At 35.5% G+C, this 72,089-nt stretch overlaps 1 protein-coding gene across 1 annotated transcript; it reads right to left on the reverse strand.

Moving 5' to 3' along the window:
- Positions 1 to 26,243: 26,243 nt before the first annotated feature.
- LOC131079502 (squamosa promoter-binding-like protein 1) lies at positions 26,244 to 36,362 on the reverse strand. The gene is made up of 11 exons (XM_058017459.2): positions 36,141 to 36,362; positions 30,584 to 31,659; positions 30,292 to 30,482; positions 29,290 to 30,104; positions 28,915 to 28,989; positions 28,666 to 28,773; positions 28,454 to 28,571; positions 28,168 to 28,303; positions 27,900 to 28,056; positions 27,096 to 27,728; positions 26,244 to 26,988 (listed from the first exon to the last, which is right to left on the reverse strand). Exons 2-11 carry the CDS (start codon positions 31,333 to 31,335, stop codon positions 26,542 to 26,544), a joined length of 3,432 nt encoding a protein of 1,143 aa, XP_057873442.2. The 5' UTR covers positions 31,336 to 31,659; positions 36,141 to 36,362; the 3' UTR covers positions 26,244 to 26,541.
- Positions 36,363 to 72,089: the final 35,727 nt, after the last annotated feature.

Raw genomic sequence — 72,089 nt, forward strand, 5'->3', positions numbered from 1 at the left:
TTGATCAAAGCGATTGATTGGATCAAGAACAAACATTTTGTTGATATCATGTTGCAAGAGGATCTAGATGTATTGATTCATCTAGGGGGGAGCAGGAGGATCAACGAGGCCTACAACATTTGAAAAGAGTGGTGCTCTTCGTCCTAGCTGACATGTTGATATGAGACATTGATTTGTATCATGGGACATTGTATTTTATTGATTATTTCTTTGTGATATCATTGTATACTTGGACTTTTTTATGTTTATGATGATATGCAGACATGGACTCTATATGATGCTTTGATTCATGATTGACTATACATACATTATGATGATGATGACCTATATGACATATATGCAATGATTTCATGGATGATGCTATGATGATGTTCCTTTCCTTTATGTGTTATGATGATCTATATGCCTTGATGACATGATAATGTTTCTATGATTTACATGATCTATATGCATATGAAAATGATTATATCTATGACTTGTTTGTGCTATATGATGATGATGTTGTTTTTATGATACAATTATTTAAATGATGAAATGTAATGATCGATATGAAAATGCTTATAATGATTATGTATGCAATGGATGTTTATTTATATTCCTTGATGTATATGCATATGAAAATGATTCTATCTATGACTTGTTTGATCTATATGATGATGAATTTGAAATGGTAGTAATGAAATGCATTTGATTTTGATGATTTTGAATGCAATATGATGGTTATGGATGTAAATTTAAATGCTTATGATGATTAGATAATGAGATATGAACAATGATGATGTAATAATATGGTTAATTAATCTAAATGCACAAATGCAATTAAATGAACCTAATGGATAAATGATTCTAAAGAAACTAATGATAACTAGATATGAAGATGATAATGATAAATAAATCAAATACAATTAATAATGATATGATCAATGCAAATGACACGAATGCAAACTAATGCAAAAAAAATGCAATTAAAATGAATGCAACTGATAAATGATGAATGACGAATGATGAATGATATGCAAACCTAATGATTTGAAAAGATGAAATGAACCTAAATAATTAAATGCAACCTAATGCACCTTAACATGATCAATGCAAATTGTTTTTGTTTGTCCAAATTTACTCAATCTTTATTTTGATCGTTGATCTCGAATGAAATGAGACGAAATGCTTATAATGCAACTAACAATGAATGCTTATAATACAACTGACAATGAACTAACTTAAATGATACTGCCATTCCTCACATGCTTTCTTGTAACAATGCTTGATTTCATCATTGAGCTTTTAAATGTTGTATGAAAATACAAGAAACTTGACATAATGATTCAAGTTGACCTGAGCACTTCTTACATGGATTTTGATATATAAAGTTAATACAAACAACTTGATATGATGAATCAAGTTGACTTGAGTATTTCTTGCATAACAAACAAGGATTACCCCTTTTCATGCATGACTCGGAACGTCCTCTGTGATCTTTTGTAAATCATATCCTTAGACAAGTACATACCTTACTAAGAGATAAACTGCAAATAGTAAAAAAAGAAAATTATCGTGCCCCATTATAGCTCCTCTAGTCATGGACATCATTGAGTTGCATAGGGTACATGATCAACAAAAATCAAGATATAAACATTGAATCATGTATGTCGTACATATATTCTCATGGTCATTAATTGATATAATCATCTTGATGAATGATCATTGATATTCTTGTTTGGTCCCAGAGACAACTGAGAGGGGGGGTGAATCAGTTGTTAAATAAATTTAAACCTAAAACAACTTAACCAGCTTAATGCTTAATACCGGTAAACTAGTTCAATATGCCAGTAGACAGTTTTAATAGTTAATTGCTATATCGGTAAGGATTAGTGCATGAAACATAAACACAAAGTCATCCACAACACATAACACCAATATTTGTACATGAAAACCCTATAAGGGGAAAAACCATGATGGGAAACCTTACCCACAATCAAATTATACTACTGTAGATAGTAAGTGTACATAAATGGGGTCTGCACATGCAGAAAGGCCAACTGCCTAGAGCTCACTGCTCAATCACAAAATGGGAGTCACACTAACTATAGTTGGATGGTTAAATCCAATAAGAATGTACTGCACAAAATAGCATCTTCAAATGCTGGATTCAGTACTGGTGTAATGTTGATATGCTTTCACAAAACCTAGCTTCACCTTCAAATGATGTCTGCGTGTATAGCTCTATTTAATCTCGCATATACCTTCACACAATCCTTTTTTGCATTCCACACTTGATCTTACATTTATACCATAACCTAAGACCAATTTAGTAGGTCAGCTCTACAAGATATTACAATAAAAACATTTTACAAACAATATAATATCTGATGCAATAACCAATTGAACATGTCGGCTTAATGCATTTACAACAATAATTAATCATCTCCATAGTGTTCCATGCTAATCTGGAAAAGATAAACCTGCCGGTGTAACCCTAGACCTATTTGTCGGTAACAGCAAAAATGCAACTATGAATATACCAATGAACAAAACTCCAGGACAAGATGTCCAAATGATGTCTTCGACATAACCATGTGTTTTTCATATCATTCCAAGTATCGGTGATCATTATATCTTGTCGGTGTACCAAATACCGGTGACTGTGCATGAGTCACTTGCTTGCCGGTGAATGTTGTTGATTCTCCAAAGTGTCAAAGTTGATAAGAGTTTAGTAGGTGTTGACATCAATGACAAAAACATACCAAAATACCAAAATACCAACAATCCCCCCCTTTGGCATTGATGGCAACACAAGATGGAAAAACCATCAAAGTGCCAAAACAGAAATGCCAAGTACCAAAAATGAACAATCTCCAAAAAGATCATAAACAGAAATTAAAATATAGATACAGAGAGTAATAATCTCTCTTAAACAACAATCTCTCCCCCTGGGAGCAACATGTGTTTTCCTTGTGTTTTTCAAAGTTTTTCCATACCAATCTCTCCCCCTTTGACATGAAATGCCAAAGTTACAATAAAAACCAAGTTCATATACAAAATACCAATCAATTCAGTATACCAACTACTCCCCCTGAGAAGTAGCTTCTCATCAAAGACCGGAATAAAAGATTTCTCTGTTAATTCTACTGGTTGATGACAATCATCAACTGTCTAAGTCTCTACCGGTGATGGTATGACTCCAAGCTGATCTCTGAGATATTCAAAAGTCTCCTTAGGCAAAGGTTTAGTGAAAATATCTGCAATCTTCTCTTTAGTATTCACATAAACCAGTTTTATCTCCTTTGCTTCAACATTTTCCTTTAGAAAATTCAGTTTGATAGAAACATGTTTGGTTTTAGAATGTAATACCGGATTCTTAGATATATCAATTGTTGTAGTGTTATCACAATAGATAGTAATAGGTTCCTTGTATTTTACCTTTATGTCTTTCAACATTTTCTTAAGCCATAGTACCTGTGTACAGTTAGTTGTTGCTGCAACATATTCTGATTCTGCTGTTGATAAAGATGTACAACTTTGTTTCTTACTTAACCAAGAAACTAGTCTGTTTCCAAGAAAGAATGCTCTGCCGGTGGTGCTTTTTCTATCATCCACATCTCCTGCCTAATTTGCATCTCTATATGCACATAATTCAAAGTTTTCATCTCTAGGATACCATAATCCAAGATTTATAGTGCCTTGTAAGTACCAAAAAATCCTTTTTACTGTTGATTCATGATTTTCTCTAGGATTACTTTGAAATCTTGAAACAATACATACTGCATTCATAATATCAAGTCTGGTTTGTGTCAAATACAGTAAATCTCCTATAATAGATTTGTATCTAGTTGGATTAACAGGTGTAGATTCATCCCTTTGTGATAATTTGTCATTTGTTGTCATAGGTGTGCTTACCGGTTTAGAGTTCTCCATCCCAAATTTCTTTAGTAACTCTTTTAAGTATTTGGATTGACTCAAGAATATACCTTTATCAGTCTGTGAAATCTGCAATCCTAAAAAGAATTTTATTTCTCCAATCATAGACATTTCAAATTCTTGTTGCATTTTAATAGAAAATTCGTTACATAATCCATCTTCTCCTCCAAAGATTATATCATCAACAAATACTTCTATAATCAAGATGTCATCATTAGTTACTTTATAATATAAATTGATGTCTGCATTTCCTTTAGTGAAACCAATCTTTAAAAGATACTTATCCAATCTTGCATACCAAGCTCTTGGAGCTTGTTTTAGTCCATACAGAGCTTTTCTTAACCTGCAAACCATATCATTGTCATCTGTCAAAGAAAATCCATCAAGTTGTTCAATGTATACTTCCTTTTCAAGATCTCCATTCAAAAATGCACATTTAATATCCATTTGATAAACTTTGTAGTTCTTGTGTACTGCAAAAGCCAAAAATAATCTGACTGCCTCAATTCTAGCTACTAGTGCAAAGGTTTCATTGTAATCAATTCATTCTTTTTGATAATATCCCCTACACACTAGTCTTGCTTTATTTCTGACAACCTTACCATCTTCATTAAGTTTGTTTCTGAATACCCATTTGGTTCCAATTACATTTTTATCTTTAGGTCGGGGAACTAATGTCCAAGTGTTGTTTTTCTCAATTTGTTCTAATTCTTCTTCCATAGCTTTAATCCAAAATTTATCTTCACATGCCTCATTAACAGATGATGGTTCAATTTGAGAAATAAGACATACCTCTTCATTTGCCAATCTTCCTCTTGTCATAACTCCTTTAAAATTGTTTCCAATTATCTGATCTTCAGAATGATTCAGTCTTACATAACGGGGTGTCTTGGCTTGTTGTTGTTCCTCAATTACTGTGGAATTCTCAGATGATACCGGGGTAACTGGATCTTCATTCTGTACCGGTGGATTCAGAGTAGGTTCATTTGTCAAAAATTTTGTTGCCGGTTCAGAGTCTATATACCTTGAAGTTCCTCTGAATTGTTCATCAATCTTTACATTTTTAATTTCAACAATTTTCTGCAATCTTTTGTTAAAACATCTATATGCCTTGCTCTTAGATGGATAACCAAGAAATATTCCTTCATCACTTCTAGGATCAAATTTGCCAATATACTCATCTCTTCTGATATAAAATTTACTTCCAAAAATTTTGAAATATTTAAGAGTAGGAGTAATACCAAACCATAGTTCATGAGGGGTCTTACTGGTTTCACCTTTGACGTGAACTTTGTTGAATGTATAGACCGTTGTACCAATTGCCTCTCTCCAATATACATGTGGTAGGTTTGCTTCTGATAATATACTTCTTGCTGCATCCAAGATAGTTCTGTTTTTCCTTTCAACAACTCCATTATGTTGTGGTGTCCTAGGTGTTGATAGTTGTCTTCTAATTCCATTCACTTCATAGAATGTATTAAATTCCTTAGATGTAAATTCACCTCCTTGATCTGATCTTAAACATTTGATTTTCTTACCGGTTTCCTTTTCTACCATTGCTTTGAACAGTTTGAACTTTCCAAGTGCTTCTGATTTTTCTCTAAGAAATGTAACCCAACACATTCTAGAATAGTCATCAATAATTAGCATGAAATATCTATCACCTTGTAAGCTTTTAGTTCTAGCTGGACCACATAAATCAGTGTGAATCAAATCAAGAGCATTATTTGATTTTTCTAGAATACTTTTGAAACTAGCTCTAACTTGTTTTCCAAATTGACATTCCTTACATACCATATTCTGAGGTTTGACAATTTTAGGTAAATCTCTAACTGACTTAGTAGTACTAATCTTTACCATGCAATCAAAGTTTACATGAGAGAGTCTCTTATGCCATAACCAACTTTCATCTATATGTGCAATTAAGCATGTCTTTTCATTGTTTTTCAAATGAAAGATATTACCTCTAGTCTGATTACCGGTTGCAATTTCCAAACCAGTTCTATTCATGATTTTGCATTTTCCATTTTTAAATTATAACTAAAATCCTTTCTCAACTAATTGACCAACACTCAAAAGATTATGCTTTAATCCTTCAACATAGTAAACATTGTCAGTGTTATGCTTACCATCAAGAGATATTGTACCCTTACCTTTGATTGAACAAGCTTTGTCATCTCCAAATCTTACTAAGCCTCCATTGTATTCTTGAAAGTTCAATAATTTACCTTTGTCTCCTATCATATGATGTGAGCGTCCTGAATCAATGATCCATTCATCCTTTACTTCAACTTTAGCTACCAGGGCTTGTACTACCAGTTGAGCAGTAGGTGCCGATTGATCTTCTATTGTAGCAACAAAAACCCATCCATTGTCTATTGGATCCTCATCAGAATCATCAGTCACACCTTCATCAACAATGTAACAAGATTTGTCTTTATTCTTCTTAAATATGTATCTCTGATATTCAGGGTTAGGCTTGTATGTTCTTCTAGCTTCTTCTCTTAGTCTAGCATGTCTATCAGGGCATCTTGAAGCCATATGACCAATCTTATTGCAGTTAAAACATTTAAAGGGTGCTTTACCTTCATACTTACTTCCAACTAGACCTTTGGGCATTTTCCTTGCAAATAGTGCTTCAAGTTCTTCAAGTTATTCATTTTCTTTCCTACTTTCTTCAAGTTCTCTTGCATAAAAGGCTTTCCAATCAGATTTTTCAAATGATGGAGCAGATGATGTTGATGCTTTAAAGGCCAAATCTGTCTTTATAGTAGCAACAGGACCAAATTCTTCAATTTCAAAAGCTGAAAGTTTCCCAATCAATGTATCCCTAGTAACTGATGTATTAAGCAGTGTTCTTAACTCATTTATATTTTATATGCCAATGGCAATCCTCTTAAAACTTTTGAAACAATTTCATCTTCACTTAAGGTTCCTCCACAACATTTAATACCCAAAACAATTTCATTTACTCTTTCCATAAAAGCAGAAATCCTTTCATCTTCTTCCATTTTCAGATGTTCATAGCTGACTCGGAAGCTTTCAAGTTTTGCAATTTTGACTGTGGAATCTCCTTCATTCAATGTTTCCAAATGATCCCAAATAGATTTAGCAGTAGACCTATTTGATAGTCCCATGATTTGTTGATCTGATAATGCACTCAAAAGTGCTTCTCTTGCTTTGCAATCATTTTCCTCATCTTTAGTCAAGTTAGCTGGACTAGGCTGACCTTGTACAGCAGCAGTATAACCATTCTTTGTAATATCCCAGATGTCTTTTCCAATGCAATTTAGATGTTTCTCCATTCTGATCTTCCATATGCCATAGTTGGTTCCATCAAGTTTAGGATTGTCCTTCCTGAAATAATTAGTAGACATTGGATCTCCTCAAGTTGTTAAACTTCTGCAAAAGAGGACTAGGCTCTGATACCAATTGTTAGGTCCTAGAGACAACTGAGAGGGGGGGGTGAATTAGTTGTCAAATAAATTTAAACCTAAAACAACTTAACCAACTTAATTCTTAGTACCAGTAAACCAGTTCAATATGTCGGTAGACAGTTTTAACAGTTAATTGTTATACCGGTAAGGATTAGTGCATGAAACATAAACACAAAGTCATCCACAACACATAACACCAATATTTGTACGTGGAAACACTGTAAGGGGAAAAACCACGGTGGGAAACCTTACCCACAATCAAATGATACTACTGCAAATAGTAAGTGAACATAAATGGGGTCTGCACATGCAGAAAGGCCAACCGCCTAGAGCTCACTGCTCAATCACAAAATGGGAGTCACACTGACTACAGTTGGATGGTTAAATCCAATAAGAATGTACTGCACAAAATAGCATCTTCATATGTTGGATTCAGTACAGGTGTAATGCTGATATGCTTTCACAAAACCTAGCTTCACCTTCAAATGATGTCTGTGTGTATAGCTCTGCTTAATCTCGCATATACCTTCACACAATCCTTTTTCGCATTCCACACTTGATCTTACAATTAAGATCTTACATTTATACCATAACCTAAGACCAATTTTAGTAGGTTGGCTCTACAAGATATTACAATAAAAATATTTTACAAACAATATAATATCCGATGCAATAACCGATTGAACATGTCAGCTTAATGCATTTACAACAATAATTAATCATCTCCATAGCATGCCATGCTGATCTGGAAAAGATAAACCTACCGGTGTAACTCTAGACCTATTTGCCGGTAACAACAAATATGCAACTATGAATATAACAATGAACAAAACTCCAGGACAAGATGTCCAAATGATGTCTTCGACATAACTAGGTGTTTTCCATATCATTCCAAGTGCCGGTGATCATTATATCTTGCCGGTGTACCTGATACCGGTGACTGTGCATGAGTCACTTGCTTGCCAATGAATGTTGTTGATTCTCCAAAGTGCCAGAGTTGATAAGAGTTTAGTAGGTGTTGACATCAATGACAAAACCATACCAAAATACCAACAATTCCTTCATTACTTGCTAGTTGAATCTTTATATTCTGAGTTTTACGATTTAGTTGTTACAAATGTCTTGATCTTCATTGCCTTGTTGTTTGTCGTCTATCTCAAAACCCTAGGTGTTTTTGGTTTTTCCAAATTTTTGAATGTTTTTGGAATTTTTGAAGCTTTTAAGGATGCCCTTAGCAAAAGGTTTTAGGATTTTGCCCCCAACGGAAACAAAATTTATGATGGATCATCCAAACCATGGTGGGATGTGAATGCAGATATGATTGATTCTAATAAAATCCAAGACAGTGACTATGCTAAGTATGTCAAAGATTGATAATTGTTGATAAGTTGCATATTTCCTGTTGATGGTTCAAAGCAATGGATGCAATAGATGAAAAGAATATGCGAGAATAGATGGACACAATAGGATGGATAGATGGGCTAGGATGGATAAATGAGGAAAGCAATCTCATAGATGGAGGAACCCACTTTCAGATAGCGCCCGTTTACTAGGTTTTCACCATCTAAATTTATTGCATTTTTTTCATATTTGATTTTTTTAACTATTTTCGTTGTTTTACACTGCTTTTTTTATTTTTCTCTTTATACTTTTTTAGGGATTTTTACTGCTTTTCTGATCTTTAGGCTTTTTCTGTTTTTTCACTATTTTTTGGTATTTTCTGCTAATACTTTTAAGCATAGAATTTCTTCAAATGCATAGTATTGATAGGCTCATCGAACAAATCACCTTATGGTGTAGATAATCTGTATGCTCCTGAACCATATGCTTCTACCATGACAAAGGGACCCAACCAGTTTGGCTCAAATTTACCTTTCTTTTCTCAATCTTGTTGATCACGTGGATTTTCTCTTAGGACTAGATCTCCAATCTGAAAAAATGTGTGGCTTAACTTTATGGTTGTAACTTCTCGCCATCCTCTGTTGGTATGCTTTTAAATGATCTGAAGCATTTTGGCAACATTCCTGAATCAGCTCAAGTTCTTGAAGCCTAGAGACTCGTTGTTCTTCCTCTGGGATAAGACCTTTCAAGGATACTCGTAGATAAGGTATCTCTACTTCTACTAGTAATATAGCTTCTGATCCATAGACTAGACAATATGGAGTTGCCCTTGTTGGTGTGTGAGTATTGTTTCAGTATGCCCATAGAGCAGGATTTAGCTGAATATGCCAATCTTTACTAGCTTCATTGAATGTCTTCTTTAGGATCTTTAAGATTATTTTATTTGGTGCCTCAGCTTGACCATTTCCCTATGGGTAATATGGTGTAGAAAACCTATGTTGGATATGGAATCGCTCACATAGTTCCTTCACATCTTGATTCTTAAATGGCCTCCCATTATCAGTAATGATGGTCATAGGGACTCCATAGCGACAGATTATGTAGTTCAAGATAAATGGTGATATTTCCTTTTTTGTCACCTTTGTCAAAGGCACTGCTTCAATCCATTTAGTGAAATACTTAGTAGCAGTCAAAATGAACTTATGTCCATTAGGAGATGAAGGATTTATCTTACCCACTAGATCAAGATGTCATTGGGAGAATGGCCATGATCTTACCATAGGATGTAGTTCTTGTGATGGTGCGTGGATGAGGTTCCCATGGATTTGACATTGTTTGCATTTTTTGGCAATATGTAAATGAATCTCTCTCCATTGTAGGCCAATAGTAACCCAATCGAATAATTTTTTTTAGCCAGCATTAAACCACTTGAGTGCGTGGCACAAAAACCTTGAATGGACTTCATTGAGATCTTTCTCAAATTCCTCTTGTTCGAGACATCTCAGTAGAGTGTTATCTAGACCTCGTCTATATAAGGTATCAACAATGATAGTATAGCGAGATGACTGACGGATAAAATTTGTTTTCTGATTGCTGGATAGGTCAGAGGGAAGGATATTCTCCTTTAGATATCGATAAGTTTGGCTATACAAGGACTGATCGGTTCTAGATATATGGAAAATCATGTGGGTATTTTGGGATTCAATAGTAGGATGCAAGATATCTTCCACCAAGAATTCATAACGATGTTGAGTCTCTTGGTTTTGCAAAAGAGATGTTATTGTAGCCATTGCATCTGTCGCTTTGATCTCATTTCTTAGGATCTAAGTGAATGATATTTCTTCAAAGTGTTCTTTAAAATCTTCAACCAATTGTTTATAGGGCATCATCTTGTCATCCTTGGTTTGATAATCATTATTTATTTGGTTGATTATGAGCTATGAATCTCTATAAACATGTAGTTCCTTGATGTTCCATTCAATGACCATTTTGATCCCAATATCCAATGCCTCATACTCTGCAGTGTTTTTTTTTTGTACATGGGAATCGCAATCTATATGATTTTGGAATTGTGTGACCTTGAAGTGTTATGAACAAGATTCCTGCACTTGATCCATGTGTATAGGAGCCATCAATGTATAATTCCCAAAAAATTGTGCTAACTGTCAGATTGTCTGCATCAAGAAATTCAATGTGCAATGGTGTGTCATCTTTCAGTGGTACTTCAGCCAATTGATAAGCAATTATTTGTCCTTTGATAGCTTTCCAATCAACATATTCTATGTCAAACTCACTTAGTATCATGACCCATTTGGCCAATCTACCTGTCAATGTCGGTTTTCTTAACAAATACTTCAATGGATCTATTTTTTCTATCAATTTTACTGAATGAATCAGCATATAGTGTTGCAATTTCTGAGTTGCAAATACAACTGCTAGGCATGTCTTCTCAACTGATGTATAGTTTAATTCATAGCCTACAAGTGTTCTACTGATGTAATATACTAATCTTTATTTTCCTTCTTCAACATGATGTGCTAAGAGATCTCCTAGTGATACATTTGTTGTTGAGATGTAAAGAAACAAGGGTTTCCCTTTGATTGGTGATACCAATACTGGAGGATTCGCCGAATATTCCTTGATTTGCATGAAAGCTTCCTCACATTTATGATCCCATTTGAATGGAACATTCTTATGTAATAGGTGAGTGAAAGGATGACATCTATTTGCTAGTTGAGAAATGAATCTTCTAATTGATTGCAATCTCCCTTGTAGAGAATGCAATTGACTTATATTCTCAAGTGACTCCATCTCCATGATAGCTTTAATTTTTTTAGGGTCTACTTCGATTCCACGAGCTGATATAATGTACCCAAAAAGTATTTCAAAGGTAACTCCGAATGCACATTTCTTTGGGTTTAATCTTAACTTATATTGTTCAAGCCTATCAAACATCTTGCCCAAGATATTCAAGTGTTCTTTCCTTGTATGAGATTTTACAAGTATTTCATCGACATAGTCTTCCATAAATGTATACATCATGTCATGTAAAATTGTTGTCATAGCTCTTTGATAAGTTGCTCCTACATTTTTAATCCCAATTCGCATGATATTCCAGCAGTAGGTACCCCATGCACAAGTGAATGTTGTCTTTTCCTGATCTTCAGGGGTGATTTTTATTTGATTGTACCCCAATAATCCATCCATTAAGGAAAACATCTCATGGCCTGCTAATAAGTCTACAATTATATCAATGTTGGGCAGTGGGAAATCATCTTTGGTGCATGCTTTGTTCAAATCCATGAAGTTTGTGCATGCTTTAATGCTTTTATCCAGCTTGGACACTAGTACAATGCTTGAGACCCATTCTAGATAAGCGACAAGTCTTATGAAACCCACATCTAATAGTTTCTTTAGCTCTATTTTGACAAGGAGAGCGATATGTGGATGCATCTTCCTTAGCTTTTGCTTAATTGGTTTCACTTTTGGATCTACATTGAGATGGTTCATGATAAGATCTGGATCAAGTCTTGGCATGTTTGCATAGGACCAAGCAAAATTTATATGCCTTTGTTTGAAGAATTCTATGTAGTCTTTCTTTTCTTCATCTGATAATGATGCAACAGGATGAAGGACCTTCAGATCCTTTGGTGTGCCAATGTTTATTTCTTCTATTGGCTCTATTAATATAGCAGATCTCTCCTGAAAATAAAGCAGGGAGGGTGTCAAAATTTCCATCTTTCGGCACCTTAAGGAGGTTTTCACCATCAAATACGTCCTTTATTTTTCCTCTTGATTGATCTTGTGTTGCCATCAAATGGTTTTCAACACTAGGTCTTTTTCCTTGTTTTATTTCAATTTTGTGACTGGATAGTTTGGCACACTCCTGACTTCAAGAAGTGTTTCTTGATTCAGCAATGGAAGATATCTTAGGTGTGATTGGTTCGATGGCATTAAGATATACGACTAAGTCATGATCATTGAAAAAGACATCCAATTCAGGATTTTCTAAGTTATCCCAATCAATCAGTTTTGGATGAAGTAGTGGTAGGTTATAGTCATCATCGTCGTTGGTTATTTCAAGTTTCAGGACGTAATAGTCATATCTTGGTGTAGATTAGGTAATGTCATAGATAGAACTCTCTTGAGGATAATCTCTCCCAAGTTCTCTCCAATTATCTCTAACAAAGTCAAGATGGTTATTTTGCGATTTGCTCTCAAGTGACTCATCATCTGATGTTTGTCCCTCAAACGAATGAATTATATCAACACATACATCTTTGGTACTACAAGCTCCCTCTGGGTCAATTTCATCAGATTCATTTGTGGCTTGAAGTTGACATACTTATGCACATGGCGTAGAGGATTTCTTTACTATCTTCTGCCTTCTCTCGAACTTAGATCCTTTTGGACTAATAGTCATTCCTGCTTGACTTTCTATTAGTTCTTCCATACCTTGGTATCTCTTGTTCAATGTTTGATATAGTCCTAATATTTTGTTGATCTTCTGATAATTGATGAGTGATTGTATGTGTTTCTTGTGTTGTCACTGCTTGATCCTTCTCATTCTCCTTTCTTTCTTGTCTTACATATACCTCTTTTCTCTGAATCCTGATTTCTTCTTGCCTTCCTTCCAGCTCTATTCTTTGTTTTGTGAAAAGTGTGTCTTCACTTGTACCAGCAGTTTGTTCCTCATCATTTTCTTCACTTGATACATTGGATAATGGATCTGGACCCCATTCATATTCATTTGAATTTGTTTCTTAATCGTTGTCTAGAATCACACCACCATATCTGGCAGGAATGTTATATGGTGAAAATAGTTCTCTGATTTTTGCCATTTGTTCTTTCACGGAATATCTTGATTAGGTTTTGTGCTTACTTGTATTCCTTTGACTTGTTTGCAAGATTATTCTTCTCTTTTAATGGAAATCTCTTCTTGTTGCCTCCCATGTTCTTCTTATTTATGTTTGTTGGCTATTGTTTATGCTGCTTGATGTAGCCTTTCTTAACATGGTTCTTCTTTAGGGATTGTTTTCTTTCTCCACTTTGGGTGTTGATAATTTTGTTGCTTTTGTTTTGATCTAGAATATCCAAGTCCTAATTTATCTTCCTTAAATTGTGTGTGAGGATAAATGGGTTCTGAAATACCTTCCTGAAGCTTGCCAAGTGGTCCTTTTCCTTCATATCCCATCTTTTACATAATTTTGTAACGATTGCCATATTGCTCTATGGGAATACTAACTTCTGCAGTTGTTGCTATAGTTTCATTTTCATCTTTGTACAGCCAACTAAGAATGTCCTTATCTTCAGTTTCCTCTAAAAGTGTTCCAACTCTAACAAATGCTCCATCAAACATTTGGACTGATTTTTGTTGGATTTGTGGTTGAGCATTTGTAGGTTTTCCATAGGACTTAGGTGAAAGTGGTATCTTGTACTTTCCCATTCCTTCATCATTCAATTTGAGCTTTTTCTCAAAATTCTGCCATAAAATTGCTTGAGTTTCCTTGGTGGGATAAATTGCTTCTCTATTATGTGGAACTCTTGTATCTTGTGTTGGTTTTAGATTATTGCAATATTGGCTGGAGTCTGCTGCTATAATGATTTCTTGTTCATTATGAGGAAACTTAACACACTGATGGTATGTATAAGGAACTTCTTGCATGTCATGAATCCATGGTCTTCCAAGAGAATGTTATAAGATAGATTCAAATCCAAAACCTGGCACAATGTATATTTTTCTATTGGCCCTATTTTCATTGGCAACACCATAGTCCTTTTAGAAGAACACTCTTCCTCATCATAGGCCTCGATAGTTTTTTTCTTCTTTGGATCCACTGCATTCTCTGAATATCTCAAAGCCTTTATTAAACTTATGCACAAATGTTCAAGCCAGCTCCACCATCTATGAGTATGTGTTTGACACAGGTTGTATGAATGGTGACTTCAATATGTAGGGGAGCATTATGAGGGTGTTGTAAGGATGCGTCGTCATTTTTAGAAAAGGATAAGAAATGAGGGGTTATGAGGTACCCCACCATGTTTTGGAATTGATCCACGTCCAGGTCTTTTTGAGACCGTTGTTTCTACTAGAGCTCTCTCCAATATTTCCTTATGCATAGGTGAAACTTGTAGGAGCTCCAAAATTGATATTTGGGTAGGTATCTTTTGTAATTGTTCCACTAAGTTGTATTGTCGTGAAGTGGATGTTGATTCATTTGTTATACCCAAAAATGTAACCTTTTCTTTTCTTCTAGTAATGATGTTGATCGGTTTTGAAGGTGTTTTGTCTTTGACAATGATGACATTTACCACATCATCATATGTGTAAATATAGTTTACCTTGGATTTGCCCTTGTCATCCTCTGATTTGGATTGTTCACCTTTTTCATAATTTGGGAGTGGAGTTTTGAATGCTAGATGTGATTCATTTGTTTTATGACCATCCACTATGATAGTTCCATTATCAATTAAGTCTTGAATAAGGTGATTCAATCTCTGACAATCATTGGTTTGGTGTCCTTTGTTTCGATGATAGTTGCAAAAATGATTGTCATTCCACCAATTCAGTTTGACTTTAGGCTCATAATTTCTTGCTTCTGGTAATGTAATCAATTTATTCACAAGAAGATTCTTCAAAGATGATTCCAATGGTTCCCCAATGTTTGTGAATTTCTTGCGGGGATTGGAGAAGAAAGACTTGGGTTTATTGTTCTCTTGATTGTTGTTGTTTGGCACTTGACTTGATAAGTTAAAGATTGGTTGTTGTTTGGTAGCATTGTTATCATCATTTCCTCCATTGGTAACGTTTCTATTCTTTGACCAAAATTTAGGTTTGTCGTTGTTATTGTTACCATTGTTGTGATTGTTGTTGTAGGAACTGTTGTAGAATTTTAACTCTCCTTTATTTACCATTGCATCCTCTATCTTTAGACCATTCTCAATCATTTTAGCAAAAGTAGGATGACATTGCAATTTGAGACGATAACTCATTTCACTGGTAAGGTTGTCAATGAATATGTCTATTTTCTCTTGATCTGGTACATCTCTTGGATATCTATTAAACAGTCATCTCCATCGTTGTAAAAAGACCATGAAAGGTTCACCATTCCTTTTTTTTTATTAAATAGGTATTGCATTGTTATCTCATTTCTTATGTTGTAGGAGTATTGTGAGATAAATTTGTTCACAAGTTCTTCAAAAGATTTAATCCCATATGGTAATCTTGAGAGCCATTCCATTGATTGTCCACTTAAGCTTTTAGGAAATAGACACATTAGGTAAGTTTCGTTGTGTGCAAACTCCATACTTATGGTGCAGAATTTTCTAATGTGATCTTGAGGATCAGATTTTCCATCATATTTATCATATTTAGGGATTCACAATTTTGTGGGAATCGTATCATGTTTAAATTCTTGTCAAAAGGATATGGACAGATATCCTCCAATGATTATTTCTTGGAACTTATTCCATTCTGCATATCCTGTATTTGTTGTTGCAAAGTTTGCATTTGTTGAGTGAGAGTTAATAAAGGATTATCAACCCGGATTCTTCTTGCATCCTCATAAGTTCTTCTATCACTTCTCTCTCTTCTTGTTTCATCTTGGTTCCTTGCATCATCATGGTCTTTTCTTGTTCTATCGCCTCTTGTTTCCTCATGATTTACTCGATTTACATCATCATCATTGGGATCATCAGTTTTTTTATTATGACTTGTTCCCGCATCTTGTTTCAAACTTTCCATGTTAAAATCTTGTGGCAATTTAGCTCCTGAATTTTCCAACATTAGAATGTAATTTTTCTTTTATTTTTCCATTAGTTTGTCAAATCTAGAATCTTGTTCAAGGCCTCTAATGGTGTTATTGACCGCTTCTTCATCAACATCTGTGTACCCAAATGCTTGAAATATTGAATCGTCATCTTCCATTTGTTTTTGTCTTCTCAACTTCTCGTGTTGAGATCTAGTCCAAACTAGCATGTGATTGACTTGAAAACTTCCAAAGTTTTGATTTTCTAAATGCAACTCAATAGGTGTTCACTGGTTTAGGAAGATAAGCTAAGTTGATTTTACCATCCCTATTAGTGCATTGTGATAAGGTGTCTTGTTGTTGAAAAGCATGTGCTTGTAAATTTTTCTCGTCAAACTCTGTTCCGTAACCACGTAAATAGTTACGAAAAAATGGTGTAGGAATATTCTATGTTTCAATAAAAAATTTCGATTGATGTATAAGAATTTCCTCTTCTTTAAGATAACTTTCCAACTTGGTTTTCTTTTCTTGAGGCGATATCTAAAAGTCATCTATGCATCTAATGATTTACAAGTTGTTTGATTCCAATGTGAGTGTAATCTTGATTTCGATAAAACCTAGGTCCAAATAGGAACGATATATATCCAAGATAATGAACAAAGGTTGATATGATCAAGTTTCATGATAAAGGATTTGATGTATCCTGATAAGAAACTGATAGTGATGTTGATTTTGCACTTGAGATGGTTGAATCAATAACTTGTTGGATGTTTATACTTATAAAAACCTTTGGAAATAGCCTATTTGATTGATAACCCGATTGTTTGACTAGTTTGAAGATCTGTGACAGTTGAAGACGAAACTCCTCGAAAAAGGGTATCTGAAACTGATGTTGAAATTTTAGTCTGATATGTGGAAATTCTCACTGTTGCAGTTGCAGGAAAAAAAAATGCGCTAACCCGTTGAACAAAATCGATGTCATGCGCAACAAATGCACTATTCTGTTGAATAAAAGCTTTGTACTGTGTTGCAAAAGCATGAACCTAGGATGTAAATGTGTTGTTTGAGTTGCAAAAGCGTTGTCTTGTTAAGCAAATGCATGATCCTAGGGTTCAAAAGTGTTGTACTGTTGAACAAAAGCATTGTTTCTGTGTTGTAAAAGTGTAATTTTCACTGTGTTGAATGAATTTCTCAATTTTCCAGCAAGTTGTTGGATTTTTTACTCATTTCGGGATGATGATTTTTCAAGTTTTTGACCATTTTGAGAACATTTTGCAAACAAAAAAGACATAATGTTTGGAAAATCAAATTGCACAAGCAAGTACAAGTCCTATGGCAGGCTGAGACAATAATTGTTGAATCTGACATGTGGTTTCCCCCGAGGCTACATTATTCAAAGAGGATATCTAGGTGCTTGACCCCACTGGCTCCACCCTCAACACTCACTTCTCTGGGGCAGTCAAGCACCAGTTTCCATGAAAACTCCCCATGACAAATTGCATATCTCTACTAAGAACCGCATGTGTGTGAGCCGCTTCAGAGGTCCGACCTCCTGCACCAACAATTAGAAGGATTTTGGAAACTATACAAGATGGTTTTTAGTAAGGGCTTCTGGTCATGTGGCCATACATGCGACACTTTACACTCTGTAAATACAAAAGATTCCCAGCCTATAGAGGTTGTGCTCCATAGGGTTTATGGGGAAACATAGTGTCGGTATGAACTAATCAGCACATGTTGTCCATGACTTTTGTCATAGACATGATTTATTTAGAGTTGATAGGAAGGACTCGATATTAGCCCATTTCAACTTGGGTCGTTCCCCTCTCACTGGACCCCTCAAGGCAGCTTGGGAAGGCAAGCCCTCTAAAGGTAAAACATAAAATAAAAGTAGGTCTAGCTTTCGGATCACCATATTAGGGTGAGAGCATACTCACCTACTACTTTTAAACAAGCATGGTAGACAATGGTTCTTTTACCCTTTAGATTACGTATGTGCTACTACCTTATTGAAAACACACGATGCAAGTTGCATGTTGTTCATTAACCCCTTAGTTAAACTAGGTGAAAGATATATGATGTTTTACTTCACAAAAGACTCCTAGTTAAACTAAGTGAGAAAATGCATAAAAAGTTGCTCAAAATGAAACCTGCATGCACACAAGTTAGTAGTTTGCAAAATATTGCTCTTGGACGGTCGAACCTGCAAAAATCTGTTAGCTGACATATTATAAAATTTCAAATTTTGCAAACAGAAGGTGTGAAAACACTAAAACAACACAAGCGCTATCCTGTGAAACAAAAGCGCTAACTTGCAGAATAAAAACATTAACCTGTGCAATGAAAGCCCTAAACTACGTAATGAATGCATGATTTCTCTAACAAAAGCACTAACCTAAGCAATGAAAGCGCTAACCTATTGAACAAAAATGCTAACCTATTGAACAAAAGCACTAACATGAGTGTCAAAAGCGCTAACCTAGAATGTAAAAGCGCTACCTTATTTCACACAGGTGTGAAACATGTTTACAAAAGCATTAATTCATTCTACTTTAGCGAGAATTAGACAGGATATTAGAAAAAAAAGATGTGTGAGGCCTGAGCCCCACGGTGGGCGCCAAAAAATGTATCAACTTAAGTTTCACCTCAAAGAAATTACCTACAAACTTGTTAGTCCATCATGCAAATATAACTCAAGCTTCAACCAATGAAACAACATGAAATAAAAGTAAATAAAAGATTATACCTTCATGATTTATGTCTCATTGTGTCCTAACCCCATTGTTCTTGGTTGCAGATGATTTTGCTCTCAGACAAGCACTGGTAGCTTCCAAAATGGCAACTGTGGAATGGACTGATAGATAATATGATATGCAAAAGCTATTTTATGATAATGATTTATGCTAAATTGCTCAAAAAATCTAAAAATGCTTAAACAAATAAACTCATGGATGCAAAGATTAAGAATCCTAATTGACTATAAGATTAGCTATTAGTTTCAAAAATGGCTTAGGAGACCTCTATTTATAGATTTTTGAGTGCATAAGCTTAGGTGGCAGAGAGATCAATGGTCCTGATTAAATCTTGCAATTTGGATGGCTATGAGCAAGAGGTTGAGATGTGAGAGATAAAGGTGGAAGATGTTCCTCCTACACCTACAGGATGGAGGAAAAGGTGGAAGGAGAAGCCAAGTGTCAAAAGGCTCACATTGACTGAGGAGAAGACTTGAGAGAATATAGGATAGTTGGAGAAGATTTAGGGATAAGAGATCAAGTGGACTCAACTCCCTCCAAAGATGTAGGAAGGTTGGAGAGAATATAGGGAAGTTGAGAAATGTGTGTACGTATACATATACATTATTTGAAGAATGATTTGGAAGTTGAAGATAATGATGCATATTAATATTAAAAATATTAATTTAGCCACATGATTGATGAGTTGGCAAAGAAGAAGATGATGTGGAGATGAGGTGAGTTGAAAAAGGGAGATTAAAATAATTAAGAAATTATTTAATAATGGAACTATAGGATAGCGGATAGGAGATAACTAAATATTAGATATTTAATTATTGGTTTAGAAGCAAAGAAGATAAATGAATGAATTAATTAAATATTTCAATTAAATTAATTAATAGAAGAATAAGACTAATGAATTAAATAAATTAATCTTTTCAAATTAACTGTTTAATAAAAGAATAATCATTAAATAAATATAAAATATTTATTTAATTGCTCATAGCCAATTTCACACACACACACACACACACACACACACACACACATACATATGTAGATATATACATATATATATATACATATGTATATGTATATGTGTGTGTGTGTGTGTGTGTGTGTGTGCACTAGTGGTGACATTTTCACCCATGAGAAAACAATTTAGTAAATAATATTGTTTAATGAAATCATTTTTATATTTAATTTATTTTGATTTTTCTATAATATTTAATATATAAATTGATTATATCTTATATTTTTTAATTCTTATGTTTGGGATCTAAGCTAAAAAAATCTAAATGAAAATAAAGAGGTCTAGAAATGAGTCTCAAGATGATAAAATTATGTACATTAAGTTGTGTATGGATACAAGTATTGTTATTAAAAAAATAAATAAATAAATTATTTTTTAAAGATGACAATGTATTTTGATCCGTAAAAAGGGGGCCGATTTTGAAGAAAAGTGACAAAAAGACTTTTGTAATCACATTTAATGAGGCAAGGGGACTTGGTGCCTTTATATCTCATCTTACTCACAAAGCTCATACTATCAAATTAATTGCCTCAAACAAACATATCCTTATTCTTGATTGTTAATCTTCATTTAAATGTATCCTTCATACAATTACATCTTTTGGAGTTTAACAATTTAAAAACAATTGTATTTTGAAGAGTGTGTATTCAATCCCCATGTTTTAATTATTAATATTGATAAAATTTGTCATAATTTATTATTTTATTTATATGTTAGTCTATTTGTATGTGGGAAAAATGGATTAATAAAATTTAAAATGTGAAAAATACGTAGAATACCAATCCACACACACACACAGGACTTCTTGATGCAAGCTATGGAGTAACGTGGTGTTACTCAGCTTCCCAAGGAGGGTCCCATGGTTCTCTATCTCACAATGTCCCTCAAACCAATGTTTTGCTCTCAGATTACTGAACAAAATGGTCTAGGGATGGCAAATATGAGAACGAGAGAGATTTTTAACTGATCTTAGTATGAGATGTGTTATAAGCTAGATGAGATGCTTGAAATGCAACAAACTAAATGATAAGATGACGAGGTTAGTATGAAGATTATCCTAGCATACTATATTTACTCTATGATTGAACTAAAATGATAAATAACTTACTCTAGCATGCATGTTCATGATTAATTTATGATCTAAAAGAAGCTAAATGAGGAGCATATATAAAATGAAAGCTTGAAACAATTTGAGCATAAGTGTGATGCTTCAAATTTGAAAGATGATTGTTCAGAATGGAGGAATGAGAGCTCTATTTATAGCACAAACAGGGCAATGGATGGTCAAGATTGAATGGCTTAATCAAGGGCCAAGTTTGAAAGTTGGGGATCCATGTGCACAATTGGCACCAATGAAATAGTGACAAATGTCCACACCAGATTGGGTTGAGAGAAGAGGTTGGAGGCATTAAAGGCCTGAGAAGACCTCATGGTTATCTAAAGGCTAAGGGTCAAGTCTAAGTTAGGTTTACCCACTGATTTAGAAGTTAATCCAAGGATAAACCTTTGTGCAAATGATTAAGAGATAATCATGGTCAAAGCATTAATGACCTGATGAGACCCTTGGGTTGGATAGAGGTTGAGTCAAAACAAATGTTTTAACCATGTGGGAGGGTTTGAAATAACCATTAATGGTTATTGGAGACTTTGTGGATTAAGTGGTTGAAGGTTGGAAGCCTTCAATGGTTTTCAAAGACTTTAGGGTTTTTGGTGGTTGAAGGTTGAAAACCTTCAATGGTTATCCAAGACTTTGGGCCATTTGAGAAGTGACCTCCCTTTGCTTAGGGATGTGACAAAGTTTAGAGGGGGTTTAGGTTAATTAGAATTGGTTAGAAGATTCTAGAAGGGATTAGGAAGGGGTTTGGGATTTTGCAAGTGGATGGGGGGATAATAGGATTTAATTGAATTAAATGATTTTCATTCAATTTGGTTGCAATTTGGAGAAATTAAATAAATTAGATTTATTCAATTTAAGATAACTATTTAATTAAATTTGAATTTAATTAAAAGTGGCTAGGGGGATTTAATTGAATAAAATGATTTATTCATTAAATAGTATAGTGAATTTAATTTAGTGATTTACTTAATTAAATAGAAGAATGTGGATAATTTAATTAAATTGGATTTAATTAAATAGGGAAATGAACATAAAATATTCATTTAGGAATGTGGTCATTTTTATACGTCTACACTATTTATTCTAATTATAATGTGTATTTCATCTTATACGAGTCTTCTTAATAATTTCTATGTTGTCCATTTTTCTAATCTATTTAGTTGAATCATAATATATAGTCTTTCAAATTTCACGATTCCAAATTAACAAGAACAAAGAATGTTTAGTTGAATCTTGATGAAAAAAAATGTATGTTAAAAACTCACAATGTAGTTTAGCCTACACAAGTTTCTAATTCCTAAGTGGTGTTTCAATTTTTTTACCCAATCAAATGATTCATATATTATATTTAAAATTTACATACAATATCAAAATATGATAAACAATAAACTACCTAGATTTAAAACAAGGACACACACAACTTCCAATGTGTCAAAAATAATATGTGAGCCTCAAAGATTCCAATCCCCTTAACTAAATGAATTCAAGCATTCATACATGGTTTTGTATATTTACTTTACATTAATTGTATGGTTTGTTGCATCAATTTCAAGCTTTATGTGTATCTCTTAGTATGTGTATATGAAGTTACAATCTAAATCAAATGATTATTGAATTTATTATTATATTGCAAATCTACAAATAAATACATTATTGTTATAAATATATCATTCTTTTATATATTCTATTTTTTTCTAAGATTCTCCTTGAAAAATCCGTTATCCCCTCTTTTTCTACATTTCTCCTTCCAAATTTCCCCTACATTTTTGCATTTATTTTGTTTTTGTTTTTCAACTACATCAATAGAGTTTCCATAATAATAAAAGTTGCTATGTTTATTTCCAATAGAAACAACCCAAAAGGTGGTCATGTTTAATATTTATGCGTTTGTTGCATTCTATTTCTTCCACCAATTTAACCAATTATTGCATAGAATTTAATTTTTCAAACAAAAATCTAGTCTATGTTTAATATTTTATTTTAAATGATTGTAAAAATGTCAATATTCTTTCCTTCCATTGATTCATATTGAAAATAATTAGGGCAAATTTATTTGTAAATAAAAAATTGCATATCTTTATTACTATTGTATACACAAATACAAAAAGAAACACAATAATGCACAATTGTAAGCTAAAAGAAATTAATGGTATTAGGAAGCACATTAGAAACCATTACTATAATCTTTTATAGTTACACTCACTTTTCAAGTAATATTTACATAACTTGTCAAATCTAATAAAGCAGCGATAACAAGGGCACTGACCCTTTACAAAGCTAAACGGCTAATAGAAATAAAACAAATAACAATTAAAAAAAAAACAGACCAAGCAAGGGTGAAAACCCCAAACAAACAAAGTTAGACAGGGCAAACAAACCCACTGTCAAACCATCAACAAACCAACCCAAGAGTGGGGAGAATCCACACCTTGACGAAGGGGGGCTGGGGAAGGGGGGTAGATTTTCCTTTCCACCTGCGACAAACAACCATCCAAGCAACACTATCATTACGAATATTCAAAGACAAATCAGGCGGGGGAGACCCCGCAGATACACTGCCAGACTGCTGCAACAATACACCAGTAGCCTGATGCTGCAGAAACACAGCAGGTTGCTGCTGAAGAAGAACAAAATTGCCAGGAGAAGAGCGAAGCTAAGAATTAGGAGCAATGGATGTAGGAGCCAAGGGGACGAAAGAGTCTGCAACAGTAGTAACCTCAGCAAAGGCATCATCAGCAGTAAGGGGCACCTCATCTCGAGAGGATTCAACCGAGACAGAGTCAGAAGCATTAATTGTCAAGTGATCTTCAGTGGCGTCCTTCCACCAAGTAGCAGTGCCTCTGCGGCGGGAGAGAGAGCAGGCTGAAGCTAAGTGTCTCGTAGAGAAGCATCATTGACAGCAAAAGGGGAGGTCCTCATAATCCAGCGATTGAGCCCAAGACTTGTCCCCAACCATAAGCACCACATCCCTGGGGAGGGCTAGAGATATGTCAATATCAATCAATAGGCGAGCAAAGGTAGAGTGACCCATGGAGGTCGTTGCATCGTCAACCTTCAAGAAACTGCCAATGGAGTTACCGATAGCCTCAAAGCAAGAAGGCTCCCAAAAATGGAGGGGGAGAGTGGGGAGGTGAACCCAAACCAGACGAATAGATAGGGATTCAGTAAGGGGGTTGAAGGAAGGAGACCAGGGCTTAATGGAGAGAGAGTGATCCCCCCAAGACCACAACTTTCCCAGAACCAAATCACGATCAAGAGTAGAGGTAAAAGAAGCAATGAAAAAACCTTTAGCACACGGGAAAAGCTCAATGCCATAAGCAACTAAAGGCTTCCAAGAAACACTCACCCAATGATGAAGGTCTGGAAGGGAAGGCCAAAACCCAACAAATCTACAGACCAAAGCACTATGTTGGTAGAAATCAATATTCTCCACAACCTCCTGGCCACAGACCACCACAGGAGAAGTCTTGGCACAAGGAAGAGGACAAACCCCCTTGGATGGATGGGCAGCAGATCTGGCCACACGAGCAAAGCTACGGTTCCCAGCAAAAGAAGGTCAGGGCAGAGCATTAGCAGCTGCAGGAGGGTCATCAGGAGCCCCACCAGTATGAGGAGAGTCTCCATTGACCTGAGCATCAGCAACAACAGCATGGGCGTCCAAGTCCAAAACCGGATCTGAGGCCCCAACCATGGGGGAACCAACACAACCCACCTCCAAAGGGGCATCACGCACAAAACGTTCTGTAGAAAGAAGAGGGGAGGCAATGGAAAACGGCGCAGAGCAGCCCCCACCGCTACCCACAGCAGCAACAACCACAGATGCGCCATTCACATTGACAGGGGAACGAGGGATGTTTGGAAGAGCCTAGGCAGGAATCGCGGGAGTCGCAGACGCTGGGCAGTTTGAAAACTGCGGGAGTCTCCATAGTTTGGAAAATATTTTCTATTAAAGATTTTTTGTTGTTCAACCTCCTTACAACAAATTGCCATTATCAAATGAGAATTTGTGTAAATTTATTCTCTTAATATAAGGGTTGCATAGAGTACATAAGCAAGACAAAATCTATGTTCCTCCTTCTAAGCCAACAAAACATTATTACAAAATTAGATATAAATGTCAAATAAACTTATGTCAAATAGAAAGTGTAAACTAGATTTGTTCTTTAGTGGCACTAATTAAATCTCTAGAATAACTCAAACAATCACATGATTGATAAAAATCAAACACAATATATCTATTGTTTCAAATGAAAACAAATTTCTATTCTAAAAATGATATTCCCCCAAAAAAAATTCTCATAAAAATCAGACAATAATTTTTGAATAAGAACTATCGTTGCCCATTAATTAAAACTTCTTTTCCATAACATGTATAGTGGCTCAAGAATATCATTTCTCTGAAAACAAATCAATAAAGCATTTACACTCAATAATATATGTACCTAAAACTATAGGTAATCTATGTGCATACATGCAAATTGTGTGAAAAATAGCAAATCCATAAAGATATGCCACTCTAATATAAAACTTGAGGAGTTGCAAACATCACATAGATAAAAATCATGAGTTCAAGAGAGTCTGTAATGCATGACATTTTTCTTTTTTAAACATGTAACTTCTATGCATGTATATTGCAGAGTAGAATAAAGTTTGCAAACATTCTATTGATAAAAATCACAACTAAGATAGTCATCTCCCTACAGTCCCAAAAATTCCCAACATACCATCCCTGAAACAAATCCCGTCATCCTGCCATCCCCAATCCCCAAAATATCATGGAAAATGGCCCATTAGGCATGCCAGGGACCTAGGGAGAATCTCACATTTGGAACTTTTGTGCATATATCTTTTTATACTACAAATTTACTACAAGGTCCATCCTAGATATGAACGAAGAGGTTAAGATTTCCTTCCATCTGCTCCAACTAACCATTATTTCATTGTTTTCTATGAATATTTATAGTCACCAGTTAAAATATATAATGATTATGACTTACCAGCGTTGATTGCATGAGAATGCTCAGGTAATAGCCCAGCACGTCAAGATGAAAGACTAATCTGAGCTCATCATCCACTACAAATACGATATTAATAATATGAAGAACAAGTTTGTACCAGGTCCATAAAACACCTATACCAACATTAGGATAACACCTATACTAACATATAGGATAATCTAGAGAACATATAGTTTTTAAGGGTATCATAATAAGCTTCAGAACAGACCGAAATCTACATTTTCCCACTTGAAATGGGAGACAGAAGCAACTTGAGGTGGACCCTTGAAGATGAGGCATACACAGACAAACACTGCTGCAATATAAAGACGAGAAAAATGAAATGGACGACATAAGCTCCCATGGAGGGTTGTGGTTGCTCTTACTAGTCTACCACACGTTTCTGAACGTGGGGGATTTGATTGTTGCAATTGAGGCCGTGCCAGCTCTGTCCCCCTTGCAACTGCACTAGTTCCACCCGGTGTTTTGGGTTCATCAAGAGATGCTTTTGCTTCGCAAATTCTGATCATTACCTGGGGACTTCTCTTGATAGAAAGTTTTATTTGTATCATATGCATATATGATATATTACCTTGTAACATGGCATAGGTTTCTGGACTCTTCTGACTTGTATCCAAGGTTGAGCTCCAAGTATATAATCCAACCTACACAAGACAGACCCGCAAAAGGGTAATTTAAATAAGAGAAAAGGATACATCTCTATTTCCTACTACTTTCAAATGAAAAAAACTGTAAATCATTTTTTCCTCACTTCATGTGGATCACTAGTCAATGCATCCACCATGTCCTCAGCATTTTGCATATTAGCAGCTATATGTAGCGGTGTGAGACCAAGCGGACCTGCCATGTCTGGAGTGAATGTGAAGCTGTTTTTGAAATCATGAGTATGATTTGAAGGTGGTGAATAGTGCAAAAGCAAATCCACCATTTGCCTACACTTTCGTTTTACAGATCTGTGTAGGAGGTTTGCTTCTGATAAGTTTTCTATTGCCTCCTGGGATAGTCCCTCCTGCCCAACATTCATGATAAAGAATAAGTCCAACAGCCTTTTCATCAAAGCACGCCAATCATGTTCTACTGCATATATCAAGAGGCTTCTAAAGCGAGAAACTGAAAATTTTGTGGCTGGAGATTTTCCAATATACTTTGTCTCCCAGTTGCTTCTTTGGAAAAGCCATCCCAATTCATTTAGAAAAAAGAGGGTCTCCATTTTGACTCCTAATTGAACATTATCCAGAACATGGTCATCAAAAGAGTCCACATCAGTGCTTCCTAGTGCCGTGGTTGAATCACAAATTTCCAGTTGAAGACTGTGCAACTCCATACAAATGGCGCTGTCTGCGACAATGATAGGAAAGGTATTTCCTTTGAGAATGTGTTCCACCTGAAAAAAATCCATATGAAATTCTCTAGTGAGAAATGACACCTTCATCAGTCTAAACCAAGAAAAGGCAGTCCAAGCACAAGAATGAGGCAGCTGACATCATCATTGTTTAAATCGCAGAGTATCACAATGTTCTAAGTAACATAATGATTTTAAACATGAAATCCCTACTTCAATGAAGCAACGGCCCAATACATTAGCTGGACCCCCTGAAAGTCTGAGCAACTGTCTAGTCTGCTCATGTATCATTCTTGGATAAATGTTTGACTCCTCAACTCGCTCAGGAACTTCTGCAAAGGTATATTTTCCTTTGTAAGCACAGAGAAATCTGCATTTACAGCCCTGAGCACTGGTCATATCTCTTTCGGATAAGCCAATAAAGCTACCTTAATGATTTAACCACTTTTTGTTCAAACTTGAAATATTAGGTTAAACTTACTTTGTGCCTGGAACATTCAAATTGCGGCCTCTTAAAACTAAAGTAGTGTCTTCACCAGCTACAATTGCAATAGGCCATACTGAGTAAATCTCAGGAGCGTTACGTGGCATCAAAGTCTTACTCAATCGAATCTTACCTGAAAAATGCTGCCATATTAGCTTGCCTGAAAGTAGAAATTTTTAAGTCCAAAAATAATGATGGCAATAATAAATTCAAGTTCCAAGATTAAAAAGTTCGAAAAGGAAGGTTTTCCATCACATGGAAATATCCCGTGCAAGTTGACTACCATCTTTGACAGAAGCCAACCGTTGTTTCACTTGAACAAGTATCTTATCAGTTCTCCAAAAATCACTCTCATGGCTAGCAACAAGGCGTTCCAAAGTTTCTTGCAAACTATTACCTAGCTGCATAACAAGCATACTTTTAAATGAGCATAATGAATCATCATATATTGAAGGATTGGGAAGCTAAGCGCATAATTGGTGTTGAAAACCTTACTTGCTCCCAAGCACAAGATGGCATGGCTACATAAATGGAGAGTATCACACAACCAGGTCGAATATAACTTTCCATATCAGATGGAATTTGCGAAAGCCATTCAATAATCTGAATCACATTTTAAAATTGCAATTTTCAAACCAAAGAATGATGAGATACTCTTGACAGTTTGGCTTGTTTGAAACATTGGTCTTTTGATTATATAAGGCATTCAAAAACTCTTAGAATTATTTCAGGAAAATTTCGCACCTGTGTTCTTAGTGTGAGGGGAAAGTCACCTGGATCTTTGTCAAAAAGTTTAAATACAATTCGATCTGTGTGGTTCTGCAGTTAGAATACTCAATGTCACTTAGTGAAACCTGTTTAAAAGATGTAGAGTCATAGGCTTCTAAATATTACACTTTATTTTCTATATTCACTACAGGACCTTAAAAGAAGATGGTATTTCAATCTACACTTATTCTTGAGACCTCCTTACTCCACTATATTAACTTGCTGATTTATCAGAGCAAAAACCGCAAGAACAGATGCCATGCACTGATGTTGTATTGCGCGTAGTTGCCATTAGCCAAGCAGTTACAAAAAAAATTAAACATTCCCAGAGGACTAAGAGGAAGAAAGTACCTGAAAGCTTGAACAGAGAGCCTCATTTGATCCATATAAACAATTGCTACCAATTTTTGGCAAAGGTTTCCCTATGTTAGGGGTTCCACTCAAATAACTTGGTGTGTTATTCTTGAAAACTGATCCAATGAGTGTACTTTTTGAAACATTTTCATTGCTTGAAGGATGTTTATGCTCCATTTTATGAGCACTAGATTTTGAATCTCTTGTGTTCTCAGAAGAAGGCAACAAGTTCTGTAGAACTGGAGGTGACAATTGCAATATTGATGATGGACCAGTTGATTGATATCTTTCCTCCACCACATCACAGATCTTTTTAGTAAAGTACTGATTATCGCCATCTGAAGAACTAGAAATCTGACCAGAAAATTTAGATACATCAGGTGAATGACCATTTACAGAGGGATGTAGCTCCACAGTTCCCTTTAAAATTGTTGAATTACTTTTTTCACTCACAATCCCAGATTTATAGTTTTGATTTATGGTCTGCAAATTCTGATTAGTTGGCAGCTCAGGAGATGCATGTACCATTGGAAAACTACAGTCTCTTGAAACAATACGAAGTAGGAGAGCTAGAGCATCAGATGAACAGCCTGCAAATGCTGAAATAAATGGAAGTAATGATGCATTCATTTGAGATGATTGATGAACAATGGTTTGTAAAGAACGCATAATTGCATCCATGTCTGGTTGTAAATGTGCATTGTTTAAGTCCTTATCACTGATCTGACCATTTTGGGATACTATATTTGCAGTTTTCAAGCACTGCAAAATATAATTGCAATCCAGATTTGATTGATCCACTAACCTGTCCCCTGTTTGGCAATAAGTTTAGTAACACATTTATGATGTGTAACGCCTTCTCTCCAATCAAAACCTCTCACAAAAATAACTAAAACTTCCGGTTCAGAAAAGCAAGTTAGAATACATTGTACAGTTACCAGTATGGGAAGAATTAGCATGCTCTACTGCCATATAGTCTCCACATAATGGAGCCCTTACCTTGAATCTTAGATAGGATGCCAATTAGACGCACTATGTCCAATTTGTTCAGTGTCTGATCAGTTCCTTCCTGGACAAGTTGTTTGCATGCACCATCCTCATACCGAGTCCTTCGTCTCCTTCTGTTATGCCCAGCTAGTCTCCTTCGACAACTTCGCTTCTCATCATCAAAATGTTCAATTGGATGAAATCTGCATTGCACATAAGTTTACTGGTTCAGTACAATGACAGAAACTACAAAGTTACCAACCAGACAAACTCAATAATTGTGAAATAGTGTCTGTCAACCAACCTGCTGCATTGTTGACAAAAGCGTTGCATTAACCGATTCACAAGGGCTTTGTTTGCTTTGAAATGCATCTCACATACTTTGTGACGTCGGTGATAATCCTTGGCATCTGTAAGGTTGATTTGGCAATTGTCTACTTGACACATTGGATAACCCTTGCCAGGAGAATCAGGTCTATTGCATTTGGTACGTCTATTCCCACCATCATCAGTACATGAATAGGGCATTCCACCAAGATTCAAAGTTAAACTTTCTGAATTCCCCCCTGATGAGCTGTCTCTAAAATAGGGCTTTGTGGTATCCAAAACCTGTCTACTTGCATCGAAAGATTGTTTCCTCTTAAGTTTTGAGGAGGAATCCTTCACCCTTTGAAATTCATCAGTTCCCAATTTTAGCACTCCTATAGAAACATCTGAATGATCCGAGACACCATCAACTGTAATTATAGTCTCAGAATCATGCAATTGTTCAGGCTCATTTGTAGTCAAGCATTTACCTTTGGGTTTCGCTAAAAATGATACACCATCCCAATTCCAGCTATTGGAGTCCCAATGACCTTTAGCATATTCTTCAGAGTAACAATTTGGTTGCAAGCTAGATTGACCCAAAACAACATTGGCAGAATCCCCAAAGCTCTTCTTGGCAATAGGTAGATCACTTTCTTGTCCTGGAATAAGCAGATGCAGAAAAGATCCCGAGTTCTCTTTGGGTAACTTACCCAAAGAAACTGATTGAAACCCTGTGTGCCCGTCCATGTCCCATTCAACCTTTAGAGATGTTTAACTAAAGATTGCCCCCTCTGCAGATCAGCTTTCTCAATCAAGCAATATCTGGTAGAGCCTTCAAAATTTCGCACAAGATGTCGGTTTCCTTCAGCTTGCATACCCAATTCCACTGTGTAACATCCCTTTGAATACTATTATTGCCCCCCAATACCCAGTAGAGAAAACGGAAGAGAGTCATCCAAACTCGAAGCTCCAAGTAGTACCTCACTTGGTTTTGCATCAGAAAGGTTATCGAATCGACTTGAAAGACCGTGTCAAAGCTACAATTAATGGTTAGAACACATCTGTCTTGGCCTGCAGTGAAATGCAACAATGTGTGCAGGTTAGCCTAAATGACTACGAATAAGCATATCTTTTCAAAATACATGTGCAAGATATTTGATTATCATGTCAAAATTTCACCACGCTGAACAGTTTTAAGCTACCCAATTGTACTTCTAGTATATTTAAGATTTGAAGCTTCAATCGCATACAAAATTTGAATACAGGATTTACTGTGAAAAACTTTTTCTTAGGTTTTTGCATTGACATTTCAATTCACACTACTTGATCCATCATGAAAAGTAATGCATGTCAGGATTGTGGACTAGAGCTCCCCTATGGATAACTGTACTATTATTTTCTAGATTGCTATGAATGAAGGTCAAATTGAAGAACAGAAAATAAATTAAACGATGTCAAATGATGATCTTAAATACAGAAGCAACATGAATAGATGAACAAATCCTAAGATACCGACATTAATTTGAATAAATTTTAAGTATGGAATTCCAAAGTCAAACTCCTCCAATGAGTAATAAGGTAGTTGATTAAGTGAACAAAAATTGGAGAAAAATGGACCCCTCTCCCTACAGGCTTCCCTAAAGTTGCAAAGATAAACCCGGGCCTAGTTGGCAGTTAATGAGTATTGAGGAATGAATGAAGCCAGCCAAAAGTTTTATCGGCCGTGAATGTAGGTAAGGACACCAATAATCAAGCACAATCTATGACAATGCTTCTTGGAATCCAAAACGTTGTAGTGCAAGAATGGGGTAAGTTGATAATTGACGAGGGTTCGCAGATGATAATAAATGCAATGAATTGGGGTAAAATCTCATTCTAACATCTAAAGCAGATCATTAACGAAGAAAGGCAGTGGATGAAGAGAAGGAAGTCAGACTACTTATCTGGCAGCAAATCTTGCTGTTGTGCTAAGAAAAAAGTAGGGAAATGTCAAGAAGTTATGGGAGTTAAGATTTCCACAACAATAACCAAAGACTCCCAGTCCAAGATAACAACCCTGATTTTGAAAAAAGGAATAGAATTGATAGTTAACCAGAGGCTTGTAACCTAGCCTGTATTCTGTCTCGGAAACGCATCACCATCTTGGAGATCCATATGGTGAGGTCTCCAGACATTGGGAGATATTAGCTGAAGTTTCTTTGCATCTTTATATGTCTCTTAGAAGCACCCCTTTCCAATATTTCAAATAATATAGTATTAGTAGATGTGATTTTAAAGTTTTTATTCTTTAGTGTTCATTATGAGTACTCATAATTGAATGGACTTTATTCCTTAGATCTAAAAAGCAACAAATCATGTCATGCCACATCAACGCATCAATAAAACATGACTTAGTGCACAACTTCTAGTCTAACTCTTTTGAGATCTTTTTGGACATCTCAACAAAAACATGCTGATGTGGCATCATATTTTATGATGTGGCCCTGAAACCTTAGATATAAGTAGCGGACTTTCTATGGAAGCTGCTGTAAAAAATTGGGAGATTTGAAATTGTCAAGTGAGAGGCACAAGAAGCACAAAATTAGGGTGCTCAACTATCGATCCTCTCCCCTAAATTACTTCAGGTTTTCCTAAAATGCTGATATATGGTTGACAAAAGCTAAAAGAACTAAAGAAGTACACTAATAGACTTGTAAATTTCTATAATTTGCATAAAAATTTACAGGTTTCATTGCGACAGAAAATTTTGATCATACCCTAAAGAAGTAAAAGACAGAGAAACAACAATAAGACTTAAGATGAGTGACTACAATTTAAGATTTAATTTTCATTCGATGCTAATGATTCTCAAATATTAATATAATTAATCTTTTCTGTAGCTGACATCTATTTCAACACTTAAAACATAAAAGCATTCCCATCTCATTACCAGTACCAGCCCTCGTCTCCTTGTAACTTTGGCAAAGCTAAAAAACAAAAAATAGATAAAAAGATACATTATATGTAAAAAATCATTCAAATAATTACCGATCAAAAAAAAAATCATTCAAATAATCCTTTCCTATCTATCCCTTCATTCCTTTCTTTGCCACATATCAGCATCATCTCTCTGTGCTGTGACAGCGCTTCAACTGATTCCCTCCTCACTCTAAATCCTTGCAGAGTAATATCTAATTATTATTGCTACTCCCCTTCCTTTTCCCTTCCCTTTGACAATTTGGCTGAGCTCTGCATGCCAGCTAACAAAATATCAAGGCCATAGGCATTACGACAAGAAGCAAGAAAGGGTCTTATTATCAAGAAATGGTGCAGAGGACCTTAATTGATCACATCAACTCGAAAATCCTTAATCCATCATTCAGATTTAAATACAGAGAATGTCAGGGGCAACCAAAAGCTTGGACGGCATTGAGGTAGGAGGCATTCAACATCTGATGAAAGAAATGCTGCTGGACCCGCACCAGCCAATTGGCAGGTGAAATGTATTTGATTTGGCTCATAACCTCAGCTGTGCAAATATGCTTTCCAATGCACCTGATTTATACAAATTGCACGTGAACCATGAGAACGATGACATGGAATTAAGGTTATGGGGGGAAGAGTCATCATTTCACGACTACATGATTCTGGCTGGTCTGCACATGTTGATTCAGGGGAACAAGGAGATAGTGGCAAAGCTTGGTTCGGCACACTCCCCTGCTACAGTGAGAGATATTCCCATTTGATGCAAGGAGTAATCCAGTGACAAGGAGCTGCCACTTGAGGAATAGAGTATGAGGTAACCATCATTGATTGAATGGATTGATGTGTCGAAGCTCTTGGTAGGTTAAAGATGAATAATGTTTAATTGTCCCATCTATGAGCATAATTATGTGTAGATGAAAACTTAGTAGTTGCAAATACTCAATAAAGCATTATTATTATATTAAGTTTACTTGATCTGTTAAAGTGTACCTTAAAACAACAAAAGTGTAGCATTGAGGCTGTCTTACCTAGTGGTCCCATTGAGAGGGCTTGCCACAAGAATTTCAGTAGTTACAAGATAATAACTTAAAGGAGTATTTTGTAGCAAAATCCTCCTGTTCATTCAATTTTCTATTCAAGTTTTTCCGCAGTTACAAGTTAATAACATAAAGGATTATTTTGTAGCAAAATCCTCCTGTTCATTCAATTTTCTGTTCAACCATACCATTATTAAGAATCTGCATCCAACTACCACAAAATTACTCTTCCTAATATCCTTCCAGCAGGTGATCAAAACTTTCAGCAGCCTGGAAATTCTCTTTCTAACGCAGTGCTTTCATGGATAAGGAGTCCTATTTTTCTCTGCAGTACTACTAGAAAAATTCATGAGCATTTTGTACGTAGAGGGTTTGTTTGCAATTTTTTAGGGAGAATGTATTAAGACTACCACTAACCAATTGCAACAAAAGCCACATGAAAGCTGCCATTTAACGGAACATTTTTACCTAAACTGTCTCTGCGGGTACTGCAAAATTCCAGCCACCCTGTTCGAAAGCCTGATCATCTTTTCCCCTGAAAATAAACTCTCTGAATTATAAGCTAAGGTCAATGTTCCAAGTTTTCCCGGGTACAAAAAGGTCACCTGTGGATCAAAATAGAAACAGTAGCACCCCTGCTTGGGACCACATCCTAAAGAGTATATTGTTTCGAATTTGAGGGAGAAGATTCTTTTTTTTCTTAGTTTTTATATACACAAGATGCGTAGGACCCTGCATTGAAATATTGGAAAGTGCATCTGGATAGTGCAAATGTCAGTCGCAAAAGACAGCTAAAAGATTTATTTGTAAGTATCGATCTTTCATGCCCTGATGCTTTTTAAGCAACCGTTCACTATGGACCGCCCTAACTAGATCGACCAACATTCAAATCTGCAGACCAGACATAATGGGGTTCGCCCACAGTGAAAGTGCGTTTGTCCCTTTCCCAGATGAAAAAGTGGGCCGAGGAATGTCTATTTAAAAAAGAAAAGTATAGACGGATGCCTTTTTATCTTCTGAAAGATTCTGGTCCATTTCTACAGGCTAGGGACCCTTTAACCCTCATTTTACAGATTAAAAAAAGTAGAATATGGATAATCTTCCTAGATTGCTGATAAATACTCAATTCCGCTCAGCGGCATGTAAAGGCTAATCCACTCCCAAATTACTGAAAATTGAATGAACGAAACAAAAAAAAATTGACCTGTAAATCTTATAACATAAATCCTAAAGCACAGAAGCAGATGAAGCCATCGTTATCAACTTAAGACAGGAAACTTTATAAATCTAAAGATGTAGATATCCAGAAAGGTGCACAGCCCATGTAAGTCTTCTGAGATATAAGCCTGGTCTGATGATGCATTGATGCAATGACGGTGGGGGAATATTACAATTCACCCATTCACAAACATAAGTAATTTCAAGCAGAGAAAAACCCTAAAACCTGTACTTTTAGATGTAAACACTCTAATAACAGGCTTAACGAGTAGTCACGGTGATTCATTATAAAATGTTGAGTCCATTCTTACAGCATAGATTTAAAATTCATACCTAGATAATCTTCAAATTTGAACACCACCACTTGCAATCCAGTTCATCTTACAGCATACAACAGACGGAATGATGAGAAAATAAAATTAACACCGTCTCTGCCACTCCAGTTCATCTTACAGTACACAAAGTTGTGGATGAGGAGAAGATAAGACCTTACACAGTTGCATAAAAGAGCTTGAAAGATAAGCTATCAGGAGCTCAAATGAAATGTATCTGGTGGGCTTTGGGTGCACATATATTATTGTGAAGGTGAAAGGCATTTTGGAATTGGCTGGACTGCTGTGTAGGACAAGTCCACGTGTAAACAAAGCGAGTGGTAAAGATTCGAACGTGGGACCAATGGTGGCCTAATTCGTCATCGCTTACGCTACTGGAATCGACGACGTACAGATCCATTTGACGTGGGGCATATACACACAAAGTATCTTCCAAACTCTGGTGATCAGTCACACCACACCAGGTAAGGGCTTAACTAGTTCATAACACCTGAAGCACGTGATTTCTCTGTAATTTTATGGGGATTCTACTGTAATGGATATTATTAAGAATTTAGATTTCAAATCATTAAATTAATTATATGACTTTAATTTTTTAATCGAGGGAAGACTATGTACTAGCTGTCCATGTTCTCATAGTCTCTTATCAACATTTTTGAAAATTAAAAATCTAATAAAATATTTAACATACATCAATAGTTATTCATTCGGGCATCGTGTATTTGACCCTTTTTTTTTAATTATTGTGTAACTTTTTGGGGGTCACAATGTGTTAGGACATAAGTGTACTTAGTTTCAATTCAAATCTGTAAGAGTTATTTATATCAATGTTTTGGATCACATTCCATGATCTATTATTCACGATAAAAAAGTTGTGATGAGACATTAAGATGTCTCTATTCATGTATTGGTCGACACCTTTATTAGAGGAATATGTATTAAAAGAGTGGTGACATTTTTTTGTGGCATTCCCACATGGTTATCGGAGCATTTATGCATGGGTATGGGACAACACCTCTAAATAATCAAGTTTGGACCTTTGTGCTCATAACAACTCTTCTTGCATTCGTCATAAGTACCCATAAGCTAAAGCAATAGCTTTAAGCTTGTCACATACGAAAAACCTAAAAAAAATCGTAAAAATTGATACCATTTAGACTTAGGATGCATGAAGTTAGGGTGCTCTCCTCAAATATTATTCTTATACTTTAATATTCTAAAATGTATATTATGAGTTATATTTCTTTTTTTCTTATTGATTTGTATGAAATCAAATTATAATCTTTATTTTTCTCTTGAATCTATTTTTTGTTTTTTGTTTTTTGTTTTTGCAAAGATCAATGAGATAAAAGTATTTTATTATTGTAGTATTAAAGTTGAAATTTTTGCAATAACTTTTTTTGTGTTTTAAAATTTCGTTTCTATTAATAATGTTTGTCTCATTGAAATGGTATTACACTCAATCTTATTAATTTAAATGTTAAAAATATCATTTCATATATATTTTTCACTAGTAATGATGAAAATCATTAAGTATTGTATTTCTCAACTTATAAACTATTTGACAAATAGTAAGTTTAGGTTATGTGAAAGAATCCATTATGCACATGTTGTAGTTTCTTATGTAATGATAATTAGTTTATAAATCATATTTTCAAGTGACTAGCTATGAATAAATTTTTTGTGTGGTTTGGGATGATATGATGAGAGATGTGGAGTAGATATCTTTGTACATCCATTAATCAAGTTGCCATTTTCTTGAGCTTTTTCATAGTTATTTTGAAATATATTTTTCAAAGATGTGATGGTAGGGAGCAACTCAAGTACCATGTGATTGTGTAGGACTTTGAATAGCATGTGCAGTGCATCCATGCGAAGAGATAGAGACCAAGTTGACCCTACTCTTGTTTTAATAGCAAGTTGAGTAGGGGTTGAATCGAGGGGTTTGTTCCCTTCTCATGGAAGTAGAACATCATAGATACTAACAAAGTTGTTTTTGTTGTATGGAGTTTTCTTGATGAATTGAATGGGATAATGGTAAGTGGTTTGGTTGCTATTTTTAATGTTAATGCAACACAACTAAGCAATTAACTCTCATAGTAGGCCAAAGTTTGCATTTCCTATTTCACAAATATCATTTAATTTCTCTCTAATGTTTGCAAGAGTGTTGTTTATGAGTTTTCCATATATCTAAAAGATCCATATTATGTTTGTCTTTATCTTGTTTTTTATTTTTTTCTTGTGATATTTGTGTTTGTTCATTGACTTGTTTTCTAGTGGAAGTCTCTTACAAAGACAAATTCCCCCTCATCTCATGGAGAATTGCTTCAATCCAATATTATATCATTCTAGTACACATCAACTATGAAAATTAAGTGAGGGCAGAGGTAGTTTAAGTCACATCTCATTTTCATTTGCTTTTAATGGACAAATTATTCATGTTTTAAATAATTGATAGAAGGTGTGCATTTTCAACGTTTGAATATGATGTATTAAATGTGATGACATCATGATTTATGTATTACTATGACTTCTTTTTTTCTTGCTTTGATGGAATATTCTTGATTTCAATTGATAATTAGTTGTACATAATATTCACACATCTTTTTTTATTATGAAATGGTTAATTAATAGTCTGATGAAATTGGTTATTTCAAATATCATATGTAGCTAATATTTTAATTGTATTACTTGTTTTTAATTATTATATTTTGGTAGTGACTTGGACTAAATAGTGACTACTATCATAAGGTGGATATGTTAGGAGTGAGAAATTTTGTTGCCTTCTCCCTGCATTTTGATGCCCTTTTTGCTTCCTAGGGTTAGGGTTTTTCAAATTTTTGAATTATTCTAATCTCCTTAGGTCTTTGCATGGAGTTTTTAAACCTGCGTTATTTTCCCTTGTTCATCGGTTAGAGCAGGTTGCAATCCTTTAAGTTGTCATCGAGGGGGTCTTTTTAAATCATCTTGTGACCGTCCTATGCGCTAGGTTTTTGTATCTCAGGCCAGTTACCTTTTAATGTGAGGGGCGACTTTTAATATTTTTTCGTAAGTCCTTAGTTCTTATTTTACTAGTGCGCATTACCCCTCTACCCTCAAGATATGATGCCACATGCTAAATTTTTCACTTAAAGGTCTCGTGTTCCCTCCTACAAGGCCATATTAGGCAGTGTAAAAGTGATTTGGGATGGTGGGGACTTAAGTTTTGAGCCTTTTCCCCGTCACCTCGTGAGTTCTATCTAGCACTTAAAGCATCAATGCAGGGTAGTGGATGTATATTAGCAAAGAAGAAAATTCCACCCCAAATGACTTCTTCATCAAGTAATTATGTCCCGCAGGGCAACGGGATGTATGTATTATGTAGCGAAATTGATTTTCATGTAGCCTTGCAATGGTAAATCAAAGGAAAAAGGTATCTTGTGGGATAGTGGGATAGCATATAATAAAGAGGAAATGGGTCACCTCGTGACCCCGCAAAGGAAAAAACAAAGGAGAAATCATCTCGTGGGCTGGCGAGACGATCTTAAAAGGTGAAGCAACTTCACCCCATAGGGGTCTAAATACCATAATATACATGATGCGGGATAGAAGGATAGCTGAAGATATTAAAAAAAAAGACTTGTGCCCGCTACCTCGTGAGCTAAGGATAAAAGAGTTGGTGATCCCATGGGATAATGGGATAAAGAAAACAATGAAGGCGAAGGAAGTCATCGCTATCGCATGGGGAAGAAATGAAAGGAAAGATGGTTCCACGAGCTAGCAGGGTAGGCTGAAGCTAAACAAAGGATTGCTTTGTGCTATCCCACATTGTAAATTTAGAAGAAGAAAAGGTAGCGAAGGAAAAGGGCTAGACTATAGAGAATGGAGAAAAATTAAAGGGCAATGAAAACAAAACTAAAGGGCACCACATCAGCAATCAATGGGAGTCAATATGCAATCTTGATCATCCATTTTTCAATCGATGGTCAAATTCAAATCTCAAGGTCACCAATTCACAATGCTTGCATGAAGGAAATTAATGGCAAGGTCTTGCAAACAATAAAACCATTTTTTGTAGCTCATTTGCACACCCTACACTCAAGAAATCAAGTGAAGAACAAATTCAGGCGACCCAAGGCAAGTCTCAAAAGCTCAATTGCGCCCATAAATTTGCAGATCCCAAGTAAGTAATTGTGAAACTTGTGTCTCTATGTTTTGGTTGAAGAATTGGGAGATTATCGTAAGGGTTTTTAATTAGAGTAGAAGCATAATTCAAATCCCTAAAACGTACATATGACACACAAAAAGAAATATACCACCACCCCAACCACTGAGAAAGGAGAAGCCCCAAAATACAAGAAGAAAAAGACTGTCACCCTAGAGATTACCATGCCACCCCAATCGCAGTTCTCCAACAATTTCTAATGAGCCAATTGTTAAGCAAAACCCTCCAGTTGTCGTTGAATCAAATCCACCCACTCAAACTGAAACTCCAAAGCCAAAATACATAATGGACTCCACCAAGAAAGCCACCTCTTCATCCTCTAAGCAAGCTTTTCCTATTGCAGAAAACCCTCTTGTTGTTGAAAACCATCTACCCACTCAGGATGTGCCACCTGCACAAGGACTTACTGCATCAAATCCTACCAAAATTGTTGAAGAATTGGTTGAGGAGGTTGAGAAACAAATAGAGGAGATGGATAAAAGGAAGAAAAGAGAAGCAAGGGGCCTACATTAGGATGTATTGGAGCTCTTCAAGGGATCAACAATGCAGGAGAATCTGAAAAATGTTTTTTTCAAACAAGTGCTCAAGATGTAGAAATGCCATCACTACTGAGAGGGGGTGGGACATATTCTATTACTTTTATGGCAATAAAGACAAGCCAACACCTATTTCAAATTGCTGGAATTTAGACTTGGTTGAAGATCGTAGTTCCTGTTGGTATTATGGATATGTTGCATTGGTTTTGTCATTGATGTCAACACTTATCAACACTTATCCTTTTAGAGATCTTTGGTTATGTTCACCGGCAAGTTCAGTGACTTATGCACAATCACCAGTATTTGGCTCACTGATAAGTTATATTGTTCACCAGTTACTGAGGATGACTTGTTATCATCTAGAAATCACTTGGTTATGTCTAAGACATGGTTTGGACACTTGGTTTTGATGATTTGGTTATTTGTCTAATCGGGTTGACATATTTGTTGTTACCAGCAAATTGGTCTAGGTTATGGACCGGCATGCGTTATCTATTCCAGATCAGCACGACACGTTATGGAGATAATTTAATCAATTAGTATTATTGTTGAGCCGACATGATGCATCGCATCTTGACTTGTTGTAATTGATTTATTGTAATATTCTTAGTGAGTCAACCTACACATTTGGTCTTAGCTTTTGGTATATATGTAAGATCTCATTTGTGAGATTATGCAATGGAATGTAATATGGTATGGTAAGGTTGTGATATTCAGTATATGCGAATATAAGCAGAGCTACTCATGCAGACATCATTTAAAGATTCAAGGAAGGTTTGAAGGAGACAATCAGAGCTTAACTAGTATCGAATCCAGCATTGGAGATGCTACTTTGAGCAGTACATTATCATTGGATTTAATCATCCAATTGTAGTTAGTGAGACGCCCACTTTTGTGATTGAGCAGTGAGCTCTAAGCAGCTGGCCTTTCTGCATGTGCAGACCCCATTTGTATACACATACTATTTGCAGTAGTATCATCTGATTATGGGTAAGGTTTCCCACCGTGGTTTTTCCCCTTACAGGGTTTCCACATACAAATCTGTGTGTTATGTGTTGTGGATGTTGTTTCTCTTTCTATTTCATGCATTAAGTTTCACCGGTATTGATATTAACTATTAATCTGTTTACCGACATTAAGTTTGGTTTACCGATATTAAGTATCAAGTTTGATTAAGTTATGCTTGGGTTGAAATTAATAGACAACTGATTCCCCCCCCACCTCTCAGTTGCCTCTGGGTCCTAACAATTGGTATCAGAGCTAAGTCCTCTTCTTGCAGAAGTTTAACAACTTGAGGAGATTCTATGGCAACTAACTATTTCAGGAAGGACAGTCTGAAACTTGATGGAACTAACTATGGTATATGGAAGATCAGAATGGAGACACATCTGAATTGCATTGGAAAATACATATGAGATGTTACACAGAATGGTTATGTTGGTCCTACACCAGGTCAACCTAATCCACCTACATTGGCTAAGGATCAAGAGAATGATTGCAAAGCAAGAGAAGCACTTTTGAGCGCCTTGTCAGATCAACAAATCATGGGATTATCAGACCGATCTACTGCTAAAGCTATTTGGGATAAATTGGAGACATTGAATGAAGGTGATTCCATTGTCAAAATTGCAAAACTAGAACGCTTTCGGGTCAGGTATGAAAAATTGAAAATGGAAGAAGATGAAAGAATTTTTGCTTTTATGGAAAGGGTTAATGAAATTGTTTTGGGAATACAATGTTGTGGAGGTTCCTTAAGTGAAGATGAAATTGTTTCTAAAGTGTTAAGAGCACTACCACCGGCATACAAAATAAAAGTAACTTCTATTAATGAGTTAAGAACTATGCCTAATACATCAGTATCTAGAGATACCTTGGTTGGAAAACTTTCAGCATTTGAGCTTGAGGAATTTGGTCCTGTTGCTACAATTAAGACAAATTTAGCTTTCAAAGCATCATCATCTGCATCATCTTCATCATCAGCTGATAAATCTGATTGGAAAGCACTCTATGCAAGAGAACTTGAAGACATCAGGAGGGAAAATGAAGAACTGGAAGAACTTGAAGCACTATTTGCAAGGAAAATGCCTAAAGGTCCTATTGGAAGTAAGTATGAAGGTAAAGCACCTTTTAAATGTTTTAATTGCAACAAAATTGGTCATATGGCATCTAGATGTCCTAACAGACATGTAAGATTGAGAGAAGAAGCTAAAAGAACATATAAGCCTAACCCTGAATATCAGAGATACAAATTTAAGAAGAATAGAGACAAATCATGTTACTATGTTGATGAAGGAGTTATTGATGATTCTAATGAAGAACTAGGAGACAATGGATGGGCTTTTGTTGCAATAACAGAAGATCAACCAACACCTACTGTTCCACCGGTAGAGCAGGCCCTGACAGCTAAAATTGAAGAAAATGATGAATGGATTATAGATTTTGGATGTTCACATCATATGACTGGTGATAAATGTAAATTCTTATCTTTTCAGGAATACAATGGAGGTCTAGTGAGATTTGGAGATGAAAAAGCTTGTTTGATTAGAGGAAAAGGCACTATATCTTTTGGTGGTAAGCACAATACTGACAATGTTTATTATGTTGAAGGTTTGAAGCATAATCTCTTGAGTGTTGGTCAATTAGTTGAAAAAGGATTTCAGTTAAATTGGTAAATAAAAAATCATGAACAAAACTAGTTTGGAAATTGCAACCGGTAATTAGACTAGAGGTAATATCTTTCATTTGAATAACAATGAAAAGACATGCTTGATTGCACATATTGATGAAAGTTGGTTATGGCATAAAAGACTTTGTCATGTGAATTTTTATTGCATTGTAAAGAATAGTTCATCTAAGGCAGTAAGGGATTTACCTAAGATTGTAAAACCTCATAATCCGGTATGTAAGGAATGTCAAATGGGAAAGCAAGTTAGAACAACTTTCAAGAGTATTTCTGAGAAAACCAATGATGTTCTTAATTTAATTCATACTGACTTATGTGGTCCGGTAAGAACAAGAAGTCTACAGGGAGATAGATACTTTATGCTAATCATTGATGATTATTCTAGAATGTGTTGGGTTACTTTTCTCGGGGAGAAATTAGAAGCTTTTGGGAAATTCAAATTATTCGAGGCACTTGTAGAGAATGAAATCGGTAAGAAAATTAAATGTTTAAGATCAGATCAAGGAGGTGAATTTACATCCAAGGAGTTCAATACATTTTGTGAAGTAAATGGAATTAGAAGACAACTATCAGTACCCCGGACACCTCAGCAAAATGGATTTCTGGAAAGGGATAATAGAACTATTCTGGATGCAGCTAGAAGCATGATATCAGAAGCAAATCTACCTCATGTGTATTGGAGAGAAGCAATGAATATAGCAGTTTACACTTTCAACAGAGTTCACATCAAAGGTGAAACCGGTAAGGCACCCTATGAATTATGGTTTGGTAATATTCCTACTCTTAAGTACTTCAGAATATTTGGAAGCAAATGTTACATTAGAAGAGATGAGTATATTGGTAAATTTGATCCTAGAAGTGATGATGGAATATTTCTTGGTTATTCATCTAAGAGCAAAGCATATAGATGTTTTAATAAAAGATTGCAGAAAATCATCGAGAGTGCAAATGTGAAGATAGATGAACACTTTAGAAGAAATTCAAGGTCTATGGATTCTGAATCAGTAGTTGAGATAATCACAAATGAACCTATACAGAGTGCACCGGTATAGAATGTTGATCCATTCACACTGGCATCATCAGATAATTCCACAGTGACTAAAGAACAACAACAAGTGAACACACCCAGGTATGTAAGATTGAATCACTCTGAAAGTCAGATGATTGGGAATAAATATGAAGGAGTTATGACTAGAGGAAGATTGGCAAATGAAGAGGTATGTTTAATTTCTCAAATTGAACTAGCATCTGTCATTGAGGCATGTGAAGATAAACATTGGATTAAAGCTATGGAAGATGAATTGGAACAAATTCAAAAGAACAATACATGGACATTGGTTCCCCGACCTAAAAATAAAAATGTAATTGGAACTAAATGGGTATTCAGAAACAAACTTAATGAAGATGGTAAGGTAATAAAAAACAAAGCAAGATTAGTGTGTAAAAGATATTCAGAGAAAGAGGGAACTGATTACAATGAAACCTTTCAACCGGTAGCTAGAATTGAGGCAGTCAGATTATTTCTGGCATTAGCAGCACACAAGAACTATAAAGTGTATCAAATGGATGTTAAATGTGCATTTCTGAATGGTGATCTTGAAGAGGAAGTTTACATTGAACAACCTGATGGGTTTTCATTGACAAATGATAAAGATATGGTTTGCAGACTAAGGAAAGCTTTATATGGATTGAAGCAAGCTCCCAGAGCTTTGTATGCTAGATTGGGCAAATATCTTTTGAAGCTCGGCTACACTAAAGGTAATGCTGACAACAACTTATATTTCAAAGTGACTAATGAAGACATTTTGGTTATTGAAGTTTTTGTTGATGACATCATTTTTGGAGGAGAAGATGGATTATGTAAAGACTTTTCTAACAAGATGCAAGAAGAATTTGAAATGTCTATGAATGAGGAGATAAAATTATTTTTAGGATTGCAGATTTCATAGACTGTTAAAGGTATATTCTTATGTCAATCAAAGTACTTGAAGGAATTACTGAAGAAATTTGGTATGGAAAACTCTAAACCGGTAAGTACTCCTATGACTACAGTGTCTGATAAACTGTCATTAAAGGATGATTCAGCTCATGTTAATCTGACAAGATACAAGTCTATGATTGGAGGTTTACTGTATTTGACACAAACAAGACCTGATATAATGAATGCAGTATGTATTGTTTCAATATTTCAAAGTAATCCTAGTGAAAATCATGAATCGACAATGAAAAGGATTTTCTGGTATTTACAAGGCACAACAAATCTTGGTTTATGGTATCTTAAAGATGAAAATTTTGATTTATGTGCATACATCAATGCTAATTGGGCAGGAGATGTAGATGACAGAAAGAGAACCACCGGCGGGGCATTCTTTCTTGGTAGCAGATTGATTTCATGGTTGAGCAAGAAACAAAGTTGTACATCATTATCAACAGCGGAATCAGAATATGTTGCAGCAACAACTAATTGTACTCAGGTATTATGGATTAAGCAAATGTTGAAGGACATAAAGGTAAAATGCAAAGAACCTATAATCATCTATTGTGACAATTTAGCAATAATTGATATATCTAAGAATCCGGTATTTCACTCTAAAACTAAACATGTTTCTATCAAATACAATTTTTTGAAAGAGAATGTTGAAGCAAAAGAAGTGAGACTAGTTTATGTGAATACTAAAGAGCAGATTGCAGACATCTTTACTAAGCCTTTGCCTAAGGAAACTTTTGAATATCTCAGAGAGCAGCTTGGGGTCATAACCTCACCAATAGAGACTTAGACAGTTGAGGCTTGGCATCAAACCGACAGAATTTACAAAGAAACCTTTTTCCAGTTTTGATGGAGGAGAGCTACTTCTCAGAGGGACTAGTTGGTATTTGTAATTGGTTCTATGAATGATTGTATCTGTTATTTGTATTTCTTTGGCATTTGATGTCAAAGGGGGAGAGATATCTATGGAAAAACATTAAAACATTATTCTTTGGGGAGAGATTATTCAAAGGGGGAGAGATTGTTACTCTCTGCATTTGTACTTTTGATTTCTCGTATTGATCTATTCTGGAGATTGTTGGTTTTTGGTTTACTGGCATTTCTGCTTTAGCACTTAGATGGTTTTTCCATATTATGTTGCCATCAATGCCAAAGGGGGAGATCGTTGGTATTATGGATATGTTGCATTGGTTTTGTCATTGATGTCAACACTTATCAACACTTATCCTTCTGGAGATCTTTGGTTATGTTCACCGGTAAGTTCACTGACTTATGCACAATCACCAGTATTTGGTTCATCGACATTGAGGATGACTTGTTATCATATGGAGATCACTTGGTTATGTCTAAGACATGGTTTGGACACTTGGTTTTGATGATTTGGTTATTGGTCTAATTGGGTTGACATATTTGTTGTTACTGACAAATTGGTCTAGGTTATGGACTGGCATGTGTTATCTATTCCAGATCAGCATGACACATTATGGAGATAATTTAATCAATTAGTATTATTGTTGAGCCGACATGATGCATCGCATCTTGACTTGTTGTAATTGATTTTATTGTAATATTCTTAATGAGTCGACCTACACATTTGGTCTTAGCTTTTGGTATATATGTAAGATCTCATTTGTTAGATTATGTAATGGAATGTAATATGGTATGGTAAGGTTGTGATATTCGGTATATGTGAATATAAGCAAAGCTACTCCTGCAGACATCATTTAAAGATTCAAGGAAGGTTTGAAGGAGACAATCAGAGCTTAACTGGTACTGAATCCAACATTGGAGATGCTACTTTGAGCAGTACATTATCATTGGATTTAATCATCCAATTGCAGTAAGTGAGACTCCCATTTTTGTGATTGAGCAGTGAGATCTAGGCAGCTGGCCTTTCTGCATGTGCAAACCCCATTTGTATACACATACTATCTGCAATAGTATCATCTGATTGTGGGTAAGGTTTCCCACCATGGTTTTCCCCCTTACAGGGTTTCCACGTACAAATCTTTGTGTTATGTGTCATGGATGTTGTTTCTCGTTCTATTTCATGCATTAAGTTTCACCGGTATTAATATTAACTGTTAATCTGTTTACCGACATTAAGTTTGGTTTACCGGTATTAAGTATCAAGTTTGATTAAGTTATCTTTGGGTTGAAATTAATAGACAACTGATTCACCCCCCCCCCTCTTAGTTTGCTCCGGGTCCTAACAGTTCCCAACATTTTTGTGGAACCACTTTTCATTAGATAGTTGGGGAAACCATATCATCCTGAGAGCATGATAGTAAGAACAACAACTAGGCACATTTTGGTTGATGTAGCTAGGGATCCCATCGTTCAATGTTTTGGTCTAAACAAAGAGCCCTCAAGACAATTGACTTGAAGAGGATGGAGACATAATATGGCATTAAGAAAGATTTCTTTAAGAGTGAGGTATTCCCCCATTACAAGAAAAGGATGTACCAAATGGGCAAGAATTATATTTTGTACATTGAAAAGGATCCCTTTGACTTGGTAACATTTAAAAACAATTTTGTGAAAACATACTATGCTCTCTGCCAGGTTTTAGGGATGGATTGTGGAAGGTCTAAGATGACTATTGACTTTATGATGATGTCAATAAAAATCCAGCATCCTCAGTCTAATGAATTGTATATATGATTTTTCAACATACATTCAAGATAAATTGCATGAGGGGTTAATAAGTGCAAAGGATGAAAAGACCCCGTTAGATTTCAAATATTATTCTTTGCTATTCCATTTAATCCTCTTCCAAAATTCGACTGAATGGGATGCATCTTTGAAGATAAATATGTTTGATCTTAATTTAGGCAGCAAATGGCTGGTTCAAGATGGACTCAAGTTTGGGATAAGAGGTCTAGGTGGTCCAATTATTCTACATTCTTTGATCATTTTGTGCTAAAGGTACTAGGATATCATGGGCTCAAAACCCCAAGGCTCCCCAAGGATATAGTAAAACTATTAAGGATTAGGGATGTCAAGCCAAAAAATGTAAAATTCCCAAAGAGTGCATTTGTAAATTTATGATGCCAATAGTTAATAAGATGAGAGGGGGGGAGGGGTGAATCATACAAACTTAACTTGTTCAATATATTCAACAGATTCAACCTCGTAGCTTATACTTCAGAATATATAACCAAAACTGTAAAACATTCAACCTCATGAACAGATAACATCACAACACATATAACACCAGATTTAATGTGGAAACCCAAATAGGGAAAAACCACTGTGGGATTTCGGACCCACTAAGAAATATACCCTTCTAGAGTATGCTCGATTAAAAGCTAATCCTATTAAAGATTACAAACACATTGCTAGATGTGACCCGGTTAAGGGATTTCCCTCAGACTTGTTAGAGTCTTGCACTTTGTTAGAAGTGACCTTGTCAAAGGATTTCAAACACTCATTTAGAATGTTACCTTGCTAGAGGGTTTACAAATAAGACTATTAGTTCCACTCGGTTAAGAGATTTCATGTCACTTACAAAATAAATAATAGTAATAAAATATATCTGCAACTTCACATCTGAAATGCTAAAGCAGATTCTATTTGTTCAAAACAATCTTGTCATAAGACTTATCTTGTCCCTTGTTGGGCTTGCTGGGCTTCTCAATCTGTTCTTCAATCAAATCTTCAAGCTTCTGAGCTCGGTAAACATTCATGTAGCATCATTGTGCATACATTTGCCCACATACATTGTTTATTAATAATTCCTTATTTATAAACAATTTCTAACCGCTTAATCTCCTTGATCACATTTCCCATGATCAATCTTAGCCATCAGATCATCAAACTTTGACTAGGTTCAATGTATCCTTTGATCTAAAAAATGTTTTGCCTCGTCTTGGAACTTGCATTCCTTCCTAGGAACTTGTGCTAGGTTATTGCGGTTCAATCTGTGCTGTAGATCTTCCTCTTGATTTTCCATTGCCGTAGATTCTTAACAATCTTCTTGCACGACATACCAATCATTTATTCATCTTTAGCTCATCAGCATCCTTCATTAAATAATGCTTTTATCCATCCAATGTGATCTATTATAACTCAGTTGTGACTCGATTAATACTGAACTTCACTCGGTAGACATTCTGCCTTCTTTAACCGATATCGATAACCTTAGGGTTTATTGACTAGGTTCTTTGCTCAGTGACATAGTACATTATTAAACTTATAAACAACAACATATGTCGAATATCAAAATGTAAAGCGGAAAATCGTGATCGAACCCTAGTTGCTCTCCCCTCTTCCAACTCCAAGGAGAGAGAAGGGAGAGTCTCTAGGGTTGATGGTTTTCACTTAGGGGAGAGACTTTACATTCAAAAGAGGGGTTGAAACCCACAAGATCCAATCCCACACAATGCAAGATTGGATGCTAAATGTGTTTCAAGGGTTAAGAAAGCAAGTCTACCCTCTTTTGTAAAGAATGTTGATAGAAGAATTAAGCTAGGAATGCATAGAAAGTGACGAAGATTCGCTTATAAACTGAGATAGGGATATAGGATCAAGTTGCGGACCTGGAATTAGCAGTAAAATGTCGATACGGCGCTGTCCTGCAAATTTGAGCAAAAGTTGTCGGGACGATGGCGCCCGGCGTGCACACGGTCCTCCGAAAAATCCGCGAAACGAAGGGGGATCTGTTCGTCTCTGCACAAGGATTCCAGATCTTCAATTTCAGCCGCGTACCTGCAACCTACACACAGAAAAGCGAAGATGATTGGGGGGTTAGGGATTAGGGGTTTGCCTTTAGGTCAAACCCTGGTTTTGGAATTAACCAAGAAATAAGAAATTGCTGTAAATGTAATGTAAAACAAGTACTAATACCTTGTTGTAAGGATGTTTGTATCCTTATGTGCGAAGGTATAGATGTTGTTGTTTGTTGTATTGTTGTATTTTGTATGTAGCATGTAATATGTGATCTCCTCTTCAATGGTTGAATCCTTGTCTTGAATGCAACACTTAGCCTTGAATGGAGACTTAGAATGATCAATTGCTTGAAAGAATGCTTGAATGCTTGAATGCTTGAATATAGTTTCCACGCTTTTTCCCTCATGTATGTATCTATCCAAATGAGAGAGGAAAATGTAGTTTATATACTTGCCAATTAGGGTTAAAAGACTGATTTTCCCGACCTTAGGCCAACCAGGAAAGATAATTTTCCAATTTGCAAACATAAAGACCCGAAGTCCAAAAGAGACCGGGCCCAAAATAGGACCCAGGGACCAGGGCGCTGGGCGCTCTGGTCCCACCTCCCGGGACAACAGGGTGCAAAGGAGGTTCAGGCCAGGGTGCAAGAAAATGCAGTTTTTGGTGTCATAATCAAGTTTCGGGGTCTCCATTTAGGTTGTGTGTTGCGTCGCCATCATGAAGACCGAAATGCAGTCGAAATTGCAAGTGTCGCAATTTTAGGACGCTACACAAAACAATAAAAAACAACATGATCTCATCATTGTCTAGCTCGGTAATAGTTGCCCATTGAATAACTTATTTCTCCCCTTCATTACAACATTCTTTCTGTGTCACTTACCAACCTCTTAATACTCATCAAAACATACTTCTCAAGATATGGCAACATCATACCGAATCAAAAAATCAATTTCTTGACATCAATGACAAAATAATATTATTAAGATAGTAATCATCCTTCTTCAGTTATATCAATAATCTCTAACAACCTTCTCAATATCCTTATTGAAATACCAACAATCTCCTTTCTATTGTAATACCAACAATCTCCCCCTTTGGCATTGATGGCAAAACCAACTTTAAATGGCAATATCAACTTGATTTATTCCAACTGATTTGGATTCAGGTTGTTGTTAGACTTCTCCTGTTATCCTTGAACTGTTTAAACCTTCTCCTAAAGTCTTCTCCCTATGTCATTAGTCTTCTGTTATTTTCTCCATTTAGTCTATCTTCTCCATTTAGTCTTGTCCCCCTTTGACAACAATGCCAAAAGGAAAAACTAATTCATGATTTCTGCCATTGTGAAGTAATTTCCTTGCAATTTCATTCATGGTCAGAGCATCTTGTCTCCAATCACTATTTCCTGCACACCTTTAAAAAAACCTCCTAAAGTGTGTAAATCAGCATCAATCCACAAATAATATTCTATAGAGTCATCGAATTGATGCTTTCACCAAACTCTATCAGTGAGTAGAAGATAGGGGTAGGACCCCTAACTTGCTTCTGAGATACTCAAAAGTGTCCCTTGGCAGTGGCTTTGTGAATATGTCTACTATTTGCTCCTTTGAACTAATATATTCTAGCACAACTTTCTTCTCTTGAACTTCTTCTCTGAGATAATGATACTTTATAGAGATATGCTTTGTCTTAGAGTGCATTACCGGATTCTTTGAAATGTTAATGGCACTAGTATTATCACATAATATAGTTACTGGCTTGGTAGCTTTCTCATTTATACCTTCCAACAGTTGCTTGATCCATGCTATATTGGTACAATTCAATGCTGTAGCGACATATTCAGCTTCAGCTATTGACTGTGAAATGCATCCTTGTTTCTTGCTAAGCCAACTTACTAGTCTATCTCCTAAAAAGAAAGCTCCACCACTTGTGCTTTTCCTGTCATCAATGTTTCCTGCCCAATCAACATCAGTATAAACTTTTAAATCAAAATCATTCCTTTTTTCATATACTAAGCCATAGTCTTCAGTGCCTCTCAGGTATCTGAAAATTCTCTTGATTGTTGTCATATGGGTTTCTTTGGGATTTGTAGAAAATCTTGCAACTATTCCTACTGCATGTGCTATATCCGGCCTGCTGTGAACAACATATTGCAACTTTCCAATCATAGACCGGTAAAGTGTCTAATCAACAGATGTAGATTCATCATTCTTTGATAGTTTACAGTTAGTAGTCATAGGAGTACTTACAGGTTTAGAATCCTCCATTCCAAATTTCTTCAAGATTTCCTTTATGTACTTGGATTGAGTAATGAAAATCTCATCTTTCATTTGCAGTATTTGTAAACCTATAAAATACTTTATCTCAGCGATTAATGACATCTCAAATTCTTTGCACATTTCATTTCCAAAGTTCTTGCATAGAGAATCATTTCCACAAAAAATAATATCATCAACAAATATGGCTGAGATTAGTATTCCATTGTCCTCATCATTCTTCATGTACATATTGTTGTTTTCACTTGTCCTTATAAATCCAATCTTGATCAAATAAGAGTGCAGTCTTTCATACCATGCTCTAGGTGCTTGTTTCAAACCATATAAAGCTTTGTTCAATTTACATACCTGATCTTTATTCTTGTCTTCAACAAATCCTTCAGGTTGTTCAATATAAACTTCTTCTTCTAGTATACCATTCAAAAATGCAGATTTAACATCCATTTGATATACCTTGAAATTTTTGAAAGCAGTATATGCCAACAATGTTCTTACTCCCTCAATTCTAGCCACGGGTGCAAAAGTCTCACCATAATCTATTCCTTCTTCTTGAGCATAACCTTTGCAAACTAGTCTTGCTTTGTTCTGAATGACCTCACCTTTTTCATTTAGCTTGTTTCTGAAAATCCACTTTGTACCGATTACATTTTTGTCCTTTGGTCTTGGGACCAATGTCCATGTTTCATTCTTCTTCATTTGATCAATCTCTTCTGTCATAGCATTTACCCAATCTTCATTGTTAAATACCTCTTTTACTATTCTCGGTTCAAATTCAGATATCATACATGTGTTCTGTCTCAGTTTGTTCCTTGTCATCACTGGATCATCTTTATCTCCTATAATCTGACTTGATGCATGATTTCTTCTGACATATTTGGCTACTATAGGCTTGGCAAGCTCTGTATGATCTTCTTCATCATTCGGTAACTGGATATTATCTTCATTTTCTTCAGCAACTTTCTCGGTAGGATTTCTCGATTGAACATAAACAAATTCTTCATAATTTTCTGGTTCTTTGGAATTTCCTTCATCATTTCTTTCTGCAAATTCATCAATTTTCACATTTGCACTTTCTACTATTTTGTTAGATGATTTGATCAGACGTTTAAATGCTTTACTTCTAGAAGAATAACCAAGAAATGTTCCTTCCAAGCTTTTCTGATCAAACTTTGTTGGCATATGCACACTCCAATGAGACATTGTAGGTGATTGAAGGTTTTGTCATTGATGGCAACCTTACAATCCTATGGCACCGACAAGGCATTACACCGGCACTAGCAAGATCAGACTCTACACCGGCACTTAGACCACCGGCACCGGCAGAGAAAGGAAGCATACCGGCATAGAGGCCGACAAGATTTTTGTTATATTATATTTTGTTTATTATTGTAAAATCTTTGTAAGCCGACTTGGCAAGTTGTAAAATGACTCTTATATAAGAGAGATCATTATAGAACATTTGTAAGTAAGTGAGAAGAATATATTAAGGCGAAATAAGATAGACCTATTATGTGAATTGTAGGTTAAGGGTTTATGTAAGAAGCAAAGCAGAAACCGGTACTAGATCTGGCATTATAGATGCTATTTTGAAGCAGTACAAGATACTAGATTTGTATAATCCATCATTGTAAGTCAGTGAGACTTCCCATTGAGCAGTGAACTCTAGGCAATTGTCCTTCGTGCATGTGTAGGCCCCTCTTGTAGCAGTAATATTCTCTTATTGGCTAGTAAGTGAATATTGTGGGTCACAAATCCCACCAAGGTTTTTCCCACACCGAGTTTCCTCGTTAAATCATTGTGTTATGGTGTGTTTTTCATGTGGTTGCTTTTAATTCTGTTTATTGCATTATTTCTTGCATATCGATACACTGTTATAATATGTTCTACATGTTTTAAGTTAAGAAATTCAATTCACCGGTTAGATATTGATTCACCCCCCCCCCCTCTCAGTATCTGTGGGAATCCTAACAATTGGTATTAAAGCTTGGTCCTCTATTTTTAGAAGCCTAACAGCTTGAGGAAGATCTTGACACCGGTAGAGATGGAAAATCTAATGAAGCAACTAGAAGCAGCTCTCTCAGACTATGATGCAGAGAAATTGAAAAACATCAAACTTGAAGACGATCTAAAGGCAGCTCAGGGTATCATTCAGGCACTTCAAGAAAATCTTACTATTTCAAGAAACAAGAGAAGAGAACTTTGTGAAAAGATGCAAAATGAGAATGATGAAAAGGAATCACTTAATGATATGATAAACAAGCTGAAACAAGAGAACATGACAACAAAGAATGAGATGCAGGATATGACTATGAGATTTTGTAAAGAAATTGAAGATAGAAAGAAGAATGAAGAAGATTTGACTAGAAGACTAAGTGATGTTGCAAATGAAAACACAAGACTCAGTTATGAAAATGATTTGTTGAAGACAGACTTGATGCACACTTAGAATGACTCCAATGAACTTATGAGGCAGAAAGAAGTCTTAGAAAGAGAACTAGATACTGCAAATCAACATAAATAGAAATTCAAGAAAAGCTCAGAAGAACTTGGTAACTTGCTGAAGAATCAAAAACCTAAAGGTGACACTTTTGGAATTGGCTTTGAAGTTGGTGAAAACTCCGGTATTGCAAATGCACAGGATCATAGCAAACCGGTAAGACAACCTAATGCTTATAAATTCAATGGAAAATTCTTTAACTGTAACAAGTATGGTCATAGAGCAAATGAATGTAGATCTAGAAATTATCAGAATATCAACACACCCACCGGTCAATGTTCAAAATGCAACAAAGTTGGTCACAACTTTGAAAATTGCAGAATGAATGTGAGATGTTATGTTTGTGGAAGATTTGGACACCTATCTAATCAATGTAGAACACATACTGACATAGGTTGTGAAAAAGCTAATCAGAAAAATAATGTGACTTGTTATGCATGTAACAAGATTGGGCATATTGCAAAATTCTGTAGAAAGGATCACCGGCAGACAACAAAAGTTCTAGTTTGAAAGGAAAAGAAAAAGTTGAAGAGGTTAAGAAAGAATTCTCAAAACAATGGATTAGAAAGTCAGACCTAAATATTGTTGGGAATACTCCTCCACCGGTAGAACCAATCAATACTTCACCGGCAGGACAGAGTAGTGCTTCACCGACAGAACAAAGTAATACTCCACCGACAAGAAGCTCTTCATCAAATTGAAGAAAAATTTCTTGAGGGTTTGGCAATCAAATAAGACATATGCAATAATTCCCTCGGTTAATGGTGAGAAGTTGGAATTACTTCTATACCGGTAGACAATGTTAAGTGACTACTTAACCGACATACATTAAATGTGGTAGATGGAAAATAAACATTATAAATTTGTGGTTTTGGCTCCATTTCATTTCATCGAGATTTCAAACATTCGAAGAGCGTGAAATTTGCAGAGCTAAGGCATTTCGAGCAAAGAGGCAAAGCACTTCAGCAATCAATCCATCCAAAGGCAGAAAAAGGTATTTATCTTCATGGCATCCTCCTCTGCACCTGAATTCATAGAAAACCTTACAGTAGTCGAGGTTATAAAATGCCCTAGGCCCGTATTTCAACTAGTTCCCAAGATAGCTAAGAAAGATGACAATGTAGGTGCTTTTCCCAAATTCCAAAAGGAGTTGTTTTTGCAGAAGATCCTAGAATATATATTCATTGCAACATAGAGGAATTAGGAGATGAAGAAATTAAAAACATGTATAAGACTATTATATGTGACAATTTCGGTAATGTAAAACCTGAACATAAAATTGTTGAAACCCTAGGATTCACCGAAATCCTCTGCATTCCTGAATTTCCCAAGGAAGTGATTAGGATAGTTTTAAGCAGGGTACATGGTTCATTCTTTTGGCTTGATTCAGTTCACAAAATTACAAAGGAAGTTGTGAAAGCAGTAACAGGGTTACCTTCCACTAGTAACAGACCAGACAAGACTAAGAAGGTCTCCAATGACCTAGTAATGAACTTAACTGGTGCAACATCAGATAGAAGGTCTCTGAGGGTTAATTATGTGACCGATATAAATGTGAGATTTGTTAGCATGATTTTAGGGTACAAAGCAACTCATGCAAACAGACTTAACTCAGTTTCCAGTTTATGCATTAAAAGTGCTTATGACATGGTTAAAGACAATGTAAAAATTGATGTATGTGAATGGTTAAAGATGAGTTGATTGATAACTTAGGCAAAATCAAGAAGGATAAGAAAGTAACTTTTAGATTTGGAAATCTACTTGTATGCTTGATGCTACACATAACCAAATAGGTTCCCGGTATAGGCAATAAGAACCTTGGATTTGATATACCAGTAGGAAAATACTTAACAGACCTATTCAACAACATGGGTGAAAACAAAGAAAAGAATATTCATGACTATTTTCAAGCACTAAAGGTTAGGATGAACAAAAGAATCAGACTATCATAGAAGATTGTCAACAAATACAAGGATGAAATATGTTTTGTGATAAAAAAGGATGAGATTTGGATGGAAGCAGTCATCCTAAGAACAATTTGGGTAACAGAGATGGGTTATGAGACCGATGATCATATAATTGAGACTTATGCTAAAGCACTTCTGGAAGCACCAAATGAACCAAAGGAAGAAGTATTTGGTAGTGCTGAGACCATAGAAAGTCAAATTCAATCTAAGAAGAGAGTGAAAAAGGTTGAAGCAGTTGTGAGAAGAGGTTCTAGATTGGCGAAGGCTATTAAAGAAGATGTACTGAAACAAACCGGTATCATTGAGGATGAGTTAGAAACTCTACAGCCTGAGACTCACCTATCACCGGTAGATACTTCTTCAGAGAGTGACATGCCTACAACTTTCAAAAGAGTTGTAAGGAAAAGGGATCCTTCACCGGCATCCACACCCTCGCCTAGAAGGACTAGACAAAAACAACAGGCAGTGAGGTCTCCAGTTAGAAAGACAACACCAAAGAAAAAGTTGACACCAAAGAAGAATAAGACTAAACAAAACATGGCCCCTCTTGACAAATTGTTAAATGAAATCACAGAGGAAGGGAAAATCAAGAACATAGGAAAGGTCTATGATACACTGTCAGCAGATGAAAGAGAACAAGTTGAAAACAATGTTATTTTACACATGGACATCTATAAGAAGTTCTTAATGGAACTGATAGATGAACTACTCGATGAATTTTTTGAAAGACTGGAAGCAAGAAGACAAGCTGTTGTAGAGCTTGATAAGAAAATCAAAATTGAAAAGTTACTTGCTGTTTACCCAGTAAACTCACCTAAGGAGATAGATGACTTAATTGCAGAAGCCAACCGGTCAGTATTCTCTACTGCACACCGACATATTGCATTAATGGTTGGAAGAGTGAATGAAGTTACAAAGGAAACAGAAAATGCATGGGACATATTCCTTGTTGAAAAAGAAAAATAGGAAGAATACAGGAACCCCAAACCAATAAAGGTATACCAGAAGGAGAAGGACAAAGGAAAAGGAAAGGTTGGTGGACCTCTGAGCATCAAAGTAAAAGATAACTTACTCCCACCACCTCAAATTACATCACCAATAACAACTACTGAAGATCAACCGGCAGATGAGAGTATGCACATAGAGGATACAAATCCTAATCCTGAGGTACTATACACAGTTGATGTTGATACACAAAAAGTCAACATTGTGATAGACAAAGATACAATCGGCAAGACAGATATGGCTAATGAGCCACCGACAACTGACAGCATTAACAATACTGAAAGAAAAGTTGAAGTTGATAACATAGAGCAACAGGTAGAGACTCAAACTGAGACTGAAACAGAGCAAAAAACAAAGAGACAAGCAGAGCAATAGGCTCTAGAATAGGAACAGATTCACATGGAAATAGTGCCACCGGCAACAGGAGAAGATAAAAAACCATTGCTTAAAGAAATGGAAACACAAACTAACCTACCAGAGGTCACTACAAGCTTGGTTACTTCCTCCACCGGTGGAATTCATAATGTTGGTTCCTCCTCAACAGGTTACAAATAAACAAATGTAACTGAAGTACTTTTGGACTCCATCAAAAGGATAATAGATTGTAGTTCATAGGCTTATAAAGCTATAGATGACACAATCCCAATTTTGATGATGATAGCTCCTAACTATAACATAGACAATAAGGATTCTTTAAGCCAACTTGACACTTTGTGTAAATACATCACTGAGAACACAATAACTATTGAACAAATAAAGGAAGAAGCATTGAAGGATAAGTTAGAAATTGAAAAGAAAAAATTCTTTGAAAATCAGATAAAGAAGTGTACTAGGGAATTTGACACACTTCTACCGGAACTATGTAACTTATTGAAGGAATTTAAAACTCTGTACAAAGATACTTGCAAGACAAACTTTTTGACAGTAGACATAGATAAGAAAATGAGCAAGGTATAGGAAGAAATCAATAAACTTGCTGACAATTTTGTTAACTCACCTGATACATTATCAGTTTTTGAGCAAAGGATAACCAGTTTTGAGGAAGAATTACTTAAGTTAGAAAGAGAAAAGGAGAGAATAGTAAATAAGGAAAAGAATTTGAGACTAAGACTGAGTCCAAGATTGGACTATCTAGCATCATTATGGAAGGAAATATCTGAGGAACTAGTACAGGGACAGAGAACACCAGCAAAGCATATGCAGCACCTCACCGGTACAGTTCAAAGAACATAGACAACAATAAAGGACAACAAGAAGTTTATGGAAAGTATAAACTTGATTTTGGGAGGTCTTTTTCAAATTGTAACCACCCAGTTACAAGGTTGACTGAGACTACAACTCTACTAACATCTTGACAACCATTGTCATTGATGCCAAAGGGCGAGTAGTAGTATGAGATAATAACCGGCAGAAGACTTATCTGCTCAGGGGGAGTTCTTATATTTTTGGTAACATATTTTTGGAAACATTTTTGGTTTACAAGATTTGGATACACTTTTGAATTTTCTCATGAGTGTTGCCATCAATGCCAAAGGGGGAGATTGTTATGCACACTCCAATGAGACATTGTAGGTGATTGAAGGTTTTGTCATTGATGGTAACCTTACAATCCTATGGCACTAGAAAGGCATTACACTGGCACTAGCAAGATCAGACTCTACACCGACACTCAGACCATCGACACTGGCATAGAAAGGAAGCATACCGACACAGAGGCCAACATGTTTTTTGTTATATTATATTTTGTTTATTATTGTAAAATCTTTGTAAGCTGACTTGGAAAGTTGTAAAATGACTCTTATATAAGAGAGATCATTATAGAATATTTGTAAGTAAGTGAGAAGAATATATTAAGGTGAAATAAGGCAGACCTATTATATGAATTATAGGTTAAGGGTTTATGTAAGAAGCAAAGCAGAAATCGGTACTGGATCTGGCATTATAGAAGCTATTTTGAAGCAGTACAAGATACTGGATTTGTATAATCCATCATTATAAGTCAGTGAGACTTCCCATTGAGCAGTGAGCTCTAGGCAGTTGGCCTTCATGCATGTGCAGGCCCCTCTTGTAGCAGTAATATTCTCTTATTGGCCAGTAAGTGAATATTGTGGGCCACAAATCCCACCGAGGTTTTTCCCACACCGGGTTTCCTCATTAAATCATTATGTTATGGTGTGTTTTTCATGTGGTTGCTTTTAATTCTGTTTATTGCATTATTTCTTGCATACCGGTACACTATTATAATATGTTATGCATGTTTTTAAGTTAAGAAATTCAATTCATCGATTAGATACTGATTCACAACCCCCCCCTCCTAGTATCTGTGGGAATCCTAACAAACTTTCCATTTCTGTCATCTTTGTGAACATAACATCTACTTTCAAAGATTTTAAAATAACTTACATTAGGTTTCTTGTCATACCAGATTTCATATGGTGTCTTCAAAGTTCCTTTTTTCAGTTGTACTTGGTTCAGGGTGTAAACTGCAGTGTTGATTGCTTCTCTCCAAAATGTTTGAGGTACCCTCTTTTCTATCATTAGGGTTTTGGCACAGTCTACAATTGATCTGTTTCTTCTCTCAGCTATCCCATTTTGTTGTGGAGTTCTCGGTGCAGATACTTGCCTTTTTATACCAAGATCATTGCAGAATAAGTTAAATTCATCAGAAGTGAACTCTCCTCCTCTATCAGATCTAAGACATTTCAACTGTCTTCCTATTTCATTTTCAACTCTTGCCTTGTACCATTTAAACATTTGAAAAGCTTCTGATTTTTCTTTTAAAAACATAACTAACATCATCCTTGAGTAATCATCTACAAATAATATGAAATATTTATTACCATAATAACTTTGAACTTTCATGGGACCACAAAGATCAGTGTGTACTAGATCTAAAATTCCTTTAGAAGTGTAGGACTTACTTGTAAAGCTTGATCTTTGCATCTTACCCATCTGGCATCCTCAACATATTGCATTCTCAGGTTTTTCCAAGCTCGGTAGACCTCTTACTCAGTGCTTCTTACTTATTTTGATCAGATTAACAAAATTTACATGAAAAAACCTTTTATGCCATAACTAGGTATCTTCTATTTTTGCATATAGACATTTGTTCTGAGTTGAGTCAAGATGAAATGTATTACCTTTTTTTTGTGTCTCGGTAGCAGCCAGCTTTCCATGTTTGTCATGAACTTTGACACATCCCTTCTGGAATTCTATTTGGTATCCTGTATTGTTTAACTGTGCTACACTCAACAAATTGTATTTCAAACCTTCAACCCAGTATACGTCATCACATTTAACATTGTCAAGAAGTGTTATAGATCCTTTACCTTTCACCGGACATGGTGCATCATTACCAAATCTTACATATCCTCCATCATAGTCTTCTAATTTAACAAACTTGTTTTTATCACCTGTCATGTGATGTGAGCATCCACTGTCTATGATCCAAGAATCATTTTTATTTATGTGAGATATTAGGGCTTTTTCTTCATACCTTTCTTCATCTAATCCATCTTTAATAGCCACATAAACAAATTCCTCTGTATCAGTTTCATCAAATTTATCATCGTTGGATTCCTCATCAGCTACTAGGCATGTCTTTCTATCTCTCCTTCTGAAGTCTTGGTGTCCTCTGCAGTGATTGATCTATCTTCTCAATATTCTCTCTTTTCACTAGATTCTTTGTCAGGGCAGTTAGAAGCCATATGTCCTATTTTATCACAATTGAAACATTTCAAAGGTAGCTTTCCTTTATACTTACCTTTGCCTCTCGATAACCTTCTGGCCAATAATGCTTCAAACTCTTCTTGCTTTCTGATTTCCTCATACAGTTTGTGTACTTCTTTCATGTTTTTACGAAGTCTCTCACTTGCTCCACTATGATTTCCTTCATAATACTTATTCATTCTATCATTATAGTCATCAGATTCACCAATATGAAAAGAACTAAATGCAGATTCAACTTTATTTACCGAAGACCCACTATTATCAAAATTACTTAACTCGAATACATGTAGCTTACCAATAGTGGCATCCAAAGAGACTGACATATTTGGTATAGACCTTAATTCATTGATTGCAGAGACTCGAATGGCATAAGCAGGTAGAAGGCTTCTCAACAACTTACTTGTTACATCCTTTTCTTCAATAGTTCCTCCTGCTCCTTTAATTTGATTGACAATTTCCTTTAACCTTGTACTGTATTGTGTTATGTTCTCACCTTCATTCATTCTCATGGATTCAAGTTGTCCTCTTAGACTATCTATGTTTTCTCTCTAAACATGTTCATCACCACCATACACAGATATGAGCTTGGTCCACATTGCTTTTGCATCATTACAGCCTTCTAGATCATTAAACTCTGAGTCGGTCAATGCCGATGTTATTTCAATCATAGCTTGAATATGTTCTTGCTTTGCCTTTATCTCTTCCATGGTCATTGGGTTGGTGGTAGGTGCTATGTAATCATTCTCCAAATAATATGTTGCATATTCTCCAGTTCTTGATAAATGCAGCTTCATCCTTTTCTGCCATGTGGAGAAACTTGACTTGTTCAGCTTTGGTGGATCCCTTTTATACATCTTTGGATCTTTGCCTCAAGTACCTTTAAACTTTTCTTTCAGAGTCTAAAGCTTTGATACCAATTGTAAAGTTCTGATGCTAATAGTTAATAAGATGAGAGGCGGGGGGGGGGGGGGGGGGGTGAATCATACAAACTTAACTTGTTCAATATATTCAACAGATTCAACCTCGATAGCTTATACTTCAGAATATATGACCAAAACTGTAAAACATTCAAACTCATGAATAGATAACATCACAACACATATAACACCAGATTTAACGTGGAAACCCAAATAGGGAAAAACCACTGTGGGATTTCGGACCCACTAAGAAATATACCCTTCTAGAGTATGCTCGGTTAAAACCTAATCCTGTTAAAGATTACAAACACATTGCTAGATGTGACCCGGTTAAGGGATTTCCCTCAGACTTGTTAGAGTCTTGCACTTTGTTAGAAGTGACCTTGTCAAAGGATTTCAAACACTCATTTAGAATGTTACCTTGCTAGAGGGTTTACAAATAAGACTGTTAGGTCCACTCGGTTAAGAGATTTCATGTCACTTACAAAATAAATAATAGTAATAAAATATATCTGCAACTTCACATCTGAAATGCTAAAGCAAATTCTATTTGCTTAAAACAATCTTGTCATAAGACTTATCTTGTCCCTTGTTGGGCTTGTTGGGCTTCTCAATCTATTCTTCAATCAGATCTTCAAGCTTCTAAGCTCGGTAAACATTCATGTAGCATCACTGTGCATACATTTGCCCGCATACATTGTATATCAACAATTCCTTATTTATAAACAATTTCTAACCACTTAATCTCCTTGATCACATTTCCCATGATCAATCTTAGCCATCAAATCATCAAACTTTGACTAGGTTCAATGTACCCTTTGATCTAAAAAATGTTTTACCTCACCTTGGAACTTGCATTCCTTCCTAGGAACTTGTGCTAGGTTATTGCGGTTCAATCTGTGCTGTAGATCTTCCTCTTGATTTTCCATTGCCGTAGATTCTTAACAATCTTCTTACATGACATACCAATCATTTATTCTTCTCCAGCTCATCGGCATCCTTCATTAAATAATGCTTTTATCCATCCAATGCGATCTATTATAACTTGGTTGTTACTCGGTTAATACTGAACTTCACTTGGTAGACATTCTGCCTTCTTTAACCGATATCGATAACCTTAGGGTTTACCAACTAGGTTCTTTGCTCGGTGACATATTATAGTATTAAACTTATAATCAACAATATATGTAGGATATCAAAACAATTAAAAAAAACATGATCTCATCATTGTCTAACTCGGTAATAGTTGCCCATTTCAAATAACTTATTTCTCCCCTTCATTATCACAATCTTTCTGTGTCACTTATCGACCTCTTAATACTCATCAAAACATACTTCTCAAGATATGGCAACATCATACTGAATCAGAAAATCAATTTCTTGACATCAATGATAAAATAATATTATTAAGACAGTAATCATCCTTCTTCAGTTATATCAATAATCTCCAACAACCTTCTCAATATCCTTATTGAAATACCAACAATCTCCTTTCTATTGTAATGCCAACAACATTTACCCACAATTTTGGAAACTTTTTCTTGTATTCCAATTGCACAATCATTAGGGTATTTGGATGCCCTCAGCCACCACATATCTTACCACTTACTATTTCTCGAGGGTTAGTATTCATTGAATTCATGTGGCAGGTAATGTGGATGGAGAAGAAGTGGATTCAAATGGAGAAAAAGGGGACACACCTCCCTAGGTTTACTATATATGATGATTTTGTTGTTGGGAGTGAGACCCTAGAAAAGGTGTCGGACTTCTTGGTAGACACATATCATCTCAAAATTGGAAAATATCGGGAGCATGATCCATAGGGATACATAAATGAGCTTAGGACACAAAAGATGAAAGTGAAAGGCATCTACCATGAACATGATGACAATGAGGATCTAATAAGAAATTGTCATCCTAGTGACGCCATCCAAAGAAGGAAAAAGTGGGATATACTCAAGAGGATGGAACAAGAAAGAAGGCCGAGGGACCCTAACTTCTAGGGATTTTGCTCCAACATCATAAATGATTTTATAAGGATGTTTTGTAAGTTGAGAATTTTTGAGGCTATTGTAATAGAGGCACATGCATAAAAACCCTTAGAAAGAGTTGAAGAAGAAAGGCCTACCTATGAGCCTCTAGAGGTGACCCTGAGAGATAGGAAAGGGAAGGCAATTTTGACAGGAGAGTCTTCCCAAGCTAGCCCCTCTCAGCAAGCTAGATAGGAAAGTCAATCAGCTGCAGAAGCCATCAGGAAAGTTGAAAAGGGGAAGGTAGTTTTGTCTAACTTCATTGAGATTATTGATGATGATGAAGAGGATGCAAAGGTTCCCTCACCCTCTCCTCCTCTGAAAAACCTTTAAGGATGCATATTGTAAGTTAAGTAGCAGAACAACTTCTTACACTAACCTTGAGAGGAGGGTGATGCAAAAAAATTTACGGATCATTACAACAGTTACACAAACTTAATAGAAATAGATATAATAACATTCATACCACAACATAGTGATTTATGTGGGGAAAACCCTTTTGAGAGAAAAAACCCACACTCCAAAAGTCGCCCAATATATTATTCAAAAATAAAAAATGAATTACAATATACTTGCAAAGAAAGCTCTTTACAAAAGTACTGCTAATCAAGGATATAGAGGTAACTCATTAGCCATAAGACTCTTACACACAACCTCTATCTCACACACCTCATATATAGGATATACAATACAAGAAACTGTCAAACGGTATTACAAAACCGTGGGCTAAAACCACCCAATAAAGTATAGCTGGCCTTATCTCCAATCTAGATGCCCTATGATGTGTTAAAACACACATCAACACATGTCCCTCCCTTTTACAACTCATTGAAGTGTCTGATACATTTTATATTTCCTATTTCAGGAGTCCAAACTTCTGGAGGCCATAACTTGTGAACTATGTGTGTGATTGACGAACCGTTTGAAGTGCCAGAAAGCTCGCAAAGTTCTCTATCACCTTGTAAACTGCTACACCATTTACACCCACTTTTCAGTGCATTTTGGAGGATCTAAAGTTCCCAAAATTAAGTTTAAACCTTTCATTGCACCCCTCCAAAATGGAAACTTTAATATCTTCAAAACCAGTTGTGATATTGTGACGAAACTTTACTAGTATGCTTATCTAGCCAACCAGAAGCTTTGGGAAGAATTTTGCACCATTTCGTGCTCAAATGAAAAATTACTATAAATAGTAACCACATGTAAATGCAAGGTTGAGACACCATTTTCCCAACATAGATTTTGCTAGTGAAATAATGGAGGAAGATAGGACAATTGTCCCTAGCTTCATCCTTGAGGAGGATGCAAAAGATAAAAGGATTCTTACTACAACACAACTTTTATTTGATGATAATTTTATTATGACTCTAGAGTTAAAATATTTTTGGCTATAGATGAAACTGAAGAATATGTTAGACGAAGAGCTGACACATTTTGATAACATAGATTGCACCCCTGAGGAGGGCAGATAAATGATCAAGGCCGGTGACATGATGTTGATCCTAGGGTGGGGGAATGCAAAAGATATTTATTTTGGATCAAGTAATGAGACAAGAAAACCCCATTTATACGGTCCAAAAGATTGGTAAACATGGCTAAGGATTTTACCCGAGCATCAAAGAATTTCCACAATGGGTAAAGGCACCCAACACTAAAAGGCCAATTTTTTAATATGGGGTAGAGAAGAAAGATACTGATGCAATTTTAAGAACCCTTATAGCTACCACAACTCTTGAGGCTACCACATTGCATTTCACGCCTCATATTTTGCTAAAGCTACCACTGAAGAAGAGGAAAAAAGGCATGAAACACTCAAAAGAAATCATGTCTCTCTTTTTGCTAGTTATAATAAGCTATATAAAGAAAATGCCAAGCTAAGAAAGGAGTTAGAGAAGACGGATTCTACCTTAGCATTGATGATAGAGCGAAAGCCCCAAGAATAGCAGGAGAAAATTGGGCTGGGTGAGTTAGAAAAAATTCCTTATTCTTTGATTCTTGAGAATAAAATGCTAACTTTTCAAAATAAGGCACTGGCTAGTATCATTGTAAATAGGGACAAAAGGCTACTCTAGATGAAGGAGGAGGGAGAAGAGAAATGTCTAGCAATCCGAAGAAGTATAATTTTGTAGATTACTAATAAGATGCTTGGCAAATTGGATGAGGTACATTCCTGCTATTCTCATGTCTTCCAGGTACATACACAATTGAAGGACCTAATTTCATTCTTTCAGCCATTCAGAGCTATGTGGCATCCAAGAGCCATCATATTCAAGGAAGTACTTTTGGTGATTAAGAATGTGTCTTTTACACCCCAAGTTATGGGGATAACATGGAAAAATTATAATATAATGACAAAGGAACTCCCCCAATTAGAAAATGAAGGCAAATCATTAAGGGAGAGGATGACATCATTTAGGGGTCTCCAAAAATGGGAGATCCCTAAGATTTTGACTGAGGATGGCCAGGTTAAGGACTTGGACATGTGGAAGTATGATTTCAAAGAGTCAATTACTACAGTTTTGGATCTATTAGCATGGGTAGACCCCACCCAAAAAGATACCTATTATTTGATCATTAACAAAATTCTTGAAATTGATTCCTTTTACCACAAGCTAGTAGTTGAGGCTACAATTGTGCTTGGCAACAGGACCAAAGGGGATATGAATAAGTTTCAAGATTTAAAAGCCTTCACCTGGCCCACCATAGAGAAGATAGATAATTTCTATAAGTAGTACTTCTAGCTTGAAGAAGAGCAACGCGAAGAGGAAGAGTAGCCTTCACACCTACCATTTTTTCTACCACATCCTTTTGTAGGTTTCCTTTTTGTAGGAGTATTTTGGTCACACATACAATACGTACTAGCCTTGGTCCACATTTCCTTCAGTGCTAGATTTTTGAATTTTGAAAAGGACAAGAGCTGCAAAATAAAGTCGCATCAGCCCCACCCCTCTCAAGCCTGTGGCTCCAATCCAAAAAAGTTGTTATTCCAGCCACCTTCCCTCATGCCTTTTAGAAGGATTTTGTATTGTACATGAAACTAAATTCCTTAGGGCATATTCAATTGTATAAGCAATCATTTTTTGACAAGTGTCCTATTTGGCTTGAAGCTTGTTTTTCTCCCTTGTGCTATAAAAGGGAAATCGGGGCTGATAGGAAAGGATTCTAGAATTTTGAAAACACATATTGTATTCAGTGTCTAAGTGCAATATAATAGTTTTTTTTGGGTTTGCAAGTAATTGTGTACCAACACTGTATCAAATTTTGAATATTAATGAAAATAAATCATCTTAAAGTTGTCTCCACTCTCTATGTATGTGTTGTTGAATGAGTTGTTGTGTCAAAGGTACAATGATTTGTCTTCTCTAATGAGAGATAAATGTTCTTGATAATGGGTCTCCTTTAATGAAGGAGTTAAATTCTATTTCAGGATCATTGCAATACATATGTGCATGTGAGTGTGATATTAAGAATTATTTGAATTGTTTTATGTTAACATGATATGTAATGCATAGAATGTTATGTTAAGAATTGTCATAAGAAAATATGTTGTGATTTTCATGGTATATTTGAAGTAGAATCTATTCCCAACAAGATAGGTATTGGTCTTTTCTTTTCAAGCATTTCAGGGTCATCCATTTTCAAAAATGATATTTCATTTCTATTTGTAGGAGTAGGTGCAGTAGTAATTTAGTGTAGAAACCGGTCCCAATAGCTAAAAATGAAGGTTTAAAACTAGGATTACAGCCAGGTCCAAAGTTCATAATCTTTCCTTGGTATATTTTCATCGAGAAATCTGATATAGCAGAAATGTCCATGTATGCATTGAAGTAGTCTATTTAGAGATTGTTGAGGTACACCCGCATTGGTCCTATAGAGCCAAAAGTGTAGGAGATTTTAGTCTTGAGACTAAATCTCATTCATTGGCCAAATCCTATCTTAAACTTGTCAATAAGAAAATGGTTGATCCTTTAGGGTTTGGGACTTGTTGATTTGGGAACCAATGGGATGTAGGTTAAACTTCTCCCTCTCACTTATATAGGGAGAGCGTTATTTGAGAGAGGGAGGCAAATCAACATTGTGGAGGAATTATACCATACTCTTTGAGAATCAACACATTTTCACAATTTTGTAATATGATTGTGATACATTATAAGCATAGTAGAATCTAGATGTGTATTCTCACAAGTTGTGTATCAAATATTTGATTACTTTCATATTATTGTATGATATCTAGTTTGTAAGAGTTGTCAATTTTGTTTGGTTGAGTGTTTCTTTATGTGGTATCATGACATTTGGTTTTGAATTTGTATTAAGATAAAGGGAAGTTTAGTCTATTTATTGTAATTAAATGTGTATATGTTTGAGCTTCTATGACTTATAGTATTTCTCTTATTTAAAGTTTCATATGGTTTAAGGGAAATTATTTAAATGTTTAGTTTTTTGTTTTGAATATGCTTTTCATTGAGCCATTAGTTTTCTCATCATCTGAAATGGTTTTAAGACTTCCTTTTGGAATGAACCAAGATGAAACTATATTTTTTATTTAGAATTTTCTTTGGGTTATGATTGTTGTTAGGGATGGCCAAATTTTTTTTTTAGGAGTTTTTCATCCACCATTAAACGTTTTCTTAGTGTTGAATATAATTTGGTGCAGTTTAGTTAAAAAACTTAATAGTTTTGTCTCACATCAAGCCTCATAGGGTGAGTGAATTGCCTTGATCTTAGGGACTTTATATTGATATTTTAATGAGGATTATCTGGAAGAGGATGGTGGAAAAGAAAGAACATTTTAGGGTCTTCTAAATGTCATGACATGGATTCATGGTCTTACTAGAACCTTAAGAAACTTTGTCGAGTTAGAATTTAGGAGAACTAGGATGATAGTAGCAAAGATATTATTGTGAGGTGTCTACACAAAGATGGGGATCCAAAAAGTGGCTACCCCAATTTTTGGCTCCTTAGAGACCATAACACAAGCACATTATTATGTGCTTGTGTTATGGTCATTTTTCACTATAAAAAGAAAAAAAAGGTCCTCATTTCTACTTATTTGTGTTTCCTCTTTGCAAGCCCACAACTCACTACTTTTGTGAAGCATGTTCATATTGTTGGAGACCTCATTATTTGTCATTCTTTTGCTATATCACCAAAATTATATCAAGTTTATGTCAAGGAAAAAGAGAGAAGTATTTTTAATTTTTTAGTGTAAAATTTGGACTAAAAAGATAGATTCAATTAGCTTTTTGAATGGAATTTGTTTAATTTTTAGGAGTTGAGAATGTACCCCCAAACTATCAAAACCTCATTTCACCTAATCATTTAAAATCTATCGAAGAACAACCATAGCAAACACCATCCTTCAACCCCTAAACACCCTTTAAGTATGCAAGAAAACATGTTAGGTCAAATAGAAAACAATAAAAGAGAACTTGAGGCATTAATTACAAGATTGAAAGATCCAACAACAACAAAATCCCATAGGTCTATTCTTATTGAATCACTTCAATTGATTATCTCTCACCTAATCTCAGTGAGTGGAAATATTAATAGTTGGTCCAATAAGAAGGAAGAGCTAAGCCAATTTTATGCAAGCAAATTATCATATGAGAAAGTTAAACATAAAGAAAATTGAATTCTAAGTTATGTGCTTTGTTCACTAACCCACGAACAAATCAGCCCAAACATGATGCTTGCAAAATGTTCCCTATTCATTTGTGTCACCGCCAATGGATAAGGAATAGATCTTAGGATAGGAGGTGGATAAATTTTTACCATCCTCCATGCAATAACAATGAGGTCATGCAATGTTTTTAAAAAAGACACTATCGCAAGTTTGTCCTCAATGAGATCCCTAATTACTTTGACATGTGAGAATTTTAGAAAGAGGTGTGGGCTCCACATAGGATAGAGTGCTGGAACAATATGCCCAAAAATAGTCACATAAACCTCTAGCTAGACTAGAGTTTGAGCATGTCACTATCCCTTTCATTGTGAAGAAGGTCGTTGAGGTACAAACCTTAGATTCTATTACTCATTAACTTAGACCCTTTAAAACACACCAAGCCTCTTGCACAAGGTGATGTGGGAAAGCCTTCTAGCCATCAATTTCCATGTCACTTTTGTCAAAACTATGGGTCTCTGTATGTTTATGATCCCAAGGATGATTAGGATGCACATGTCTAGGGCACATCTATGGTGAATCTAATGGTTATGACACTTGTGAATTTTGTAATAAAATATTTGTTATTGATAGTCAAGTAAATTTCAATAAGTTCAAATTCAATTTACTAAATTTTATTTTGAAATGTAATATTAGATAAATTAATAGAATGGATATAATAAAATTTTAGGATCAAAGTGTTCACCTCACATTTGCAGTCATCCACCTCTTGATGCATGGTAATGTCGAGTCCAAATGTATGTAACTAGTAAAGATATAATAAATATAGTACACTTCAATAGTTTAACCTTATATGAATGCTAATAACTCATATTGGATATTGGATAAGTTAATGTTGGACCTTTGACATCAACACATGTCAATCAAGGTGGTCATCGAATTTTCACCTAGGTGACCTTGTCTATATTTAATCATTAATGGTTTGTAAAATAATGTTAGATAGATTTTGGTAACTGAATATTTTTTTTCATTCTGAGATGCTAACATTTAATACTCCCACCACAATGGAACATGGATTTTCTACAATAGTATCATCTTGAATGCCTTCTGTATATGGTGAAAATGGATGAATGAAAACAACAATATTGAAAGACTAACAAGGATCAACCACAAAACCTTAGCCTAACAATGAAAAAGATCTACCATAAACAAATGAAGATACCTAAGACCATGCAAATAAACAAAATAAAACAAATATACCATTCACATGACAAGTAGGGTTTTAATCTTCATTTCTTACAATCTCCATTGATCTTGTTTGATATATTTTCTCTCAAATTTTATGTGTGCACAAGAGATCAACAAAGAACGAAAATGTGGTTGATAGCTTGATCACAAGAAGGCTTGATTGCATAAGATAGATTAGGCAATGAGACAATTAGGGTTGATAATGAAGAAAACATCCTCTTATATAGAGAACATTGTAAGAAATAGAGGGATAAGATTAAGAGGTGTAAAGATAAATGGTCAACTAGGATTAACAGGTAGATACAGGAAATAATTAAATAATGAGAAGGTAGGTAGTGTTAGAATCAGGGATCACTGAGGGGGGGGTGAATCAATGATCTACCAGAATTTAAATCCACAAACTTGTTCTTTATCCACCGGTTAGCAATGCATAACAAGAAAGAGCATAAACATGCAACAAAGAATACACAAATCCACAACACCAAAAATTTTATGTGGAAACCCGGAAAGGGAAAAACCACGGTGGGCCTGGAACCCACAATATTCATATACTATGGCTAGGAGTACATAAATATTACATAGA

Source organism: Cryptomeria japonica, chromosome 4 (assembly GCF_030272615.1).
Source record: "Cryptomeria japonica chromosome 4, Sugi_1.0, whole genome shotgun sequence".
Lineage (NCBI taxonomy): Eukaryota > Viridiplantae > Streptophyta > Pinopsida > Cupressales > Cupressaceae > Cryptomeria > Cryptomeria japonica.

Coding starts and splice junctions, on each gene's coding strand:
- LOC131079502 (XM_058017459.2), bottom strand. CDS start 31,335: ATGGACGGGCACACAGGGTTTCAATCAGTTTCTTTGGGTAAGTTACCC. Junction 30,483..30,583: donor TTTTGTCAACAATGCAGCAG/GTTGGTTGACAG, acceptor TGTGCAATGCAG/ATTTCATCCAATTGAACATT. Junction 28,774..28,914: donor CCCTCACACTAAGAACACAG/GTGCGAAATTTT, acceptor AATGTGATTCAG/ATTATTGAATGGCTTTCGCA.